We start from the raw sequence: 59,176 nt of genomic DNA on the forward strand, positions 1-59,176 counted from the left end.
TCCCCACCCAATTCAGGGTCCCACCCAACCAGGTCAGGGTCCCTTCTCCAACCAGGTCAAGGTCCCATGGCCTGGGCAGCTGTTCCCCCTCCGCATGCCCCCGTTTCGGCTTCACCCCCAGTGTCATCCTCCGATCACTGGCCTCTAACGATCGAGGAGGCCACTCTTCCTTCACAACTATTCTGCTGAGAAGTATCGGGGCCCCCACCCTGCACCTCTCGTGGTGAGAAAGTGTCCAAGAGAAGGGTTGGGCTGTTGGGCTTTTCGAGGAAGATGTCCAGTGGCACCTCCCAGGGGAGCAGCTAGGACAGGCGGCTCGTGATGCTTCCTGATGCCCATGAGCTCCGGGAAGGGCTTTCTGAGAGCTGAGCAAACTCCTTCCTTTCCCTGACACCCGCCCCCCAGTAGCTCCGACCCCAACCCCCAACACAGCAGACAGAACACTCCTCAGGATTTAAGGTTATTTAATGGGGGAAAGTTGGGATCAGGGTGGTGTCAGCCCGTTACCTGTGCCTGTATGGGGACAGTGGTGCCCAACAGGCCTTCTTAAGATTGGGCATAAGTCCCTGTGGGGGCAGGGGTGGGAGCGCCCCCATGTAGAGGGAGTTTTAGTCCTCTAGGGATTCATCCTGCCATAGAAACAGGGCAGGCAGCAAGTCAGGGCTCTATTGAGAAGTCGTGCACGGGGTGCCTGTCCCCTCGAGGCTTGGGCCCGGGACCTCCTGATCCTGCGCCAGAACTTTAAAAAGCGATTCCCCCGGTGGGAACGGTTTACCGGTGGTGCCATTTGTGGGCCACAGCTGTTACACCGGGTCTGAGGCTCTGGGAGATCCTCCCTGCTTAGATCCCTCACGGCTGTATAGCGGGGAACAGAGAGAGACGGGGTGGTGTTTGTATTCGTGCCGGGGACCGTGGTCAGTGACGTCTCATCACCGGACTGGGCAGAACCAGATGCCAGGGGTGTGGGTCTGTCTTGGTCTCTCTGTATTTCCTCCTCCCCAGGGTGCTGCTGGTTTAGGGTGGTGTTGCACCGGGTCCCGCCTCGACTCCTGGGGGGTTTCGGGGGGCACACCTTAAATTTCATTGGTGGTGGAGGACCGGAGTGGTGTGTGCCGCCGAGAGGACAGAGATCTGGGGAGTGGACGGGAGGCTCAGAGGGAGGGAGGGGTAGTGGTCCGGATGGCCCTGGAGGGTCTGGCCCCAGGAAGTTGCTCCTTGTGTACACTCTTAGGATGGTGGAGGTGAGAGGGCGGAGGAAAGTGCCGCGGAGCAGGTGGAAAGCCGAGGGGCCGAAAGTTGTTACAACAGGCACTGGCGAGACGGACAAACCAAGTAGAGAACCATAGACCAGGCCCCACACGGGGGTGAGTGTGGAGAGGAAGCGGCGGGCTGGCGGGCGAGGCTGGGCCAGAGGAATGGGAACGGGATCTCGGGGGGAGGCTGTAGAGGGAACAGGCAAAGGTAAGGAAAAAGAATCACGTTTCAGGGCCAAAAACGACCCACTGGACACTGCATGGTCCGGGGCTGCTGGGCCCTGCTGAAACTTGGCTTGTGTTTGGCTCTTTAAGGCCTTGCACCGGTTGTCATTGGATGTAAGGTTATCCTCGTCCTGGGTCCGGGTTCTGCAGAAAACAGGAAGGACAGAGATGGAGAGGAGCAGACAGGGACTACGGGGTGGGGAGGGCTGGGGAGGGAGGGCCCCAGAAGCCTGTCCCCTTTCCCACTGTCTCCAGCCCTGACTTCCCAATCTGCCCCCAGCCTCGCCCCCAGGTCTGACCCCCGATCCCTGTCCCTGTGCCTCCCCCGACCCCCACCAGGCCAGCCGCACTCCTCCTTAGAAGGGGGCGGAAAGAGACGCAGAGACAGTCACCTGTCCAGGTTCAGGCTCATCCGCCGCTTCTTCAGTTTTGCCGTGGTGAGGTCGCACCTGGCACCTAGGAATCCAAGAGAGTGGCGTCTGTTCGCGAAAGCCACGCCTGTTCCCTGAGAGAGCTGCGGGAGATCCAGGGGGATCTGATCCCCGCCAACAGCCCGTATTCTGACCAACTCAGAGCAGAGTCTTCTCTCGTCTCCCACGGCAACCAAGGGGGCACCCATGGCCTCATCCCTCCCTGCCTCAGTTCCCAGGGTGGGCACAGCAGGGTCTGACAAGGGCTTGTGCCCACCTTCCCCTCAGCAGCTCCTCTGAGGGTCCTGCTTTCAGGAAGGTCTGTGGAAGCAACGGCCACCCTCAGAGACCAGGGCCCTGGGACTGTGGGAATGGGGTGAGGGTGAGGTGGGGGGTCACCCCGGGAGGGCGCAGGTGGGAAAGGCAGTAACTCACCCCTGAGGGACGAATTCCTTTTCCTTTTTCTCTCTTTTTTCTGGCACCGAGAAGACAAAAATCAATGAGCATTGGGGCCAGTTTTTCCCTCTCTCAAACTCAGACACTGTGACCCCAAACCAAAGAAGTCCTGCCACAAACAGGTGGGTTTGTGCCTCATAGTCATCAATAGATGTGACCAAACGCTTTGCTTTGGTTCTGCTTTTTTGGTTTCCTTCTATGAACAACGATGGCCCCTGTCCAGGAGCTGCCTGGCAGGGCAGGCCCTGTGTGTCCGGTCTCCCTGTCTCAGGACATGAGTTCTGGTCCAGGGCCCCGATCCCTGCTCTGCTCTCCTCACAGCTGACACAGAGGAAGGCTTGATGCCGCCTCCCAACCCCAGAGGTCTCTCTGGGAGATTTCTTTTCTCTGGAGAATTTGAAGTCTCCAGAAAGGGAAGCCGACTCTGGGTCATGGGGGAGTTGGGGGTTCTGAGTTGGGAACCTGCCACCCTTCCCACTAGCCTGTGAAATACAGGGGAGCCCTGTCTTGCCCGAATCCCCGCCCCACAGTCTGCCTTCCGAGGAGAGTGAGGTGCTGCCTTCTCCTCAGACTAAGGCGTTCTTCTGAAGGGAGCAAGCCCACTCTGTGGTGTGCGAGCAGAACCAGGCGACACAACCACCGCCCTAACTCGCTCAAGTGCTGGTATCGGCTCCTACCTTTTTTTCTGATTTCTTTTTGCAGAAGGTGCAATAGGATGTTTTCACTACATAGCAAAACAAAAAAAGACCCACACCAAGCACTTCAAGGTAAAGGGTAGGGCAGTTAGTACCAAGAAATTCTGAGACTAGGCTCAACATTTTCTCAATTTGCAAACCGAACAAAACGATCAGCATCCATATAAGGACTCTCATCGTGCCGGCGAGCTGCCTCAGGCAACTGAGGTTTGAGCGAGCGGCTCTGCCTTATATAGCGTTGCCTGCATCACAAAGGATCGGAGAACCTCACAGGGTTCCACGGGGCCTGGTGCCCACTGCCCCTCCCCCACCGTGTCACCCAACTGATTCTCTCCTCTCTGGGCCCTTGGCTTAGGTTCCTCTGCTCTGACGGCCATCTTGTTTTCTAACCCACCCTTCCTCCTGTCATGGTCTCTATCCCTAAGTAGGGTCCTGCTGCCTCTGTCCAGAACTCGGCTCTCCCCCTAGTTCTCTTGACTCTCTGAAGCCTTGACTCGATTCTCACCAACTCATTTTTTGTTGATACACTGCCTGGAATTTGGGCAAACTTGGCAGAGATGTGCCTGTCTTCACACCTTCTTTCTTAGAATATGCTTCTTGGCAACACGAACCCACATCTGATTTAATGTTCTTCTATAAGACTTGATTGTGTGAGTGGGAAGAGTCCATTTTAGTTTTTTTTTTTTTTGGTGGGTGGGGGTCACACCTGGCGGTGCACAGGGGTTACTACTGGCTCTGCACTCAGGAATCACTCTTAGTTGTGCTCAGAGGACCATGTGGGGTGCTGGGAATTGAACCCCGGTCGGCCGCATGCAAGGCAAACGCCCCGCCCACTGTGCTATCGCTCCAGCCTCCATTTTAGTTTTGGTTTCATCTGTCTTAATCATTGGTGCCGAGTCCATTGAAATGGCCAAGTCTTTTTTCAGCATTCACAAGTTCAAACGAGAAGGGTTGGAGTGATAGGACAGCAGGTGGCCATTTACTTGCACGTGCCTGACCAGGGTTCAATCCCTGGCACCCTGTACGAAGGCCTACCCCTGAGAGAAGTAGGTTATATTTTTAACAATCATGTATTTGTACTATCGTTTATAAAACAACTGGAAATGCCAAGACAAGAGCAAAGCAACTTGGAATATGACACTGTCAAATACCGGTCATTGAAGATACAAAACTTCATATGAACATTTACAACCCTAGTGAACAAACATAATCAAATTCATATCAAGTAAATTATGTTTGATGGCACCTTGGTCATTCAAAACTGCATCTCAGGTTTGGAGAGGTAGTAGCGTGCTTGCCTTGCACACAGCCAACCTGGGTTAGATCTCAGGCTTCCCACATGATCCCTCAAGTATCACCAGGAGTGATTCCTGAGAGCAGAGCCAGGAGGAAGCTCTGAGCACAGCCAGGTGTGGCCCCCAAATAAACAAAAGAAAAACATGCAGGTCTTATGAAGTGCATATGCAGCTCATTAAACATTGGAGAATAAAGAAAGATGTACTGGGGGGAGGGGAGGGAGAGAGAGAGAGAGAGAGAGAGAGAGAGAGAGAGAGAGAGAGAGAGAGAGAGAGAGAGAGCTCTCTGATGAAACGAAGGACTGGCGTTTCATCCAGAGACCTGGGCTCATTCCTTGGCATCTCAAGGTCCCCCAACCACTGCTACATAAGCCAGTGAAAGAGCAAAAGGACACACAAGATTCTTTATTAAACCCTTTCTCTTCTACACTCACAATTTTCGAATTTTCATAGAGGTCTGTAACATATCGAGAACCAGACCAGCTTCTCTTGGTTACTCCACTCTTCCTGGACAGTAACAAACACGACAGTATGCCTTGAGGAAAATGAATAATTAACTGTTCCCTTTAACCAATATTTCAGGTTGTAAAAACTTAAACATGAAACTTCCATAGTCACTGCAAACGAGTCGCTTTTTCATTCTATTTTTCAAATCAGACTCACGGAGCTTTAAAGGACACTCTTGTCTTAGATCCGTAAGGCCGAGGGTCCGTCCTCAGCACCGCACACACCGGCTCACCTTCAAGGGTAGAGGCCCTGCCCCTTGCCTGCGCCCCACCTGCCTGGCAGGAAGAACAGTCCCTCCAGTCACTTTCTGGGGCCTTGTGGGACCTCCGTCGGGTGCCTGGCCCCGATGGCTCAGTCGTCATGAGCATATGGGGGGCCAGGCCCCCTAGACAGTAGAGAAGTCAGAGCTGTGAACTGGGTCAGAGGCTTTCTCCAAGACAGCCAGTCTCCGGGCGCAGGCACGTGTCAGGCCTGGGTGACAGTCCACTCTCTCGCCTTTGCATGCTTCCCATCGCGCTCCATCCCCTTCCTCACTAGATGGAAGGGAAAAGGCCTTGTACAGCTTAAGGCTGAAAAGTAAGGGAGACAATGCGAGGGAGGTCACGTGGTTCCTTCTCTGCAAGTGGCCATCATCCTCTGTCTTGTCACTGGGGATGCGGGCCAGGTGATGTTCCTTCGTCTGAACAGAGCAGTCACACCCACTCTGGCTCTGAGAAGCACTTATCAAAAGTAACTGGGCCAACGGCTGGCAGGATCTGAGGGTCCTTTCCACAGGGCTTGACATGCAGTGTTGAATCTCAGCAGGGCCAGGATAGCAGATCCCTAGCGGTGTTTCCTGAGCAGGACTCGGGAAACAAAGGCACCATTTCCGGCTTACTCTGAGAAGCCAGCCCCTCCTGGCTTCCCACGTCTACATCCACTCCTATGTTGTTGATTATCATGAACCTTTGAAAACAGATTGTCCAGGGCAGTTTCAGCAGCCCCTAAGAGAGGCTACAGAACAGCAGGGGACATGCCTTTGGCAAAAAAGGACACGTTCTTGTCCTGTATCTTGTACTGGTAAGTGAGGCTCCGATCCCGCTGGGCTGTGGCCTGCGGAAGTCTCCAGAGGATCCTCAGCTAGAGTGACAGAGAGAAGAGTGAGGGAGGCGAACCCCATATCCCACACTCCCAACACACACCCCCTCAGAAACCTGCTCCACGTAAACCCCACATGGCCCATCTGCCCCTTCCCTGAGACCTCTATGAGTTCAGTACATGGGCGGGGGACAACATCCCAAACACAGCTGACTGCCAGAGTGGAAGGTGCCTGGACGGGATGGCTCGAGAGGCAGAGCACAGCTGAACTTACAAGAGGCTCAGATTCAATCCACAGCACCACAGGATCCCCAGGGCAGCTGGGTGTGGCCCCCACAGGAAACATAGGACTCCCCTGTGCCCTCACAATGGCACTGACTCTGGACAGAAGATGTGCAGGAAGGAAAGACCTGTAAGCTCAGCATATGCAGATGACATTTTTTCTTCCTTTTCAAAATCTTAGTTGCTCTTTGTACTTTGGCTATGCATGCTTCGTTCTTGTGCACTAATTTTGAAAATTAACATATTAGAAGCTGTTGTTTCTGGGGCAGAAGAGATAGTACTGTAGGTAGAGTGTTTGCCTTGCACACGGCAGACCTCCTGGGCTCAATCCCCAGCATCCCATATGGTCTCCCGAGCACTGCTAGGAGTAATTCCTGAGTGCAGAGCCAGGAGTAACCTGTGAGCACCACTGGGTATGACCCAAAAAGCCAAAACACAAAAACAAAAACAAAACAAAACAAAAGCACCACAACCCAAAATCAAACAAAAGAAAGCACTGCTTCAGAAAGGCTAATGTTCATCATGATGATGATGGGTGTGGGACAATGATGGATGTCTCTGACTGACTGAAATGTTTGCAGGGAAGTGGCTCCAGGGCAAGGCCACACACTGTCCAGGGGGACTTCTCGGGCTGTGTCCAGGGGCACCACACAAGCGCCCTTGGCTTGCAGATGTGCTTGACCAGGCCCCTCGACTCTGAACAGCTCTGGGCTAGGCACTCATCCACCTTGATGGGTCCGCAGTGTGGGTTAGGAAGCTGATCGGGAGCCGCGGGGAGGCCTTGGAGAGGATTTCAGGAGGAGTGTCCAAAGGCAGAGCCACGGCAGACCTGGGAAGGCGAGAACCTGACCTCACTCCCAGCAGGATCTCAGCTTCTGCCCGAGGCCCCGAGCCTTCTCAGCAGAGGCGCTCGCAGCTCTCATTCTGGGTACAGCTTCCCTGACTTACTCGGGGGCCTTGTGGGCCACACCGCAGGTGCACAGAGCCCCGTCCTGGGCTCTGCTCAAGCCAGGCTCTGCCAGGGGCAGCCATGAGCAAGCAGGCACCTGAGACCCTGCGTCTCTATTGGACAGGAACTGTCCCCTTGGCCAGGACAGAAAGCCTGCTCTCGTACAGCAGCGCCCTCTGCTGTGGACATAGGGCACTGCATCTACACCCCCCTGTCTCCTCATCAGTCACTAAAGGAAGGAGGCAGACAACCAGCTCCTGAGACCTGAGTGCCTGTGTCCACGCAGGCAGGCAGGAGGCCTGGGGTCAGTCCCGGAACTCTGTGATGCCCCAAGTGCTAGCTGGAGTGATCTCTGAGCACTGCGGTGAGAATAGGCCCTGAGCATTGCAGGGCGTGGCCTGAGCACAGACCGGAAACCCAGGAGACCTGCTCTGGTACCTGGGTCAGGCTGGAGCCGACCTGGCCCGCATCCTCCCAGAGCCCCAGCCTTCCCCACCACTACAGGAACACCCCGAGAAGGCCCGGTGTCATCCCAGTGGCCCTTCAGCAGCCCACTGAGCCCCGGGCAGCCCTGCACACCTGCCCGTGCACCTCCCTGCAGAAGCCAGTGGCCAGGCCCTCGGCTCGCAGGACCAGGTGGCTCTGGTGACAGAGGCCGTTCAGCAGGAGGGCGTTCTCCTCATCCTCAGCATCACCACGGTCATGCACAAGGGCCACGACGTTTCCCTGTGACAGTGGGAAGAGAAGGACAGAGGCTCTGACTGGGAGGAGCACAGGGCAAGGAGCACGGGACTCTCAGAGCCTCCTCCCTGCAAAGGGTCTCCCCACAGCGTCTCCCAGTCTGCTGCAAACATCATTCCCCTGGATAGACCTTTGCAGGCTCCGGATCGTAGTTCCAAACAGCCCCAGGACAGTGTCGATAGCATTTCCAACCTTGCTCTCTTGGGCTCCTCTCACTTGGGATCCTGTGTGGCTGGCGGCAAAGCCATTCCTACTGCACAGGCTGGTCTATTACTGGTGAAATACTGGGGGTCTGGGAAATGGCTGAAAGGGTTGGAGCATTCTCCCAACGTGAGACCCCAGGTTCAATCCCCGGCACCACAGGATCCCCCAAACACCACCAGGAAGTCCCTAAGCAGGAAACTAAAGTGGCCTCTGTGCCCCAGAATTTGATCTTATAGCAACCTTTCTGGGTCAACAGCTATATTTGTGATGAACCTTCCAGGATTTAAAGTCACTGACACCATAAGCTCCACTGAGCTATAAAACACACTCAGAGAGACACTAACCTGCCCCTGCCCCAGAAACCTGGCTACGTGCAGCCCCACACAGCCCACTCCCAAGCAAATTCACGTGGCCTCCGTGTGGGAGAGCTGGAGGGGCCCGCCTGGACACCCGGGTCTCACGTGGGAGCAGGGGTACCTTCAGCTTCCAGCACACAGTGGCTCTGCAGTAGTGGACAAAGTCCAGCACGGATACGGCCCCCACGCCCAGACTCAGCAGCACACTCAGGTCATCCACCAGCAGCACTGGCCACCTCCACAAAGTGTCTTCGTTGGCCTCCGGCTTCAGTGACTTCTGCACAAACTCATACAGTGGCAGCAGGCTCCCAGCGGTGGCCTCCCTGGGACACAAGATAAAAGGGACGCGAGAGTTGCCCCTGTCTACAGTCATTTCTGGAGCAGCACCAGGAAGAGGCTGCAGGAAAAGACTGCAGCTGTGGCCGAGTCCTGGTGCTGAGGGGTCACGATCTGGCTGGAACGGTCAGGCAGGCTCGGGCACACGCACCTAAGTGGCTCTTCAGTCAGCTATTCCCTGAGGCTGTCCAGGTGCCAAACACTGTCCCAGAGATTCGTGAAACACAAACAGACCCTGAGCCCTAAACGCTGCCAGCCAGTCTCTCGTCTAAAGAGAGTTTAAGGCACCTGGAAGAGTCTGGACTGGGAAGGCAGGAGAAGCCTCCCCAAGAGGTCCTAACAGTATAAAAGGTACCCAGGGGGCCAGGGAGAGAATACAGGGAGTATGGCGCTGGCCTTGTACACAGATGACCTGGGTTTGACCCCTGGCATCCCTGAGTGCTGCCAGGAGTAACAGCTGAGCACAGAGCTAGGAGTGACCCCTGAGGATCACTGGGTGTGGTCCAAAAACAAAAAAGCTGCCCAGCCACTCATACGCCTCATGTGCAGAGGGACACAACAGCTTCTCCTCCAGCTGCCCAGTGAAACCCTTGCTGTTGTGTTCTGCAAGATGTGAGGGACCCCAAAAGCACCAGAGCCACACCCCAGGGCTCAGCTCCATGAGTAATAAGGATGGCAGTGAAGACTTGGGTCGTAGATATGTCAGGGCCACATGCAGGTCCGGGAACAGGTGCCAGGCTGAACAGAGTGGGGACAGTGGGCACAGCTGGTGCCAGGCCACCCTGGCTCTGGAGGAAGGAGAGCAGTCAGGTGGGAGTCTGCTCCGATGCCCATAAGGACAAGCAGCAGGACACCTGAGTAGGCAGCTGATAAGTGTTCTCCGAGTCAGGCGCAAATATTTCAGGCTTGAGGGGATGTGGTTTCTTGGCTTCTAACTTGGCTTCTGCGCTGCAAAACCACTCAGGGATGAGAAGCCAGAATGCAGGTGCCTATATTCCAATGCAACATGCTGACAACTCTGTTTATGTTGTATCAGCAACTCTGTTTGCTAACCCCTGGTGGCCCTGGTGAGCTGGCCTTGGAGGGAGGCAAGAGCAGAACAGAGGTGGGTGCTCGAGTGCTGCGCTGGGGCTGGAGAGAACAGGAAAGCCTGTCATTCTCCCCGCCGCGCGCAGCAGGTAAAGCAGAGCTCGGAGGGGCGAGCACTCGCACACACACTGACCTGAGAAACTGCAGGGGCTGTGGCTCTTCCCGCGGAGTCCGGAAGATGACATCCACCGCTGCCTTGAGTCCTTCAAAGAAGACGAGCTGGCCACGTTCCCGTGCCGTGGTCAGGCTGATACCCCGAAGATGACACGGGGTCACTGTGTGCTGCAGGCTCAGCCCAGCAAAGAAGCTGCTCTGCAGTGCACAATCGTATGTGGGGCTCCCCACACCTGCAGACGGGAGCCTCCCCACCGGACACACGGCTTCTTGCGGGGGCCCCCACCCACAACCCCATTCTGTTTGCAGATCTGCTATTACATCTGTCACTTGATTTAAACTCCGACCCCTTTTGCTTACGTATTTACTTTTATTATTATCCAGTACTGGTTTTGCAGTTTAGGGGCTGGGGGGAGGCGGTGGGTTTGGGCTATGCCCAGGCTGTGCTCAGGGCTCACTCCTGCTCTATGCTCAGGAGTGGCCCCTGGCGTGTTTGAAGGAACCATAGGCAGTGCCTAAGATCAAACTGGGTCAGGCACATGCAAGTCAAATGTCTTAATCCCTGTGCTGTTTTTACCATTCCCAGTACTGGTTCTTGGTATTATCTCATACATATTTCCCTTTTAAATGCATGTATTTATGGTGGCCAGCTCACAGGAACCAAGTACAAACTCTGCATGTGAGAGCCCCAGGAGGTCACGGTTCCTCAGGGCCCGCAGGGAACAACCCTAGAGCACCAAACTGGAGTAGCCCCTAAGAAACTCTGAGTGCACTGCTTGGCCACACCTCCTCCCCCCCCTACCCCGCCAGAGTGCCCAACACACACACACACACACACACACACACACACACACACACGCCCTAACAAACTGGGGTTAGATTATTGACACTTGCTCCACATCACAAAAAACTATATGTTTTTTCATGAACCATGTAACTAAGAATCTCTGGAGGCGCCGAGAGGTACTACAACAGGTAGGGTACTGCAGCCAACCCGGATCCAATCCCTGGCACCACGTATGGTCCCCTGACTGCTGCCAAGTGATCCCTGAATGCAAAGCCAGGAGCAAGCCCTAGTACTGCCAGGTATGGCCCCAAACCACCAAAACAGACAGACACATACATAAATGCAGACCCAGAGCCCCACTCCAGAACCAGAACCAGTTGTATGTCCATGCTCCAGGGCACATGAGCTGCAGTCCCTGACGAAGACTCCCGATCACCTCTGCTCCTGCTCATTACCTTTCTATTACCTTTAGCACAGAGATACAGCAGGAGGAGTCTTCCTCTCCTACTGCAGGTATCACATTCCATCGCATTCCAGAGTGTGTTCCCCAGAGTGGGTGACATCACCCCTCCTCTGAGGGATTGGAACGATATTGGGGCAGTATGACTAGCTACAACACAACTGGGCAAATAGATTTTTACTTGCTTCAAAGAAGGCCAATCGGGGCTAGAGCAATAGTATAGCGGGTAGGACGCTTACCTTGCATGCAGCCAACCCAAGGATGATCCCTGGCACCCCATTTGGTTCCATGTGCTAACAGGAGTGATTCCTGAGTGCACAGCCAGGAGTAACCTCTGAGTATCACAGGGTGTACCCCTGATCCCTCTCCCAAAAGAAGGCAGATTTTTCAGGGGTTATATATTGAGAGATATTTTTCTAATAAGAAGGAGACAGGCCAGGGGGCTGGAGCGATAGCACAGTGGGTAGGGCGTTTGCCTTGCACGCGGCCAACCCGGGTTCGAATCCCAGCATCCCATATGGTCCCCTGAGCACCGCCAGCAGTAATTCCTGAGTGTAGAACCAGGAGTAACCCCTGTGCATCGCCGGGTGTGACCCAAAAAGCAAAAAAAAAAAAAAAAAAGAAGGAGACAGGCCAGATAAGTCTGGGAGCCTGTGCTTGAGTACTCTGCATGCCCAGTCCTCACCACATCTTTCCTCAAAGTTCACAGAAGGAGGAGCCAATGCGAACCTGAGGGTCCATAGCTTTTGATACAGAAACACAGACACCAGGGCTAGAGATATGCCCCCAGGGACCTGGAATGCAACATGTGTTCTTGACATGACTGCATTATCTGAGCTCATGTGCTGCCCTTTTTGTTTTTTTTAATTGAATCACCATGTGGAAAGTTACAAAGCTTTCAGGTTTAAGTCTCAGTTACACAATGCTTGAACACCCATTCCTTCACCAGTGCACATATTCCACCACCAAGAACCACAGTAAAGTCCCCAAATACAGCACTTCAAATACAAAGCAGTATCAATACAAGTTCAGAATTACCAGAAAGTTTTGTTTTACAAGCAATCGAGATTAACATGGGGGACTGTGACAATGTGAGGTAAAATACAAGGGAAAGATTACAAATAAACTTTAACTAAATCAGGGATGCTAGCAAGGGTAATATAAATTCCTCTAGGAGGAGGAAAGGAGACAATACACTGATTAAGCCTAAAGCACATAGGGTTAATATCCAACACAAAGGGGAGGTTGAAGATAGACTTTGGCAAAATTAAGGATGTTAGCTAGGGCATGGTAAGCTTCTCTGGGAGGAGGAAAGGGGCAATTCACTGATAAAGCCTAAAGCACTTAGGGTTGATATCCAACAAGAGAGAAAGCAAATCTAAAGAAAGAGTTTACTTCAGTGTTCTCTTACAGCCACACTCTTATCTCCATGACAAAACTCTGCCACCAGCCCCACAATATCTGAAGCTTAGGGTCGCAATAGATTATTATGTTGAGGAAAACATAGGCGGAACACTTCATGACATTGAATCTAGATATATCTTCAATGATTTTATGCCATTGGCCAAGAAAATTGGTGTGAAGATAAGCAAATGGGGCTATATCAAATTCAAGATCTTCTTCACTGCAAATAAAGGGTTGATATCAAATATATATATCTATATATATTACTGTATCACTATCATCCCATTGCTCATCAATTTGCTCAAGTGGACACCAGTAACATCTCCATTGTGAGACTTGTTACTGTTTTTGGCATATCAAATACACCACGGGTAGCTTGCTAGGCTCTGCCATGCAGGCGAGATACTTTCAGTAGCTTTCTGTGCTCTCTGAGAGGGGCGGAGGAATTGAACCCGGATCAGCTGCATGCAAGGCAAACGCCGTCCACGCTGTGTTATAGCTCCAGCCCATATATATATATATGTATATATATATACACATTATATATACTGTGTATATATATACACATACATATATATATGTGTGTATATATATATACATAAATATAAAGTACTGGTAGAACCTTATGAGAAAATAAACCATCCTCTTAAAAAAATGGGAGGAAGATATGAACAGAACCCTTCTCAAAGAAGTCATAGAGATGGTCAAAAGATCACCATCACTGTCATCCCATTGATCATCAATTTGCTCGAGCAGGTGCCAGTATCGTTTCCATTTGTCCTAGCCCTGAGATTTTAGCAGCCTCTCTTTACTCGCTCTTCCCAGTGGTGCTGCATTGAAGGCTCTTTCAGGGTAAGGGGAATGAGACCCCATCATTGTTACTGTATTTGGCATATCAAATACGCCACAGAGAACTTCCCAGGCTCTGCCATGTGGGCAGGATACTCTTGGTACCATGCCAGGTTCTTCGAGAGGGAGAACTAGGCTATAAGAGGTTCCAGGAGCTTTGTTTTATATTCTCTGAATCTTGGCCGTTGATGGGATTTCACGGCGCTGGGGGCAGTTTGTGGGTGTGGCTGCCAAGCTACTGGAAAATGAGAGATCTGGGTGGAGGAGGCCCAGTCCAATGCAAGCAGGCTTGGAGATCTCAGCCTCGGGTCCCGCACACCTGACTGGGTTCCTCTGCTGGTTCCTTCATGCATGAGGCTCTTTTGAACGTATGGAGAGTGGCCTTGAGCATGGCTGTGGCTGGGTTCTGGAGGTCTTCAGCTGTAGGGGCTCGTTTCAGAGTGGAGAAGAAATCTCAACCTGTCCCCCTCCAAGGGGCCCCGGTGAAGACAGCCAGGCAAGGGGCAAGAGACTTCTGCAGGTCAAAGATATATGAGAAAAAAAATACTCTGTGTCACTAATTATCAGAAAAATGAAATCAAAACCCAAATGGAGGGGCTGGAGAGATAGCACAGCGGGTAGGGCATTTGCCTTGCACGCAGGCGACCTGGGTTCAAATCCCAGCATCCCATATGGTTCCCTGAGCACGGCCAGGGGTAATTCCTGAGTGCAAACCCAGGAGTAACCCCTGTGCATTGCCAGGTGTGACCCAAAAAGCAAAAAAAAAAAAAAAAAAAAAAAAAAAACCCAAATGGAGATGTTAATGACTAATTACCTGAGTTTTTCCTCTAGGTCAAGGTTTCCAGGAGGCCCACAGGGCAGCTTTGATCTAAGTCAGTTCATCAAACATTGGCGATGGTGATTCCTCCACAGGGTTCAAGCTCCTACATTAAAGATTAGAAAAATGCTATGCTGAGACGTGAGGTCCTCACCAAGTCATAAAATTGATGACAAGAAAGGAAGTTAGAACCAGGTGTCTGAGCTCCTCGCCACTGTGCTCACTAATTTTGTCCTCACCATCAACCTTAATGCTCCACAGTCGTCCAGCTTTGGCCTCTCTGTATGCAGAGTCACTCCACTGGTGTAAAAAACTAAAGAGCGCTGAGGGGGCAAGTGCACTCGCGGGCTCTCCGGGCGGCTCTGTCTCACCGCCCGAGTTCGGTGCCCTAGAACCGCTGTGTGTGCTGTCAGTCGAAGGAAGGCGACGGAAGGAAGAAGGAAGAAGGCCAAACTGGTTGCTCGATCCGTTTATTTCATTCTCTCCCTCCGCTTCTCTCCCGCTCTCCTGGATCTCTGGGCTACAACCAGCCAGGTAGCCAAATCAACTTAAGAAAGCCCTTCCTGAGGGCAGGGCACTCCAAAGCCCTTCCTCACTCTTAAGGTTTTTTTCTTTTCTAAGGAAAAGAAAAAATAATAAAAAAATAATAATAAAAAAAATTAAAAATAATAATAAGTCCAGGAACTTATTAACATCTTAATACTAGTTATTTTTGTATGGACATAGCAAGAGATACATTGAGGCTTGCAAGGCAGCTCTCCTGGCAACATCTTGCCACAGGCTCAGACTACAGCACTCAGGCCAGATTAATCATTCCTCACCCTAGCAGGGTCCAAATCTAGTATCACTATTTGGATCATGACAACATTTGTCCATGATCAAGCTCTTAACTTATAGTTAAGCATTAGGCACTTTGGCCAGGCCCATCTCGATGCCAGGGTAGCACACAACTCACCGCTTGCCCTGGGTCCTTCTTGTCCCACGTCGGGACCGTGCTTTGGGGGTGCTAGGAAGTAAGGGCAGCTGAGGCTTAGGTCAAGAGAACAGATGCACTGGAGGAAAATATCATGTAGAGTCAAATGACTCCCAGGTTACAAAAGGATAACATTTGTTAAGTCTTCCTGTGTCCATACAAAAAGGACTTGCTCTGAATAAACTATGCAAAGGACTCAAGGAGAAGAGAAAAACATTATTTACAAGTCAACAGAACACTAAGAAAGAAGCTACAAATAAACAAAGAGGAATAGGAGCATTGTAACGGGAGTAACCAAATAAACCTAAACTACGTGAGGCTATGTTATCCTACACACTGGTTGTATAGGGTCATCTCTCCCAAAACTGTCGACTACACCAAGTGTAGGGATCATGGTCCCGGGACTATGGGGCCCGAGCAGTGAATTTGCAGGTCGTGCCTTCTCCACCATTTGTGAAGCAGTCAGACCTGCCAGGGAGTCTCTGGCGTCAGAAGGGGAAGTAGCCTGGGGAGGAGACAGCCCTGAGGGAGGAATCTAACGTTTGGTACTGGAGTCACACGCATGCTGGCTGACATACAGTTCCCATTTGCTCTCTCCTAGGCTCATTGCTCCGTGGGGTCTCTTGAGGGCAGGGACAGCTTAAGCTTTTAGGGTCTTTACAAGGCTGTCAGGCACGCAAGAGAGCAGTTGCCTTAGCTACCTGTAACAGGGGCAGTTCTGCCCTCCCTGTTCTCTCTGAGCTAGTGGACAGAGATCTCTGCTGGCCTCTCTGGTGGAAGTGGCAGGGGTGACTAGCTGCTCGATCTCTCAGTTGTGATGCTCTTTCTCTCCTGGACGTTTTATCTGTCCATCCAACAGAGAGAAAAAACTCTCCTGTTCTTTTTGAGAAGAATTTTAAGGGTATTTTGGTTTTTTGATTTTTGGTTTTAGGGCCGCACCCCAATATGCTCAGGGCAGACTCCTAGTGCTCTGCACTCAGAGATCACTCCTGGCTGGTTTGGGAAACGATATGGATCTCGGAGATTGAACCTGGGTTGGCTGCTTGCGAGGCAAATGTCCTACTCACTGTACTATCAGTTCAGCCCCCTCTCTCTTGTTCTTCATAGTTGCTGTCCTGCTGCTTTATTATTAAAATTTTTGAAATCAATTTTTATGGGGCTGGAGCGATAGCACAGCGGGTAAGGCATTGGCCTTGCAGGTGGCCGACCCAGGTTCGATTCCCAGCATCCCATATGATCCCCCAGCACTTCCAGGAGTAATTCCTGAGTGCAGAGCCAGGAGTAACCCCTGTGCACTGCTGGGTGTGACTCAAAAAGCTAATAAAAGAAAAAAAAACAATTTTTATTTACTTTTAAAATTGAATCACAGTGAGATACACAGTTGCAAGGTTGTTCATGATTGGGGTTTCAATCATATAATGTTTCAACACCTGTCCCTTCAGCAGTGTCCATTTCCCACCACCTGCTTTATTGTCTCTGCTCTCACCCTTTTCCAGGGCCCAGGGGCAGCCTAACGCCCTTAAGGTTCCCCCAAGGCTCTAAAGGGTCCAAGAATCTTAGCTAACAGCTAACAATAATGGCAGAAGTTCTTCCTCCCTAGATTCTCAGGGGTCCCTCTACAGTCTTTGGGGAGCTCTCTTTAATGGTCTAGCAGACAAAGCTGGCTCTGCCCCAAACCTTTTCCCTACACAATGCTCAAATATCACTATTTAAGTGCTCAAGGCCTTACTGATTTGTTTGAGTCCCATTCCTGGGGTCCCTATCTTCAAGGTCCTGCTGTTTTTTTCCCAAACTGAGGACTTACACATCTTTAGCTCCCAAACATGCAACCAGGCATGTAGCCCCTTTCAGGACAAAGGTCTAACTGTGCTTGGTGTGGAGAAAAGCCTGTTCCTTTTACCAAAAGATGTACCACAGTACTAAGTGTTGGTGAATTTCTTGTGAATGACAATGTCTGGAGCGCACACAAGGTATCAAAGTGAAGCAGCAAGCACTGTTGATGAAGTAGTTTGACTAGGTTTCCATGGAGAAACCTCAGGCTGTTTGCTCTCATTTGTGTATAGAGGTCTAATGGAAACAGTCTGACATGCCCAGAAATGCTCTGTACTCCCTGTACTGTTACCTCAGTACAGGGAGTACAGAGATCTGGGTTCTTGTAGATGTCATGTGGGATTAGCGTGCCAACCAGCACAGGTCTTCTCTTGTACACTTACTTGTTGGTTTTATTTTGGTTTTTTGCTGTTGTTGTTGTTGTTGTTTTGCTTTTTGGGTCACACCCGGCGATACACAGTGGTCACTCCTGCACTCAGGAATTACCCCTGGCAGTGCTCAGGGGACCATATGGGATGCTGGAAATCAAACCAGGTCAGCCCCGTGCAAGGCAAATGCCCTACCCGCTGTGCTATGGCTCCAGCCCCGTTCTCTTGTACACTTTCATTTATCCGTTCAAATTGATATAGGCAAGACAGGCATAAAGGCAGACAAGCAAGGTCAGAAGCAGAGGGAGAAAAAGTGACCTTCTAGACAGTGACTTGTGCTTGTATATATATAAAGGGTCCAATTGAAATCACCAATCTGGTTTCTTATACAGGTGAGGTTGTTGGAGGATGGTGAGCTCGGTGACCAATCAGATCACACATGCTCTTATATGGAAGGTATGTGCAATGATGTCACCGGCTGTATGCAAATAAGGTCTGGAAGATGACCAATCAGGTCACACCTGTAAATGAGAGTGTATAATAGGATTTCCTCAGAGACCTGGTCCCTCCCTCCTCTCCTTAGTCCCTCCCAGCACACTCCCTTCCAGTCATTCACTCTGGACATCCCTGGCTCTACCAATCACTCCCCAGCAGACTCAGCAGATTCCCACAGTCCCTAGTCCCTGAAAACAATAGTATGTCTTATCTAACCTTTCTTCCCAAGTGGACCCTTGGAAAGACCTAAGGGAAAAGGGAGGACACCCCACTGTCCTTCTGACAGTGTATCATTTATTCAATTCATTCTTTCCTCTCCCAACTAGAGGTCTGGCTATTTGGTAAATTGTTTTACTAGCCCACCACCACTTCATAGGGCCTGAAAGTCCAGGTGCTAGTAATCCACCTTAGTTTACTATTCGGGAGTCTCTGGAGCCCAGGGAGAGTGCATGGAGCCAGGAGCTGTGATGAGGACTCAGACTTCAAGTGGTTCCCATCCCAGCCCCACTACACACCAGAGAGCCTGGAGGCTGGTGAGCTCAATTGTTTAAGGTGCTGCTGCTATGTCGGCAGGTGGGCAGATAGGGAAGGCCCCCTCCTAAGGCAATGGCAGTACATTTCCTGAGATGCAATAGCCCTGAAGTACTGAAGGCCAACCTTGCAGAAAACAGGAACGAGGGCCTGCTAAGAACCCCACCTATCTACAGCTACAGACCCAGAGAAGCTCCTGTAGAAATGAAAGGCCAGGAAAGGAATTTCAAAGAAGACCATCACCACTCCCAATGCCTTGGTAACCTCCTTAATAATAGACTTTGAATTAGGTAGAAGCCCCACATGGGGGTAGGTTGGAGAAACCCTATAAAGGCCACCTTAAACGAAGGAAGGGCACACATATGCTGCCTGAGCCCTTGTGCTATTTGTACCACGTGGCCCAGCACATGTGACCCCGCTCTGCCCTCTGGAGATGTGCACTTTCATGCTTTCCTGTCTAACGCTGGGATGTGTGTAGAGCCCTTGGAGAAGCCTGGGTTCTCTCTTGAGCATGTTACTCTCCACTCTCTCCCACTTTCTCTTCCTCCTACCCTTCAAAACCTCCAAATAAGCCAGATAAATCCGGAGCCGCTGAGCGCGAATCGGACCCTCTCGCCTAAAGACTTTGATTCCAAAGATGTAACACATTCGGGCATCCAGCGCAACATCCGATAGCGATGCACTGGGACACCAAACTGGGCTACAACTCTGTGCTGCCAGGGGTGGATTTTTTTTTCCTCCCCACCCTGTCTTCCTGCACGGAAAGCGGCGGGCTGGCGGCACCCACGTGGCAGGCGCCATCTTCTGTGACTCCAAACCCACAGGTATTCGGATTTTACTTTGGGGGCTCCCAGGAACTCATGGGAAGGGGGCGTAACCGGCACGCCCTCGGCCCAGATAAATCCGGAGCCGCTGAGCGCGAATTGGACCCTCTCGCCTAAATACTTTGAATTCAGACACTTCTTACAGCAATGCACTGGGACTGTGAGCTGGGCTATGTAATTTCTGGCAGAATTTTCCCTGGACTTTATACAGAAATCCAAAACCGCGCGGACTTAACATTTATAATTGTCAGCAATGTGAAACGGTTCCATTTGAACAGGTCTGACTTGGGGGGAAAACTCCAAATAATAACAGTAAGTTTTTGTTGAAATATTGAAGGTTTTTAATGTAGCAGCCACCTCTGGACTGTGAACTAAGCAAAAGCCCCACGCTGGCCGACGCGGCATGGCGTACACCATACTATGAGGCGCAGGAAGGGGGATGAGGGGGTAAAAGGAAACACAAAAAAAAGGGAAAAGGGAGGCATTCTGGTGAGCAACGCGGCCCGGACAATGCTCCGGACCCGAACCGGGGCCAGCAACACCGGGGGGCCGGAGGGAGGAGGTGCCGTCTGCACACCTTCTCCGGATGGAACCCCGGCGACACTGTGCAGCAACTAACACGGCTCCAGGATTCGGGACTGGGACAGATCTGAGCCGCACGGCCGCTAGTGCGGCTGCGCAACCTTTTCTCTCAAGGAGCCAGCCCTGTGTAACCTCAGAGATCCAGCACCTGAGTAACCTCAGAGAGCCAGCACCTGTGCAACCTCCGAGAGCCAGCACCAGAGTAACCTCAGAGAGCCAGCACCTGTGCAACCTCCGAGAGCCGGCCCTGTGTAACCTCAGAGAGCCAGCCCTGTGTAACCTCAGAGAGCCAGCCCTGTGTAACCTCAGAGAGCCAGCACCTGAGTAACCTCAGAGAGCCAGCCCTGTGTAACCTCAGAGAGCCAGCACCTGTGTAACCTCAGAGAGCCAGCCCTGTGTAACCTCAGAGAGCCAGCACCTGTGTAACCTCAGAGAGCCAACCCTGTGTAACCTCCGAGAGCCAGCACCTGAGTAACCTCAGAGAGCCAGCACCTGTGTAACCTCAGAGAGCCAGCACCTGAGTAACCTCAGAGAGCCAGCACTGTGTAACCTCAGAGAGCCAGCCCTGTGTAACCTCAGAGAGCCAGCACCTGAGTAACCTCAGAGAGCCAGCACCTGTGTAACCTCAGAGAGCCAGCACCTGTGTAACCTCTGAGAGCCAGCACCTGAGTAACCTCAGAGAGCCAACACTGTGTAACCTCAGAGAGCCAGCACCTGTGTAACCTCAGAGAGCCAGCCCTGTATAACCTCAGAGAGCCAACCCTGTGCAACCTCTGAGAGCCAGCACCTGTGCAACCTCCGAGAGCCAGCACCTGTGTAACCTCAGAGAGCCAACCCTGTGCAACCTCCGAGAGCCAGCACCTGTGCAACCTCCGAGAGCCAGCCCTGTGTAACCTCAGAGAGCCAGCACCTGAGTAACCTCAGAGAGCCAACACTATGTAACCTCAGAGAGCCAGTCCTGTGCAACCTCCGAGAGCCAGCACCTGTGCAACCTCCGAAAGCCAGCACCTGAGTAACCTCAGAGAGCCAGCCCTCTGTAACCTCAGAGAGCCAGCACCGGCACAACCTTAAAAAGTTATTTTGATGTGGTTGGAGGTCATGTGGGGGAAGGGTGATGCAGGCCGAATACAGACTAGAGACTGAACACAATGGCCACTCAACACCTTTATTGCAAGCCACAACACCTAATCAGAGAGAGAGAACAAAGGGGAATTCCCTGCCATAGTGGCAGGGTGGGGTGGGGAGACGGGACTGGGGCGGGGGGGAGGGATGTTGGGTTTACTGGTGGTGGAGAATGGGCACTGGTGAAGGGATGGGTTATCGAACTTTGTATGGGGGAAACATGAGCACAAAGATGTATGGATCAGTAACTGTACCCTCACGATTTAAAAATTTATTTAAAAAAAATAATAAAATAAAATAAATGAAGAGATTACTGAAAAAAAAATTAAAAAAAGGGGAAAGGAAAAAGAAAAAAAGAGAGAGAGAGAGTTATGTCAACTATAGTGAGTTTTGTGTTGAATTATGGAATGTAATCAAGGTAAAGAAAAAATGAAGTGAAATTCATTAGTTATACAGTAGGGGGTAGGGGGTGGGGGCGGGGGGTATACTGGGGTTTCTGGTGGTGGAATATGGGCACTGGTGAAGGGATGGGTGTTTGAATATTGTATAACTGACATATAAACCTGAGAACTTTGTAACTTTCCACATGGTGATTTAATAAAAATTAAAAAAAAAAACCCTCCAAATAAAATCTGTTTTCCTTCACTGCTGTCTACTCCTGAAATTATTTTCTTCCACGTGAGACAAGAACCCAGTAACTCTGGGTCCCGGGTGCAGAGGTGGATGGGGAGAAAGTGACCGTGTTTCTTGTCCCCGCTTCACCTAAGTTACGTGTGGGCCCACCGACATCACTGCTAACAGAAGCAACAGGAATGAAAGAGGAGCAAGTCTGTCCAAAAGCTCAGCTCCAATTTCCCAGGAGACCATGGCCACTGCTTTTCTCACCTGTCAGATGACGTCACCCTGAGGGGTGCTGGGTCTCCAGGGCAGCACACTTTCTGGGTAAGTCGGTCTCGCTATGTTTTCCTTTGCACGACTCATGTCCCTCTGACCAAGTAGTACTGTCTGCGATGACCTCCTAATTAGACCATGAATCTCAGTGTTCAGCTTCCGCTTCCGGGAAACTCACCTCAGATACTGTCTCATCTACTAGGCTCTGGACACAGACCCTAAGGAGGCAGGCCTACTGACAGAGAAGAAACCGAGTCACCTGGGCATTGAGTAACCTGCCTAAAGTCCCATGTGTTGAAACTGGAACTTGAATTCTAGATCTGTTCTAATCCCATACCCAAGCTCTCAGTCAATGTCAGCCAGCCAGTGTGTCCATAGCAATAGCTCCTTGAGAGTACTGGCCCCGCTTTATAAGGTCGCAGAGAACATTGAAGAGGGTAAGGGATCATGGCGGTGGAGAGCAGACCACATGATGAGGGCATGCCCACATCCCTCCCCCACCTCCTGGCCCCTCAGTTCTCCTGCCCTCTGCACCCTTCAAGGACTGTTGTGTGAATATTCATGCAGTTGGAGATGCAGAGACAAGGAACGCGAAAGAAATTTATGTCATGGAGGGTCCAGGTGCTCTCTGACTCTGTGACCAAAGTAGAGAGCCCTGAAATCTTTTATTACCATCCTACAGTTCATAGGGCTCAATACAGTGAGGTCATCAACAAAGGAGTTACAGGAAGATCATGCAAAGTTCTTCTGCATACTGAAAACAAACAATGTAGGATCTGCATACCCACAAAAAACAGGCTAAGTACCTAGGATCTGCATACTGACAACAAACAGGTTAAATAGAACCAAGAATCTGTGAGAAAACGAAGACTGACGATTTCCGTATAATTTTGGAAGTTATATACTAAGGCAGCCAAAAGAAGAAGATGTTCAGCCTCATCCAAACCAGTCAGAACACACGAGAAATCTCGCCCATTTTCATGGGTCCCTATGTTCCTGCCCTTGTGTGGAGCAGTTTACAAGGGCTCATCCTGGTGGCTCAGTCCAGCCCCAACAATGTACTCTTCATGCCATGCATTTATGCCCATGAACAAGCATGAAATGCCCTGCTTGTTCTGTGTCTAAGCCAAATCTTGCCTGAGCTCCAGTTCACCCTGAAGCCTTGGCTGGAGACCACCATCTCACTGCCTTGTCTGAAAACCCACCTGGAATTTGGACAAATATTAACTTAGATATTCTCCTCCCTCCAACCCCTGTGCCTGGGGCTGGAGTGATAGCACAGTGGGTAGGGCATTTGCCTTACACATGGCTGACCCGGGTTCATTCCCAGCCTCCCTTATGGTCCCCCAAGCACCACCAGGAGTAATTCCTGAGTGCAGGGTTAATGTGACCCTGCATTGCCAGTGTGACCCAAAAAAAAGACCCGGTGCCTGACCATTGGCTCCATGGAGATACGCCAGAGACACCATGCATCAGTTCCTAAGGGCTTGCTGTGCCTCCATCTTGAACTGCTATGAATAACGAACAATGAATATTTCTGAATGTGTTCTCATGTGGACATAGATTTTCATTTCTCTGAGTAAAGGGAACTTGGGGATGTAATTCTTTATTTGTTGGGAGGTGGGGGCTCACTCAGTATTCCTTGTAGGCTATTGGCACCTGGGTGCTCACCAGGGTCAGTCCTGGTGCTACAGGAAATCAGACCCGATCCTCCAGCACAAAAAGTGTGAGCTCCAGCTCGTGGAGCTAGCTCTCCTTTCCACTAGCAGTGTATGAGGGTTCCTATGGCTCCATCTACTGCCCAGGTTTGACTCGGAGGTTGTATCCTTGTATCCCAGCCCTCCTGTGTAGCTAAAGTGCTAGATCACGGTTTGATTTGCATTTCCCAAGACTCAGGATGTGGCACATCCCTCCTGGAACATTTGACTTTTTGGAGCATCTGGGGACAGAGAGTGGAACAAACAAGTGTGCTACATACAATGTTAGATCTGGCAGGGCAGTAGGGCAGCTCCGTACTCTCCTGGAGGCCAGTCTCGAGAGTCACCAGTCACCACATTCATCAATTATCCTTCATTCAAAAACCAACTGTCATTGAAAAACCAACTTGTCAGAGAGACAAACTAGGAGCTAAGGCACTTAGCTTACATGTGGCAACCCCATGTACTCGTCAGTTTAAGCCCTGAGCACAGAGCTAGAAGTAGCCCCTAAGTATGGCTAGTCATGGCCTAACCGAAAAATGATGAACTTATTCACTTTTGAAAATGAGTAATACTGAGCCTAAGTGATAGCACACCAGGAAGGGTACTTGCCTTGCACACTGCCGATCCAGGTTTGACCTCTGGCATCCTGGATGGTCCCTGGGTCTGCCAGGAGTGATCCCTGAGCACAGCTGTGCATGGCCCCAAAACAAAACAAAAAAATTTTATTTTTAGTTTTCAGTCAAATAAAGTGAGTGATAGTACGGTGTGGAGAGTGCTGGCTTTGTACATAGCCAACCTGGGTATGATCCCTGATATTTCATTGTCCTGTGAGCCTTCTAGGAATGATCCTTAAGTGCAAACCAGAAGTAGCTTTGAGCATCACTGGCTTGAACCCAAAACAATACACACACATATATAAACACATTATATACATTTATACCATGACATGTATATAATAAATGTTTTCTCAGTATTTTATTTTATTTTATTTTTCTCAGTATTTTAAAATCAAGTCTATCACGAGGATAATCTCCCACTTTTATGCTTATTGTATGTCACAGTGACTCTGTTGAAGGGAGAACATTCTTGGGTACTGATCTTCACTGTAAGATGAGTTCTTGTGTGGGTTGAGGCAGCATTCTTTTAGTGAACCCTCAACAATGGCTCAAATGGAGAGCTGATATGTCAACATGAAAAATTCATGTTATGGGGCTGGAGCAATAGCACAGCGGGTAGGGCGTTTGCCTTGAACCGGCCGACCCGGTTCAATTCCCAGCATCCCATATTGTCCCCTGAGCACCGCCAGGAGTAATTCCTGAGTGCATGAGCCAGGATAAACCCCTGTGCATCGCCAAAAAGAAAAGAAAAAAAGAAAGAAAAAAGAGACCCAAAAAGAAAATAAAAAGCTCATGTTATTTTGACACCAATGTTGTATGCAAATAAATGTTCTGGAGAGAAGTCAAACTGCACCTATGACAAGGCACTATGTCTCTGAGACAGATGGTACCGAGTGAACGGGCCAGAAATAACCCCTGAGTATCAACAGATATGGCCCATTAACAATACGAAACAAAATCAAACAAAAAGAAATTGTGGCGGTGATAAGAGTGTTGAACTGAAATTGTAATTTGATTGTGCTTTGATTATTTTTTGGGCCTCACCCAGTGGTGCTCAAGACTTACTCCTGGCTCTACTCAAGGATCACTCCAGAAACCATATTGTCACTGATCTACTACCTGCCAAGCTAGCAAGCAAAGAGCCTGGCACTCGGCATAGTCTCTTTAGCCCCTGGCAGTGTTTTCTTATGAATCAATCAAAAGGTATTATAAGGCATACCAAAATGTATTCAAAAGGTATAACAAAAGTTTTATCAAAGTTTTTCCTGAAAAATAGCTCAAGCATCATCAGAAAAGTCCCCCATTTTGGAGTCCCTGTGAGTCACCGTGCCTCCTGCTCCTCCGAGATTGAGCGTTTGTCAGATGGTGTCTCTGGGGCAGGAGAGCGCTGTCCCCAACCTGCAGGTGTATTGTTCAGAGGCTCTTTCCTGCCTGGTGAAAATATCATCATGTAGTGAAAGTGGGTATTTGTGCCATCTTATCCTAAAACATATGCATCCATGGTGGGCCCCAAACATCTATAAATCAGCCTTGGGTTGAGGGGCTGTGGGTGCTCTGAGGAAATCTGCCCAGCAGAACACCACCGCCGTGATTCTTGAGGGGGCACCTCTTTGATGACAGGAGAATGGGACACACTTCGGGCAGGATGTGATCTCTAAGGAAGGAAGGGACCAGGATAACGTTGCCCAGTGAGGCGAAGGCCAAGCTGACAGAGGCCCGCAGGTCAAGTCTGGCGCTCTTACCAGAGGACCAAGACAGAGGACAGCGGGACGAAGAGCAGAGCTCCCAGAGCATCAGCGCAGCGGTGCCCGAGGGACTGTGGGCATGAGGGGTGGGACAGGGTGGGGACGAGGCATAAACCTCAGTCCAGCCACAAGGCCCATCTTTCCTCCTCCCTGGTTTTCTCCCTGTCCCGCACACCCCAGAATCTTGCCTTTTCCTCTGCGTAAATTCACCCTGGGGCCGGGTGACTGTCTGCTCCCCTCTCCTCCTGCTCACTCATCAGCTAAGCGCTGCTGTCCTGAAGTGAGGTCACCCCCACCCGCCACGGGCAGCCTGAGGACCGACCTGGGGAAGAAACTCACTTGCTGAGGAGCCTTTGCCATGAGCCGTGAGCCCATCAGTGTCCAGTTGAAAGGATGTTTCCCAGCACAGAAGGTGGCTTCCCTGCTGACACTGGGCCCTGCCCCAACCGGGTGAGGGTCCCGACTCCAGGCCAACCGGGGTCCCCTCCCCACCCAATTCAGATTCCACTAAGACCCCCAGTCAGGGTTGTTCCCTCACCCGGGCACAAAGGCCCCCTCCCCACCCAATTCAGGGTCCCACCCAACCAGGTCAGGGTCCCTTCTCCAACCAGGTCAAGGTCCCATGGCCTGGGCTGCTGTTCCCCCTCCGCATGCCCCCGTTTCGGCTTCACACCCAGTGTCATCCTCCGATCACTGGCCTCTAACGATCGAGGAGGCCACTCTTCCTTCACAACTATTCTGCTGAGAAGTATCGGGGCCCCCACCCTGCACCTCTAGTGGTGAGAAAGTGTCCAAGAGGGGGGTTGGGCTGTTGGGCTTTTCGAGGAAGATGTCCAGTGGCTCCTCCCAGGGGAGCAGCTAGGACAGGCGGCTCGTGATGCTTCCTGATGCCCATGAGCTCCGGGAAGGGCTTTCTGAGAGCTGAGCAAACTCCTTCCTTTCCCTGACACCCGCCCCCCAGTAGCTCCGACCCCAACCCCCAACACAGCAGACAGAACACTCCTCAGGATTTAAGGTTATTTAATGGGGGAAAGTTGGGATCAGGGTGGTGTCAGCCCGTTACCTGTGCCTGTATGGGGACAGTGGTGCCCAACAGGCCTTCTTAAGGTTGGGCATAAGTCCCTGTGGGGGCAGGGGTGGGAGAGCCCCCATGTAGAGGGAGTTTTAGTCCTCTAGGGATTCATCCTGCCATACATGCAGGGCAGGCAGCACCTCAGTGCTCTATTGAGAAGCCGTGCACGGGGTGCCTGTCCCCTCGTGGCTGGGGCCCGGGACCTCCTGATCCTGCGCCAGAACTTTAAAAAGCGATTCCCCCGGTGGGAACGGTTTACCGGTGGTGCCATTTGTGGGCCACAGCTGTTACACCGGGTCTGAGGCTCTGGGAGATCCTCCCTGCTTAGATCCCTCACGGCTGTATAGCGGGGAACAGAGAGAGACGGGGTGGTGTTTGTATTCGTGCCGGGGACCGTGGTCAGTGACGTCTCATCACCGGACTGGGCAGAACCAGAGGCCAGGGGTGTGGGTCTGTCTTGGTCTCTCCGTATTTCCTCCTCCCCAGGGTGCTGCTGGTTTAGGGTGGTGTTGCACCGGATCCCGCCTCGACTCCTGGGGGGTTTCGGGGGGCACACCTTAAATTTCATTGGTGGTGGAGGACCGGAGTGGTGTGTGCCCCCGAGAGGACAGAGATCTGGGGAGTGGACGGGAGGCTCAGAGGGAGGGAGGGCTAGTTGTCCGGATGGCCCTGGAGGGTCTGGCCCCAGGAAGTTGCTCCTTGTGTACACTCTTAGGATGGTGGAGGTGAGAGGGCGGAGGAAAGTGCCGCGGAGCAGGTGGAAAGCCGAGGGGCCGAAAGTTGTTACAACAGGCACTGGCGAGACGGACACACCAAGTAGAGAACCATAGACCAGGCCCCACACGGGGGTGAGTGTGGAGAGGAAGCGGCGGGCTGGCGGGCGAGGCTGGGCCAGAGGAATGGGAACGGGATCTTGGGGGGAGGCTGTAGAGGGAACAGGCAGAGGTAAGGAAAAAGAATCACGTTTCAGGGCCAAAAACGACCCACTGGACACTGCATGGTCCGGGGCTGCTGGGCCCTGCTGAAACGTGGCTTGTGTTTGGCTCTTTAAGGCCTTGCACCGGTTGTCATTGGATGTAAGGTTATCCTCGTCCTGGGTCCGGGTTCTGCAGAAAACAGGAAGGACAGAGATGGAGAGGAGCAGACAGGGACTACGGGGTGGGGAGGGCTGGGGAGTGAGGGCCCCAGAAGCCTGTCCCCTTTCCCACTGTCTCCAGCCCTGACTTCCCAATCTGCCCCCAGCCTCGCCCCAAGGCCTGACCCCCCATCCCTGTCCCTGTGCCTCCCCCGACCCCCACCAGGCCAGCCGCACTCCTCCTTAGAAGGGGGCGGAAAGAGACGCAGAGACAGTCACCTGTCCAGATTCAGGCTCATCCGCCGCTTCTTCAGTTTTGCCGTGGTGAGGTCGCACCTGGCACCTAGGAATCCAAGAAAGTGGCGTCTGTTCGCGAAAGCCACGCCTGTTCCCTGGGAGAGCTGCGGGAGATCCAGGGGGATCTGATCCCCGCCAACAGCCCGTATTCTGACCAACTCAGAGCAGAGTCTTCTCTCGTCTCCCACGGCAACCAAGAGGGGCACCCATGGCCTCATCCCTCCCTGCCTCAGTGCCCAGGGTGGGCACAGCAGGGTCTGACAAGGGCTTGTGCCCACCTTCCCCTCAGCAGCTCCTCTGAGGGTCCTGCTTTCAGGGAAGGTCTGTGGAAGCAACGGCCACCCTCAGAGACCAGGGCCCTGGGACTGTGGGAATGGGGTGAGGGTGAGGTGGGGGGTCACCCCGGGAGGGCGCAGGTAGGAAAGGCAGTAACTCACCCCTGAGGGACGAATTCCTTTTCCTTTTTCTCTCTTTTTTCTGGCACCGAGAAGACAAAAATCAATGAGCATTGGGGCCAGTTTTTCCCTCTCTCAAACTCAGACACTGTGACCCCAAACCAAAGAAGTCCTGCCACAAACAGGTGGGTTTGTGCCTCATAGTCATCAATAGATGTGACCAAACGCTTTGCTTTGGTTCTGCTTTTTTGGTTTCCTTCTATGAACAACGATGGCCCCTGTCCAGGAGCTGCCTGGCAGGGCAGGCCCTGTGTGTCCGGTCTCCCTGACTCAGGACACGAGTTCTGGTCCAGGGCCCCGATCCCTGCTCTGCTCTCCTCACAGCTGACACGGAGGAAGGCTTGATGCCGCCTCCCAACCCCGGAGGTCTCTCTGGGAGATTTCTTCTCTCTGGAGAACTTGAAGTCTCCAGAAAGGGAAGCCGACTCTGGGTCATGGGGGAGTTGGGGGTTCTGAGTTGGGAACCTGCCACCCCTCCCACTAGCCTGTGAAATACAGGGGAGCCCTGTCTTGCCCGAATCCCCGCCCCACAGTCTGCCTTCCGAGGAGAGTGAGGTGCTGCCTTCTCCTCAGACTAAGGCGTTCTTCTGAAGCGAGCAAGCCCACTCTGTGGTGTGCGAGCAGAACCAGGCGACACAACCACCGCCCTAACTCGCTCAAGTGCTGGTATCGGCTCCTACCTTATTTTCTGATTTCTTTTTGCAGAAGGTGCAATAGGATGTTTTCACTACATAGCAAAACAAAAATAGACCCACACCAAGCACTTCAAGGTAAAGGGTAGGGCAGTTAGTACCGAGAAATTCTGAGACTAGGCTCAACATTTTCTCAATTTGCAAACCGAACAAAACGATCAGCATCCATATAAGGACTCTCATCGTGCCGGCGAGCTGCCTCAGGCAACTGAGGTTTGAGCGAGCGGCTCTGCCTTATATAGCCTCGCCTGCATCACAAAGGATGGGAGAACCTCACAGGGTTCCACGGGGCCTGGTGCCCACTGCCCCTCCCCCACCGTGTCACCCAACTGATTCTCCCCTCTCTGGGCCCTTGGCTTAGGTTCCTCTGCTCTGACGGCCATCTTGTTTTCCAACCCCCCTTTCCTCCTGTCATGGTCTCTATCCCTAAGTAGGGTCCTGCTGCCTCTGTCCAGAACTCGGCTCTCCCCCTAGTTCTCTTGACTCTCTGAAGCCTTGACTTGGTTCTCACCAACTCATTTTTTGTTGATACACTGCCTGGAATTTGGGCAGACTTGGCAGAGATGTGCCTGTCTTCACACCTTCTTTCCTAGAATATGCTTCTTGGCAACACGAACCCACACCTGATTTAATGTTCTTCTATAAGACTTGATTGTGTGAGTGGGAAGAGTCCATTTTAGTTTTTTTTTTTTTTGGTGGGTGGGGGTCACACCTGGCGGTGCACAGGGGTTACTACTGGCTCTGCACTCAGGAATCACTTTTAGTTGTGCTCAGAGGACCATGTGGGGTGCTGGGAATTGAACCCCGGTCGGCCGCATGCAAGGCAAACGCCCCGCCCACTGTGCTATCGCTCCAGCCTCCATTTTAGTTTTGGTTTCATCTGTCTTAATCATTGGTGCCGAGTCCATTGAAATGGCCAAGTCTTTTTTCAGCATTCACAAGTTCAAACGAGAAGGGTTGGAGTGATAGGACAGCAGGTAGGCCATTTACTTGCACGTGCCTGACCAGGGTTCAATCCCTGGCACCCTGTACGAAGGCCTACCCCTGTTGGGGACTGCTCAGGACCCTGAACAAAAGAGGACCCCGAAACCTTTACCCTGGACAAACTGGAAAATTCCATTACCATCTTTGCATGACCTGAGGCAAAGGTGCCCTTGTGACAAAGGAAATAGCCAAACTCAAGAGGTAAAAGTAGCCCAGGGCAGTTAACTGAGAGACCCCATAAAGCCCTAAAGTAGAATACCTTCCTCTACCTTGTGCCTTCCTCCTTCCAGATGCTCCTGCCAGATAAACCCTTGCCTTCCTCTCCCCACTATTTCTCAATCTACTCTTGAAGAATGTTGTAAGCCCACCTAATACACCCCGAACCTTTCCTTATTTGGTCTGAGAAGACACTTCCCTGATGATTGACAACTTATGTACCAACCCCCTGCTAAGAAAAGTATAAAGCCAGCGTGGCAGTTAATAAAGTTGCCCTTGATCGGCATGTGTCGTCTTGGGCCCCCTATTTATTATCCTCACTAGTTTTATTTCAGGTCGGAACCGCTCACAGAACCCACCCAATTAGGAGCGCTTTCCACTGATGTCTCTCCGCGGGCCGGAGAGATCTCCAGGGGAACGCGCATACCCCTGAGAGAAGTAGGTTATATTTTTAACAATCATGTATTTGTACTATCGTTTATAAAACAACTGGAAATGCCAAGACAAGAGCAAAGCAACTTGGAATATAACACTGTCAAATACCGGTCATTGAAGATACAAAACTTCATATGAACATTTACAACCCTAGTGAACAAACATAATCAAATTCATATCAAGTAAATTACGTTTGATGGCACCTTGGTCATTCAAAACTGCATCTCAGGTTTGGAGAGGTAGTAGCGTGCTTGCCTTCCACACAGCCAACCTGGGTTAGATCTCAGGCTTCCCACATGATCCCTCAAGTATCACCAGGAGTGATTCCTGAGAGCAGAGCCAGGAGGAAGCTCTGAGCACAGCCAGGTGTGGCCCCCAAATAAACAAAAGAAAAACATGCAGGTCTTATGAAGTGCATATGCAGCTCATTAAACATTGGAGAATAAAGAAAGATGTACTGGGGGGAGGAGAGAGAGAGAGAGAGAGAGAGAGAGAGAGAGAGAGAGAGAGAGAGAGAGAGAGAGAGAGAGAGAGAGAGAGAGAGAGAGAGCTCTCTGATGAAACGAAGGACTGGCGTTTCATCCAGAGACCTGGGCTCATTCCTTGGCATCTCAAGGTCCCCCAACCACTGCTACATAAGCCAGTGAAAGAGCAAAAGGACACACAAGATTCTTTATTAAACCCTTTCTCTTCTACACTCACAATTTTCGAATTTTCATAGAGGTCTGTAACATATCGAGAACCAGACCAGCTTCTCTTGGTTACTCCACTCTTCCTGGACAGTAACAAACACGACAGTATGCCTTGAGGAAAATGAATAATTAACTGTTCCCTTTAACCAATATTTCAAGTTGTAAAAATTTAAACATGAAACTTCCATAGTCACTGCAAACGAGTCACTTTTTCATTATTTTTCAAATCAGACTCACGGAGCTTTAAAGGACACTCTTGTCTTAGATCCGTAAGGCCGAGGGTCCACCCTCAGCACCGCACACACCGGCTCACCTTCAAGGGTAGAGGCCCTGCCCCTTGCCTGCGCCCCACCTGCCTGGCAGGAAGAACAGTCCCTCCAGTCACTTTCTGGGGCCTTGTGGGACCTCCGTCGGGTGCCTGGCCCCGATGGCTCAGTCATCATGAGCATATGGGGGGCCAGGCCCCCTAGACAGTAGAGAAGTCAGAGCTGTGAACTGGGTCAGAGGCTTTCTCCAAGACAGCCAGTCTCCGGGGTGCAGGCACGTGTCAGGCCTGGGTGACAGTCCACTCTCTCGCCTTTGCATGCTTCCCATCGCGCTCCATCCCCTTCCTCACTGGATGGAAGGGAAAAGGCCTTGTATAGCTTAAGGCTGAAAAGTAAGGGAGACAATGCGAGGGAGGTCACGTGGTTCCTTCTCTGCAAGTGGCCATCATCCTCTGTCTTGTCACTGGGGATGCGGGCCAGGTGATGTTCCTTCGTCTGAACAGAGCAGTCACACCCACTCTGGCTCTGAGAAGCACTTATCAAAAATAACTGGGCCATCACGTTCCGGGGAAAGGTCAACTCAGAGAAGCGATCACCAACTACGCTTGTAGTCGAAGGCCATGTGGGGGAAGGGAGTTGCGGGCTGAATGAGGGCTAGAGACTGAGCACAGCGGCCACTCAACACCTTTATTGCAAACCACAACAGCTAATTAGAGAGAGAAAACAGAAGGGAATGCCTTGCCACAGTGGCAGGGTGGGGTGGGGGGGAGATGGGATTGGGGAGGGTGGGAGGGACGCTGGGTTTACGGGTGGTGGAGAATGGGCACTGGTGAAGGGATGGGTTCCCGAACTTTGTATGAGGGAAGTATAAGCACAAAAGTGTATAAATCTGTAACTGTACCCTCACAGTGATTCTCTAATTAAAAATAAATAAAATAAAAAAAAAAATGAAAAAAAAAAAAGAATTAAAAAAAAAAAAAAATAACTGGGCCAACGGCTGGCAGGATCTGAGGGTCCTTTCCACAGGGCTTGACATGCAGTGTTGAATCTCAGCAGGGCCAGGATAGCAGATCCCTAGCGGTGTTTTCTGAGCAGGACTCGGGAAACAAAGGCACCATTTCCGGCTTACTCTGAGAAGCCAGCCCCTCCTGGCTTCCCACGTCTACATCCACTCCTACGTTGTTGATTATCATGAACCTTTGAAAACAGATTGTCCAGGGCAGTTTCAGCAGCCCCTAAGAGAGGCTACAGAACAGCAGGGGACATGCCTTTGGCAAAAAAGGACACGTTCTTGTCCTGTATCTTGTACTGGTAAGTGAGGCTCCGATCCCGCTGGGCTGTGGCCTGCGGCAGTCTCCAGAGGATCCTCAGCTAGAGTGACAGAGAGAAGAATGAGGGAGGCGAACCCCATATCCCACACTCCCAACACACAGCCCCTCAGAAACCTGCTCCACGTAAACCCCACATGGCCCATCTGCACCTTCCCTGAGACCTCTATGAGTTCAGTACATGGGCGGGGGACAACATCCCAAACACAGCTGACTGCCAGAGTGGAAGGTGCCGGGACGGGATGGCTCGGGAGGCAGAGCACAGCTGAACTTACAAGAGGCTCAGATTCAATCCACAGCACCACAGGATCCCCAGGGCAGCTGGGTGTGGCCCCCACAGGAAACAAAGGACTCCCCTGTGCCCTCACAATGGCACTGACTCTGGACAGAAGATGTGCTGGAAGGAAAGACCTGTAAGCTCAGCATATGCAGATGACATTTTTTCTTCCTTTTCAAAATCTTAGTTGCTCTGTGAACTTTGGCTATGCATGCTTCGTTCTTGTGGACTAATTTTGAAAATTAACATATTAGAAACTGTTGTTTCTGGGGCAGAAGAGCTAGTACTGTAGATAGAGTGTTTGCCTTGCACATGGCAGACCTCGTGGGCTCAATCCCCAGCCTCCCATATGGTCTCCCGAGCACTGCCAGGAGTATTTCCTGAGTGCAGAGCCAGGAGTAACCTGTGAGCACCACTGGTTATGACCCAAAAAGCCAAAAAACAAAAACAAAAACAAAACAAAAACACCACAACCCAAAATCAAACAAACAAGAGAAACCACTGCTTCAGAAAGGCTAATGTTCATCATGATGATGATGGGTGTGGGACAATGATGGATGTCTCTGACTGACTGAAATGTTCGCGGGGAAGTGGCTCCAGGGCAAGGCCACACACTGTCGGGGGGGACTTCTCGGGCTGTGTCCAGGGGCACCACACAAGCGCCCTTGGCTTGCAGATGTGCTTGACCAGGCCCCTCGACTCTGAACAGCTCTGGGCTAGGCACTCATCCACCTTGATGGGTCCGGAGTGTGGGTTCAAAAGCTAATTGGGGAAGAATCATTGGAGTACCAGAACTACAGGGAAGTAACCCCCCCAAAAAAAAAAACAGTCAAAGACATCATTGCTAAAAAATTCCCAGAACTGGAGAAGGCAGGCATCCAGATACAAGGAGTCCAAAGAGTACCAGCAAAAAGAGACCCAAATAAAAAGACTCCAAGGCATATCATAGTCAAAATGACGGATGCTATGGATAGAGACACAATTCTGCAAGCAGCAAGGTCAAAGAAGGAAATCACATACAAAGGAGCACCCCTCAGATTTACAGCAGACCTGTCAGAGGAAACCCTCCGAGCCCGAAGACAATGGTGGGACATAGTGAAAAAACTCAACGAAATGAATGCCTCACCAAGAATACTTTATCCGGCTAAACTTTCACTCAAACTCGAAGGAACCATACACTATTTCTCGGATAAACAACAGCTCAGGAACTTCATAGACTCAAAACCAAACTTGAAAGAAGGTCTAAAGGGGCTACTGTAAGACAAGTAGGAGCCCCATAAGAACAACAAATCCCACAGAAAGATGACACAAAACCCCATCACAATAATCTCTCTCAATGTCAACGGCCTAAATGCACCTATCGAGAGACACAGAGTGGCAAAATGGATTTGGAAATTAAACCCAACATTCTGTTGCCTGCAAGAAACACACCTGAACAAACAGAGTAAACATAGACTCAAAGTCAAAGGATGGAAAACAATTCTGCAAGCAAACAACCCCCTTCAAAAAGCTGGAGTGGCCATCCTGGTATCTGACAACATAGATTTCAGGTTGAAAAAGATTAAAAGGGACAGCGAAGGTCATTTTCTGTTTATCAAGGGATATGTACAACAGGAAGAAATCACACTCTTAAATGTATATGTTCCTAATGAACGAGCGACTAAATATTTAAAACAACTCCTAACAGACTTCAAAGAGGATATCACTAACAGCACAATAGTAGTTGGAGACTTCAATACGGCCTTATTGCCTCTAGATATATCGACAAGAACAAAACTCAACAAGGAAACACTGACTCTGAAAGAAGAGATTGAAGAGAGAGGCCTAATAGACCTATATAGGGCTTTACGCCCCAAAAAGAAAGAATACACATTCTTATCCAGTGCACACGGAACTTTTACTAAAATAAACCATGTACTGGGCCCCAGAACATACCTCAATAGAATCGGAAAAATAGAAATTGTATCAACCATCTTTTCAGACCACGATGCGCTGAAGATAGAAGCTAACCACTCACCGATACGGAGAATCAAATCAAACACCTGGAAATTAAACAATTCAATGTTGAACAATGAGTGGGTCAGGAAGGAAATCAAGGAAGAAATCAAAAAATACTTAGAAACAAATGAGAATGAAGACACGAGCTACCAAAACCTATGGGACGCATCTAAAGCCGTGTTAAGGGGAAAATTTATAGCTCTCCAAGCATTCCTCAGGAAGGAAGAAAGGGCCCACATAGATAGCTTGACTTCACGACTCAAGACCTTAGAAAAGGACCAGAAAAAGGAACCCAAACCAGACCGAAGGAAAGAAATAATAAACATTAGAGTAGAAATTAATGACATCGAAACCAAAAAAACAATCCGAAAGATCAATGAAACAAAGAGCTGGTTCTTCGAGAAAATAAATAAGATTGATAAACTGCTAGCAAGACTCACAAAGAAAGAAAGAGAGAGAACCTTAATAAATCAAATCAGAAATGAAAAGGGGGACATCGTAACAGAAACCAGTGAGATTCAAAAGATCATTAGAGACTACTTTGAAGGTCTATACGCCACAAAAAAGGAGAACCTAAAAGAAATGGATGGATTCCTTGATTCCTACAATCTCCCAAGACTGAACAAAGAAGACTTGGAATACCTGAATAGACCCATCAATGTTAAGGAAATTGAAACTGTAATCAATAACCTCCCCAAAAACAAAAACCCAGGCCCAGATGGTTTCACTGGTGAATTCTTCCAAACGTTTAAAGAAGACCTGTTGCCAGTTCTCCTCAAACTTTTCCAGGAAATTGAAAAAACAGGAACTCTCCCAAACAGTTTCTATGAAGCACACATCTCCCTAATACCAAAAGCAAACAAAGACAGCACTAAGAAAGAAAATTACAGACCAATATCCCTGATGAACACCGATGCGAAGATCCTCAACAAAATATTAGCAAATACGATCCAACAACTCATCAAAAAGATCATACATCACGACCAAGTGGGATTCATCCCGGGGATGCAAGGATCGTTTAACATTCGGAAATCAATCAACATAATCCATCATATCAACAAAAGTAAAGATAAAAACCATATGATCATAGCAATAGATGCAGAGAAAGCATTTGACAAGATCCAACATCCTTTCATGATGAAAACCCTCACCAAAATGGGGTTTGGAGGAACTTTCCTCAAGATAGTCGAAGCCATCTACCACAAGCCTACGGCAAGCATTATCCTCAACGGGGAAAAACTAAGGGCCTTTCCTCTAAGATCAGGCACAAGACAAGGATGCCCACTCCCACCACTCCTCTTCAATATAGTACTGGAAGTACTTGCGATAGCTATTAGACAAGAAAAAGAGATTAAGGGCATCCAGATAGGAAAGGAAGAAATCAAACTCTCACTATTTGCAGACGATATGATACTATATCTAGAGAAGCCTAAAGCCTCTACTAAGAAACTCTTAGAAACAATAGACTTATACAGTAAAGTTGCAGGCTACAAAATCAATACCCAAAAATCCATGGCCTTGGGGAGGGTGGGAGGGACGCTGGGTTTATGGGTGGTGGAGAATGGGCACTGGTGAAGGGATGGGTTCCCGAACTTTGTATGAGGGAAGTATAAGCACAAAAGTGTATAAATCTGTAACTGTACCCTCACGGTGATTCTCTAATTAAAAATAAATAAATTTTAAAAAAATCCATGGCCTTCGTATACGCAATGAGGCAGAGAAAGGGGACACGAAAAAAGCAATCCCATTCACAATCGTGCTCCAGAAAATCAAGTACCTCAGAATCATCTTAACCAAGGAAGTAAAAGACCTCTACAAAGAAAACTATAAAAACGCTACTCCATGAAATAAAAGAGGACATGAGGAAATGGAAACATATACCCTGCTCGTGGATAGCGAGAATCAATGTTGTCAAAATGGCAATACTCCCCAAAGCATTATACAGATTCAACACGATCCCTATAAGGATACCTATGACATTCTTCAAAGAAACGGATCAAGCAATCCTAAAATTCATATGGAACAACAAACGTCCACGGATAGCTAAAACAATTCTTGGGAAAAAGAGGATGGAGGCATCACCCTCCCCAACCTCAAACTTTATTACAAAGCAGTAACAATTAAAACAGCATGGTACTGGAACAAAGGCAGAGCCAGAGCCGTAGACCAATGGAACAGGGTGGAATATCCCTACACACAACCCCAAATGTATGATCATCTAATCTTTGATAAGGGAGCAAGAGATGTGAAGTGGAGCAAGGAAAGCCTCTTTAACAAATGGTGCTGGCACAACTGGACAACCACATGCAAAAAAATGGGCTTAGACCTTGACCTGACACCATGCACAAAAGTCAGATCAAAATGGATTAAAGACCTCAACATCAGACCACAAACCATGGGTACATTGAAGACAAGGTTGGCAAAACCCTCCACGATATTGAAGATAAAGGTATCTTCAAAGATGACACGGAACTAAGCAATCTAGTAAAAACAGAGATCAACAAATGGGACTACATTAAACTAAAAAGCTTCTGCACCGCAAAAGATACAGTGACCAGAATACAAAGACTATCCACAGAATGGGAAAGGATATTTACACAATACCCATCAGATAAGGGGTTGATATCAATGGTATATAAAACACTGGTTGATCTCTACAAGAAGAAAACATCCAACCCCATCAAAAAATGGGGAGAAGAAATGAACAGAAACTTTACCAAGGAAGAAATACGAATGGCCAAAAGGCACATGAAAAAGTGCTCTACATCACTAATCATCAGAGCGATGCAGATCAAAACAACCACGAGATACCACCTCACACCACAGAGACTAGCACACATCCAAAAGAACAAAAGCAACCGCTGTTGGAGAGGATGTGGGGAGAAAGGGACCCTTCTACACTGCTGGTGGGAATGTCGACTGGTTCAGCCCTTTTGGAAAACAATATGGACTATTCTCAAAAAATTAGATATTGAGCTCCCATTTGACCCAGCAATACCACTGCTGGGAATATATCCCAGAGAGGCAAAAAAGTATAGTCGAAACGACATGTGCACATGTATGTTCATCGCAGCACTGTTTACAATAGCCAGAATCTGGAAAAAACCCGAATGCCCCAGAACAGATGACTGGTTGAGGAAACTTTGGTACATCTATACAATGGAATACTATGCAGCTGTTAGAAAAAAGGAGATCATGAATTTTGTATATAAGTGGATCGGCATGGAAAGTTTCATGCTGAGTGAAATGAGTCAGAAAGAGAGAGACAGACATAGAAAGATTGCACTCATCTGTGGAATATAGAATAACAGAGTGGGAGACTAACACCCAAGAATTGTAGAAATAAGTACCAGGAGGTTGACTCCATGGTTTGGAGGCTGGCCTCACATTCTGGGGAAAGGGCAACTCAGAGAAGGGATCACCGACTATAATGTAGTCGAAGGCCATACGGGGGGAAGGGTGTTGCGGGCTGAATGAGGGCTAGAGACTGAGCACAGTGGCCACTGAACACCTTTAGTGCAAACCACAACAGCTAATTAGAGAGAGAGAACAGAAGGGAATGCCCTGCCACAGTGGCAGGGTGGGGTGGGGGAGATGAGTTTGGGGAGGGTGAGAGGGATGCTGGGTTTACTGGTGGTGGAGAATGGGCACTGGTGAAGGGATGGGTTCTCGAACCTTGTATGAGGGAAACATGAGCACAAAATTGTATAAATCTGTAACTGTACCCTCACGGTGATTCACTAATTAAAAATAAAAAAAATATATTAAAAAATATACAAACAAACAAACAAACAAAAAAAAAAGCAAAAAAATGACTTGGTGCCAGAGAGACAGTATAGCTTGTCGGATACTGGCCTTGCTTGCGACCATCACATGTTTGATCATCAGCATTCCATGTGGTCCCCTGGGCTCTAATAAATGGGTTTGGGGAGGGTGGGAGGGATGATGGGTTTACTGGTGGTGGAGAATGGGCACTGGTGAAGGGATGGGTTCTCGAACTTTGTATGGGGGAAACATGAACACAAAAATGTATAAATCTGTAACTGTACCCCCACGGTGATTCACTAATTAAAAATAAATAAAATTTTTTTAAAAAAGGGAAAAAACATCTTAAAAACAAATTAAAAAAAAAAAAAGAAAGGCCCAAGCAACTTCTGTCTTATTGTGGCACTTCTCTAACTCTTTCCCCCATTGATTCTGTTCAAGTGCGACTGGCAAATAAACACTGCTTAGTAACAGGAAAAAAAAAAAAGCTAATCGGGGAGCCGCGGGGAGGCCTTGGAGAGGATTTCAGGAGGAGTGTCCAAAGGCAGAGCGCCATGGCAGGCCTGGGAAGGCGAGAACCTGACCTCACTCCCAGCAGGATCTCAGCTTCTGCCCGAGGCCTGAGCCTTCTCAGCAGAGGCGCTCGCAGCCCTCATTCTGGGTACAGCTGCCCTGACTTTACTCGGGGGCCTGGTGGGCCACACCACAGGTGCACAGAGCCCTGTCCTGGGCTCTGCTCAAGCCAGGCTCTGCCAGGGGCAGCCATGAGCAAGCAGGCACCTGAGACCCTGCGTCTCTATTGGACAGGAACTGTCCCCTTGGCCAGGACAGAAAGCCTGCTCTCGTACAGCAGCGCCCTCTGCTGTGGACATAGGGCACTGCATCTACACCCCCATCTCATCAGTCACTAAAGGAAGGAGGCAGACAACCTGCTCCTGAGACCTGAGTGCCTGTGTCCATGCAGGCAGGCAGGAGGCCTGGGGTCAGTCCCGGAACTCTGTGATGCCCCAAGTGCTAGCTGGAGAGATCTCTGAGCACTGCGGTGAGAATAGGCCCTGAGCATTGCAGGGCGTGGCCTGAGCACAGACCGGACACCCAGGAGACCTGCTCTAGTACCTGGGTCAGGCTGGAGCCCACCTGGCCCGCATCCTCACAGAGCCCCAGCCTTCCCCACCACTACAGGACCACCCCGAGAAGGCCCGGTGTCATCCCAGTGGCCCTTCAGCAGCCCACCGAGACCCGGGCAGCCCTGCACACCTGCCCGTGCACCTCCCTGCAGAAGCCAGTGGCCAGGCCCTCGGCTCGCAGGACCAGGTGGCTCTGGTGACAGAGGCCGTTCAGCAGGAGGGCGTTCTCCTCATCCTCAGCATCACCACGGTCATGCACAAGGGCCACGACGTTTCCCTGTGACAGTGGGAAGAGAAGGACAGAGGCTCTGACTGGGAGGAGCACAGGGCAAGGAGCACGGGACTCTCAGAGCCTCCTCCCTGCAAAGGGTCTCCCCACAGCGTCTCCCAGTCTGCTGCAAACATCATTCCCCTGCATGGACCTTTGCAGGCTCCGGACCGTAGTTCCAAACAGCCCCAGGACAGTGTCGATAGCATTTCCAACCTTGCTCTCTTGGGCTCCTCTCACTTGGGATCCTGTGTGGCTGGCGGCAAAGCCATTCCTACTGCACAGGCTGGTCTATTACTGGTGAAATACTGGGGGTCTGGGAAATGGCTGAAAGGGTTGGAGCATTCTCCCAACGTGGGACCCCAGGTTCAATCCCCGGCACCACAGGATCCCCCAAACACCACCAGGAAGTCCCTAAGCACGAAACTGGAGTGGCCTCTGTGCCCCAGAATTTGATCTTATAGCAACCTTTCTGGGTCAACACCTATATTTGTGATGAACCTTCCAGGATTTAAAGTCACTGACACCATAAGCTCCACTGAGCTATAAAACACACTCCGAGAGACACTAACCTGCCCCTGCCCCAGAAACCTGGCTACGTGCAGCCCCACACAGCCCACTCCCAAGCAAATTCACGTGGCCTCCGTGTGGGAGAGCTGGAGGGGCCCGCCTGGACACCCGGGTCTCACGTGGGAGCAGGGGTACCTTCAGCTGCCAGCACACAGTGGCTCTGCAGTAGTGGACAAAGTCCAGCACGGATACGGCCCCCACGCCCAGACTCAGCAGCACACTCAGGTCATCCACCAGCAGCACTGGCCACCTCCACAAAGTGTCTTCGTTGGCCTCCGGCTTCAGTGACTTCTGCACAAACTCATACAGTGGCAGCAGGCTCCCAACGGTGGCCTCCCTGGGACACAAGATAAAAGGGACTCGAGAGTTGCCCCTGTCTACAGTCATTTCTGGAGCAGCACCAGGAAGAGGCTGCAGGAAAAGACTGCAGCTGTGGCCGAGTCCTGGTGCTGAGGGGTCACGATCTGGCTGGAACGGTCAGGCAGGCTCGGGCACACGCACCTAAGTGGCTCTTCAGTCAGCTATTCCCTGAGGCTGTCCAGGTGCCAAACACTGTCCCAGAGATTCGTGAAACACAAACAGACCCTGAGCCCTAAGCGCTGCCAGCCAGTCTCTCGTCTAAAGAGAGTTTAAGGCACCTGGAAGAGTCTGGACTGGGAAGGCAGGAGAAGCCTCCCCAAGAGGTCCTAACAGTATAAAAGGTACCCAGGGGGCCAGGGAGAGAATACAGGGAGTATGGCGCTGGCCTTGTACACAGATGACCTGGGTTTGACCCCTGGCATCCCTGAGTGCTGCCAGGAGTAACAGCTGAGCACAGAGCTAGGAGTGACCCCTGAGGATCACTGGGTGTGGTCCAAAAACAAAAAAGCTGCCCAGCCACTCATACGCCTCACGTGCAGAGGGACACAACAGCTTCTCCTCCAGCTGCCCAGTGAAACCCTTGCTGTTGTGTTCTGCAAGATGTGAGGGACCCCAAAAGCACCAGAGCCACACCCCAGGGCTCAGCTCCATGAGAAAGGATGGCAGTGAAGACTTGGGTCGTAGATATGTCAGGGCCACATGCAGGACCGGGCACATGGCACCAGGCTGAACAGAGTGGGGACAGTGGGCACAGCTGGTGCCAGGCCACCCTGGCTCTGGAGGAAGGAGAGCAGTCAGGTGGGAGTCTGCTCCGATGCCCATAAGGACAAGCAGCAGGACACCTGAGTAGGCAGCTGATAAGTGTTCTCCGAGTCAGGCGCAAATATTTCAGGCTTGAGGGGATGTGGTTTCTTGGCTTCTAACTTGGCTTCTGCGCTGCAAAACCACTCAGGGATGAGAAGCCAGAATGCAGGTGCCTATATTCCAATGCAACATGCTGACAACTCTGTTTATGTTGTATCAGCAACTCTGTTTGCTAACCCCTGGTGGCCCTGGTGAGCTGGCCTTGGAGGGAGGCAAGAGCAGAACAGAGGTGGGTGCTCGAGTGCTGCGCTGGGGCTGGAGAGAACAGGAAAGCCTGTCATTCTCCCCGCCGCGCGCAGCAGGTAAAGCAGAGCTCGGAGGGGCGAGCACTCGCACACACACTGACCTGAGAAACTGCAGGGGCTGTGGCTCTTCCCGCGGAGTCCGGAAGATGACATCCACCGCTGCCTTGAGTCCTTCAAAGAAGACGAGCTGGCCACGTTCCCGTGCCGTGGTCAGGCTGATACCCTGAAGATGACACGGGGTCACTGTGTGCTGCAGGCTCAGCCCAGCAAAGAAGCTGCTCTGCAGTGCACAAGCGTATGTGGGGCTCCCCACACCTGCAGACGGGAGCCTCCCCACCGGACACACGGCTTCTTGCGGGGGCCCCCACCCACAACCCCATTCTGTTTGCAGATCTGCTATTACATCTGTCACTTGATTTAAACTCCGACCCCTTTTGCTTACGTATTTACTTTTATTATTATCCAGTACTGGTTTTGCAGTTTAGGGGCTGGGGGGAGGCGGTGGGTTTGGGCTATGCCCAGGCTGTGCTCAGGGCTCGCTCCTGCTCTATGCTCAGGAGTGGCCCCTGGCGTGTTTGAAGGAACCATAGGCAGTGCCTAAGATCAAACTGGGTCGGGCACATGTAAGTCAAATGTCTTAATCCCTGTGCTGTTTTTACCATTCCCAGTACTGGTTCTTGGTATTATCTCATACATATTTCCCTTTTAAATGCATGTATTTATGGTGGCCAGCTCACAGGAACCAAGTACAAACTCTGCATGTGAGAGCCCCAGGAGGTCATGGTTCCTCAGGGCCCGCAGGGAACATCCCTAGTGCACCAAACTGGAGTAGCCCCTAAGAAACTCTGAGTGCACTGCTTGGCCACACCTCCTCCCCCCAATCCCGCCCGAGTGCCCAAAACACACACACACACACACACACACACACACACACAAAAAGCCCTAACAAACTGGGGTTAGATTATTGACACTTGCTCCACATCACAAAAAACTATATATGTTGTTTCATGAACCATGTAACTAAGAATCTCTTGAGGCGCCGAGAGGTAGTACAACAGGTAGGGTACTGCAGCCAACCCGGATCCAATCCCTGGCACCACGTATGGTCCCTTGACTGCTGCCAAGTCATCCCTGAATGCAAAGCCAGGAGCAAGCCCTAGTACTGCCAGGTATGGTCCCAAAGCACCAAAACAGACAGACACGTACATAAATGCAGACCCAGAGCCCCACTCCAGAACCAGAACCAGTTGTATGTCCATGCTCCAGGGCACATGAGCTGCAGTCCCTGACGAAGACTCCCGATCACCTCTGCTCCTGCTCATTACCTTTCTATTACCTTTAGCACAGAGATACAGCAGGAGGAGTCTTCCTCTCCTACTGCAGGTATCACATTCCATCACATTCCAGAGTGTGTCCCCCAGAGTGGGTGACATCACCCCTCCTCTGAGGGATTGGAACGATATTGGGGCAGTATGACTAGCTACAACACAACTGGGCAAATAGATTTTTACTTGCTTCAAAGAAGGCCAATCGGGGCTAGAGCAATAGTACAGCGGGTAGGACACTTACCTTGCATGCAGCCAACCCAAGGATGATCCCTGGCACCCCATTTGGTTCCCTGTGCTAACAGGAGTGATTCCTGAGTGCACAGCCAGGAGTAACCTCTGAGTATCACAGGGTGTACCCCTGATCCCTCTCCCAAAAGAATGCAGATTTTTCAGGGGTTATATATTGAGAGATATTTTTCTAATAAGAAGGAGACAGGCCAGGGGGCTGGAGCGATAGCACAGTGGGTAGGGCGTTTGCCTTGCACGCGGCCAACCCGGGTTCGAATCCCAGCATCCCATATGGTCCCCTGAGCACCGCCAGGAGTAATTCCTGAGTGAAGAACCAGGAGTAACCCCTGTGCATCGCCGGGTGTGACCCAAAAAGCAAAAAAAAAAAAAAAAAAAAAGAAGGAGACAGGCCAGATAAGTCTGGGAGCCTGTGCTTGAGTACTCTGCATGCCCAGTCCTCCCCACATCTTTCCTCAAAGTTCACAGAAGGAGGAGCCAATGCGAACCTGAGGGTCCATAGCTTTTGATACAGAAACACAGACACCAGGGCTAGAGATCTGCCCCCAGGGACCTGGAATGCAACGTGTGTTCTTGACATGACTGCATTATCTGAGCTCATGTGCTGCCCTTTTTTTTTTTAATTGAATCACCATGTGGAAAGTTACAAAGCTTTCAGGTTTAAGTCTCAGTTACACAATGCTCGAACACCCATTCCTTCACCAGTGCACATATTCCACCACCAAGAACGACAGTAAAGTCCCCAAATACAGCACTTCAAATATAAAGCAGTATCAATACAAGTTCAGAATTACCAGAAAGTTTTGTTTTACAAGCAATCGAGATTAACATGGGGGACTGTGACAATGTGAGGTAAAATACAAGGGAAAGATTACAAATAAACTTTAACTAAATCAGGGATGCTAGCAAGGGTAATATAAATTCCTCTAGGAGGAGGAAAGGAGACAATACACTGATTAAGCCTAAAGCACATAGGGTTAATATCCAACACAAAGGGGAGGTTGAAGATAGACTTTGGCTAAATTAAGGATGTTAGCTAGGGCATGGTAAGCTTCTCTGGGAGGAGGAAAGGGGCAATTCACTGATAAAGCCTAAAGCACTTAGGGTTGATATCCAACAAGAGAGAAAGCAAATCTAAAGAAAGAGTTTACTTCAGTGTTCTCTTACAGCCACACTCTTATCTCCATGACAAAACTCTGCCACCAGCCCCACAATATCTGAAGCTTAGGGTCGCAATAGATTATTATGTTGAGGAAAACATAGGCGGAACACTTCATGACATTGAATCTAGATATATCTTCAATGATTTTATGCCATTGGCCAAGAAAATTGGTGTGAAGATAAGCAAATGGGGCTATATCAAATTCAAGATCTTCTTCACTGCAAATAAAGGGTTGATATCAAATATCTATATATATTACTGTATCACTATCATCCCATTGCTCATCAATTTGCTCAAGTGGACACCAGTAACATCTCCATTGTGAGACTTGTTACTGTTTTTGGCATATCAAATACACCACGGGTAGATTGCTAGGCTCTGCCATGCAGGCGAGATACTTTCAGTAGCTTTCTGTGCTCTCTGAGAGGGGCGGAGGAATTGAACCCGGATCAGCTGCATGCAAGGCAAACGCCCTCCACGCTGTGTTATAGCTCCAGCCCATATATATATATATGTATATATATATACACACATACATTATATATACTGTGTATATATACACATACATATATATGTGTATATATATATACATAAATATAAAGTACTGGTAGAACCTTATGAGAAAATAAACCATCCAAAAAAATGAAAGGAAGATATGAACAGAACCCTTCTCAAAGAAGTCATAGAGATGGTCAAAAGATCATCATCACTGTCATCACTGTCATCCCATTGATCATCAATTTGCTCGAGCAGGTGCCAGTATCGTCTCCATTTGTCCTAGCCCTGAGATTTTAGCAGCCTCTCTTCACTCGCTCTTCCCAGTGGTGCTGCATTGGAGGCTCTTTCAGGGTAAGGGGAATGAGACCCATCATTGTTACTGTATTTGGCATATCATATACGCCACAGAGAGCTTGCCAGGCTCTGCCATGTGGGCAGGATACTCTTGGGACCATGCCAGGTTCTTCGAGAGGGAGAACTAGGCTATAAGAGGTTCCAGGAGCTTTGTTTTATAGTCTCTGAATCTTGGCCGTTGATGGGATTTCACGGCGTTGGGGGCAGTTTGTGGGTGTGGCTGCCAAGCTACTGGAAAATGAGAGATCTGGGTGCAGGAGGCCCAGTCCAATGCGAGCAGGCTTGGAGATCTCAGCCCCGGGTCCCACACACCTGACTGGGTTCCTCTGCCGGTTCCTTCATGCATGAGGCTCTTTTGAACGTGTGGAGAGTGGCCTTGAGCATGGCTGTGGCTGGGTTCTGGAGGTCTTCAGCTGTAGGGGCTCGTTTCAGAGTGGAGAAGAAATCTCAACCTATCCCCCTCCGAGGGGCCCCAGTTAAGACAGCCAGGCGCGGGGGCAAGAGACTTCCGAAGGTCAAAAGATATATGAGAAAAAAAATACTCTGTGTCACTAATTATCAGAAAAATGAAATCAAAACCCAAATGGAGGGGCTGGAGAGATAGCACAGCGGGTAGGGCATTTGCCTTGCACACAGCCGACCCGGGTTCAAATCCCAGCATCCCATATGGTTCCCTGAGCACGGCCAGGGGTAATTCCTGAGTGCAAAGCCAGGAGTAACCACTGTGCATCGCCAGGTGTGACCCAAAAAGCAAAAAAAAAAAAAAAAAAAAAAATACAAAACCCAAATGGAGATGTTAATGACTAATTACCTGAGTTTTTCCTCTAGGTCAAGGTTTCCAGGAGGCCCACAGGGCAGCTTTGATCTAAGTCAGTTCATCAAACATTGGCGATGGTGATTCCTCCACAGGGTTCAAGCTCCTACATTAAAGATTAGAAAAATGCTATGCTGAGACGTGAGGTCCTCACCAAGTCATAAAATTGATGACAAGAAAGGAAGTTAGAACCAGGTGTCTCAGCTGCTCAGCACTGTGCTCACTAATTTTGTCCTCACCATCAACCTTAATGCTCCACAGTCGTCCAGCTTTGGCCTCTCTGTATGCAGAGTCACTCCACTGGTGTTAAAAACTAAAGAGCGCCGAGGGGGCGAGTGCACTCGCGGGCTCTCCGGGCGGCTCTGTCTCACCGCCGGCATTCGGTGCCCTAGAACCACTGTGTGTGCTGTCAGTCGAGGGCAGGCGACGGAAGGAAGAAGGAAGAAGGCCAAACTGGTTGCTCGATCCGTTTATTTCAATCTCTCCCTCCGCTTCTCTCCAGCTCTCCTGGATCTCTGGGCTACAACCAGCCAGGTAGCCAAATCAACTTAAGAAAGCCCTTCCTGAGGGCAGGGCACTCCAAAGTCCTTCCTCACTCTTAAGGTTTTTTTCTTTTCCTTAGTCCAGGAACTTATTAACATCTTAATACTAGTTATTTTTGTATGGACATAGCAAGAGATACATTGAGGCTTGCAAGGCAGCTCTCCTGGCAACATCTTGCCACAGGCTCAGACCACAGCACTCAGGCCAGATTAATCATTCCTCACCCTAGCAGGGTCCAAATCTAGTATCACTGTTTGGATCATGACAACATTTGTGCATGATCAAGCTCTTAACTTATAGTTAAGCATTAGGCACTTTGGCCAGGCCCATCTCGATGCCAGGGTAGCACACAACTCACCGCTTGCCCTGGGTCCTTCTTGTCCCACGTCGGGACCGTGCTTTGGGGGTGCTAGGAAGTAAGGGCAGCTGAGGCTTAGGTCAAGAGAACAGATGCCCTGGAGGAAAATATCATGTAGAGTCAAATGACTCCCAGGTTACAAAAGCATAACATTTGTTAAGTCTTCCTGTGTCCATACAAGAAGGACTTGCTCTGAATAAACTATGCAAAGGACTCAAGGAGAAGAGAAAAACATTATTTACAAGTCAACAGAACACTAAGAAAGAAGCTACAAATAAACAAAGAGGAATAGGAGCACTGTAACGGGAGTAACCAAATAAACCTAAACTACGTGAGGCTATGTTATCCTACACACTGGCTGTATAGGGTCATCTCTCCCAAAACTGTCGACTACACCAAGTGTAGGGATCATGGTCCCGGGACTATGGGGCCCGAGCAGTGAATTTGCAGGTCGTGCCTTCTCCACCATTTGTGAAGCAGTCAGACCTGCCAGGGAGTCTCTGGGGTCAGAAGGGGAAGTAGCCTGGGGAGGAGACAGCCCTGAGGGAGGAATCTAACGTTTGGTACTGGAGTCACACGCATGCTGGCTGACATACAGTTCCCATTTGCTCTCTCCTAGGCTCATTGCTCCGTGGGGTCTCTTGAGGGCAGGGACAGCTTAAGCTTTTAGGGTCTTTACAAGGCTGTCAGGCACGCAAGAGAGCAGTTGCCTTAGCTACCTGTAACAGGGGCAGTTCTGCCCTCCCTGTTCTCTCTGAGCTAGTGGACAGAGATCTCTGCTGGCCTCTCTGGTGGAAGTGGCAGGGGTGACTAGCTGCTCGATCTCTCAGTTGTGATGCTCTTTCTCTCCTGGACGTTTTATCTGTCCATCCAACAGAGAGAAAAAACTCTCCTGTTCTTTTTGAGAAGAATTTTAAGGGTATTTTGGTTTTTTGATTTTTGGTTTTAGGGCCTCACCCCAATGTGCTCAGGGCAGACTCCTAGTGCTCTGCACTCAGAGATGACTCCTGGCTGGTTTGGGAAACGATATGGATCTCGGAGATTGAACCTGGGTTGGCTGCATGCGAGGCAAATGTCCTACTCACTGTACTATCACTTCAGCCCCCTCTCTCATGTTCTTCATAGTTGCTGTCCTTCTGCTTTATTATTAAAATTTTTAAAAACAATTTTTATGGGGCTGGAGCGATAGCACAGAGGATAAGGCATTGGCCTTGCAGGTGGCCGACCCAGGTTCGATTCTCAGCATCCCATATGATCCCCCAGCACTTCCAGGAGTAATTCCTGAGTGCAGAGCCAGGAGTAACCCCTGTGCACTGCTGGGTGTGACTCAAAAAGCTAATAAAAGAAAAAAAACAATTTTTATTTATTTTTAAAATTAATCACAGTGAGATACACAGTTGCAAGGTTGTTCATGATTGGGGTTTCAATCATATAATGTTTCAACACCTGTCCCTTCAGCAGTGTCCATTTCCCACCACCTGCTTTATTGTCTCTGCTCTCACCCTTTTCCAGGGCCCAGGGGCAGCCTAACGCCCTTACGGTTCCCCCAAGGCTCTAAAGGGTCCAAGAATCTTAGCTAACAGCTAACAATAATGGCAGAAGTTCTTCCTCCCTAGATTCTCAGGGGTCCCTCTACAGTCTTTGGGGAGCTCTCTTTAATGGTCTAGCAGACAAAGCTGGCTCTGCCCCAAACCTTTTCCCTACACAATGCTCAAATATCACTATTTAAGTGCTCAAGGCCTTACTGATTTGCTTGAGTCCCATTCCTGGGGTCCCTATCTACAAGGTCCTGCTGTTTTTTTCCCAAACCGAGGACTTACACATCTTTAGCTCCCAAACATGCAACCAGGCATGTAGCCCCTTTCAGGACAAAGGTCTAACTGTGCTTGGTGTGGAGAAAAGCCTGTTCCTTTTACCAAAAGATGTACCACAGTACTAAGTGTTGGTCAGTTTCTTGTGAATGACAATGTCTGGAGCGCACACAAGGTATCAAAGTGAAGCAGCAAGCACTGTTGATGAAGTAGTTTGACTAGGTTTCCATGGAGAAACCTCAGGCTGTTTGCTCTCATTTGTGCATAGAGATCTAATGGAAACAGTCTGACATGCCCAGAAATGCTCTGTACTCCCTGTACTGTTACCTCAGTACAGGGAGTACAGAGATCTGGGTTCTTGTAGATGTCATGTGGGATTAGCGTGCCAACCAGCACAGGTCTCTTTTGTTTGTTTGTTTGTTTGTTTTCCTTTTTGGGTCACACCCAGCAATGCACAGTGGTCACTCCTGGCCTGCACTCAGGAATTACCCCTGGCGGTGCTCAGGGGACCATATGGGATGCTGGGAATCGAACCCGGTCAGCCGAGTGCAAGGCAAATGCCCTACCCGCTGTGCTAGGCTCCAGCCCCGTTCTCTTTTATACTTTCATTTATCCGTTCAAATTGATATAGGCAAGACAGGCATAAAGGCAGACAAGCAAGGTCAGAAGCAGAGGGAGAAAAAGTGACCTTCTAGACAGTGACTTGTGCTTGTATATATATAAAGGGTCCAATTGAAATCACCAATCTGGTTTCTTATGCAGGTGAGGTTGTTGGAGGATGGTGAGCTGGGTGACCAATCAGATCACACATGCTCTTATATGGAAGCTATGTGCAATGATGTCACCGGCTGTATGCAAATAAGGTCTGGAAGATGACCAATCAGGTCACACCTGTAAATGAGAGTGTATAATAGGATTTCCTCAGAGAGCTGGTCCCTCCCTCCTCTCCTTAGTCCTTCCCAGCACACTCCCCTCCAGTCATTCACTCTGGACATCCCTGGCTCTACCAATCACTCCCAGCAGACTCAGCAGATTCCCACAGTCCCTAGTCCCTGAAAACAATAGTATGTCTTATCTAACCGTCCTTCCCAAGTGGACCCTTGGAAAGACCTAAGGGAAAAGGGAGGACACCCCACTGTCCTTCTGACAATGTATCATTTATTCAATTCATTCTTTCCTCTCCCAACTAGAGGTCTGGCTATTTGGTAAATTGTTTTACTAGCCCACCACCACTTCATAGGGCCTGAAAGTCCAGGTGCTAGTAATCCACCTTAGTTAACTGTTCGGGAGTCTCTGGAGCCCAGGGAGAGTGCATGGGGTCAGGAGCTGTGATGAGGACTCAGACTTCAAGTGGTTCCCATCCCAGCCCCACTACACACCAGAGAGCCTGGAGGCTGGTGAGCTCAATTGTTTAAGGTGCTGCTGCTATGTCGGCAGGTGGGCAGATAGGGAAGGCCCCCTCCTAAGGCAATGGCAGTACATTTCCTGAGACGCAATAGCCCTGAAGTACTGAAGGCCAACCTTGCAGAAAACAGGAACGAGGGCCTGCTAAGAACCTCACCTATCTACAGCTACAGACCCAGAGAAGCTCCTGTAGAAAAGAAAGGCCAGGAAAGGAATCTCAAAGACCATCACCACTCCCAATGCCTTGGTGACCTCCTTAATAATAGACTTTGAATTAGGTAGAAGCCCCACATGGGGGTAGGTTGGAGAAACCCTATAAATGCCACCTTAAACGAAGGAAGGGCACACATATGCTGCCTGAGCCCTTGTGCTATTTGTACCACGTGGCCCAGCACATGTGACCCCGCTCTTCCCTCTGGAGATGTGCACTTTCATGCTTTCCTGTCTAACGCTGGGATGTGTGTAGAGACCTTGGAGAAGCCCGGGTTCTCTCTTGAGCATGTTACTCTCCACTCTCTCCCACTTTCTCTCCCTCCTACCCTTCAAAACCTCCAAATAAAATCTGTTTTACTTCACTGCTGTCTACTCCTGAAATTATTTTCTTTGAGGTGAGACAAGAACCCAGTAACTCTGGGTCCCGGGTACAGAGGTGGATGGGGAACCTTGCAGAAAACAGGAACGAGGGCCTGCTAAGAACCTCACCTATCTACAGCTACAGACCCAGAGAAGCTCCTGTAGAAATGAAAGGCCAGGAAAGGAATTTCAAAGAAGACCATCACCACTCCCAATGCCTTGGTAACCTCCTTAATAATAGACTTTGAATTAGGTAGAAGCCCCACATGGGGGTAGGTTGGAGAAACCCTATAAAGGCCACCTTAAATGAAGGAAGGGCACACATATGCTGTCTGAGCCCTTGTACTATTTGTACCACGTGGCCCAGCACATGGTCCCCTGCTCTGCCCTCTGGAGATGTGCATTTTCATGCTTTCCTGTCTAATGCTGGGATGTGTGTAGAGCCCTTGGAGAAGCCCGGGTTCTCTCTTGAGCATGTTACTCTCCACTCTCTCCCACTTTCTCTTCCTCCTACCCTTCAAAAACTCCAAATAAGCCAGATAAATCCGGAGCCGCTGAGCGCGAATCGGACCCTCTCGCCTAAAGACTTTGATTCCAAAGATGTAACACATTCGGGCATCCAGCGCAACACCCGATAGCGATGCACTGCGACACCAAACTGGGCTACAACTCTGTGCTGCCAGGGGTGGATTTTTTTTTCCTCCCCACCCTGTCTTCCTGCACGGAAAGCGGCGGGCTGGCGGCACCCATGTGGCAGGCGCCATCTTCTGTGACTCCAAACCCACAGGTATTCAGATTTTACTTTGGGGGCTCCTAGGAACTCATGGGAAGGGGCGTAACCGGCACGCCCTCGGCCCAGATAAATCCGGAGCCGCTGAGCGCGAATTGGACCCTCTCGCCTAAATACTTTGAATTCAGAGACTTCTTACAGCAATGCACTGGGACTGTGAGCTGGGCTATGTAATTTCTGGCAGAATTTTCCCTGGGCTTTATACAGAAATCCAAAACCGCGCGGACTTAACATTTATAATTGTCAGCAATGTGAAACGGTTCCATTTGAACAGGTCTGACTTGGGGGGTAAACTCCAAATAATAACAGTAAATTTTTGTTGAAATATTGAAGGTTTTTAATGTAGCAGCCACCTCTGGACTGTGAACTAAGCAAAAGCCCCACGCTGGCCGACGCGGCATGGCGTACACCATACTATGAGGCGCAGGAAGGGGGATGAGGGGGAAAAAGGAAACACAAAAAAAAGGGAAAAGGGAGGCATTCTGGTGAGCAACGCGGCCCGGACAATGCTCCGGACCCGAACCGGGGCCAGCAACACCGGGGGGCCGGAGGGAGGAGGTGCCGTCTGCACACCTTCTCCGGATGGAACCCCGGCGACACTGTGCAGCAACTAACACGGCTCCAGGATTCGGGACTGGGACAGATCTGAGCCGCGCGGCCGCTAATGCGGCCTCGCAACCTTTTCTCTCAGGGAGCCAGCCCTGTGTAACCTCAGAGATCCAGCACCTGAGTAACCTCAGAGAGCCAGCACCTGTGCAACCTCCGAGAGCCAGCACCAGAGTAACCTCAGAGAGCCAGCACCTGTGCAACCTCCGAGAGCCAGCCCTGTGTAACCTTAGAGAGCCAGCACTGTGTAACCTCAGAGAGCCAGCCCTGTGTAACCTCAGAGAGCCAGCACCTGAGTAACCTCCGAGAGCCAGCCCTGTGTAACCTCAGAGAGCCAGCACCTGTGTAACCTCAGAGAACCAGCACCTGAGTAACCTCAGAGAGCCAGCCCTGTGTAACCTCAGAGAGCCAGCACCTGTGTAACCTCAGAGAGCCAGCACCTGTGCAACCTCCGAGAGCCAGCCCTGTGTAACCTCAGAGAGCCAGCACCTGTGTAACCTCCGAGAGCCAGCCCTGTGTAACCTCAGAGAGCCAGCACCCGCACAACCTTAAAAAGTTATTTTGATGTGGTTGGAGGTCATGTGGGGGAAGGGTGATGCAGGCCGAATACAGACTAGAGACTGAACACAATGGCCACTCAACACCTTTATTGCAAGCCACAACACCTAATCAGAGAGAGAGAACAAAGGGGAATTCCCTGCCATAGTGGCAGGGTGGGGTGGGGGGAGACGGGACTGGGGAGGGGGGGAGGGATGTTGGGTTTACTGGTGGTGGAGAATGGGCACTGGTGAAGGGATGGGTTATCGAACTTTGTATGGGGAAACATGAGCACAAAGATGTATGGATCAGTAACTGTACCCTCACGATTTAAAAATTTATTTAAAAAAAAATAATAAAATAAAATAAATGAAGAGATTACTGAAAAAAAAATAAAAAAAAGGGAAAAGGAAAAAGAAAAAAAGAGAGAGAGTTATGTCAACTATAGTGAGTTTTGTGTTGAATTATGGAATGTAATCAAGGTAAAGAAAAAATGAAGTGAAATTCATTAGTTATACAGTAGGGGGTAGGGGGTGGGGGCGGGGGGTATACTGGGGTTTCTGGTGGTGGAATATGGGCACTGGTGAAGGAATGGGTGTTTGAATATTGTATAACTGACATATAAACCTGAGAACTTTGTAACTTTCCACATGGTGATTTAATAAAAATTAAAAAAAAAAAACCCTCCAAATAAAATCTGTTTTCCTTCACTGCTGTCTACTCCTGAAATTATTTTCTTCCAGGTGAGACAAGAACCCAGTAACTCTGGGTCCCAGGTGCAGAGGTGGATGGGGAGAAAGTGACCGTCTTTCTTGTCCCCGCTTCACCTAAGTTACCTGTGGGCCCACCGACATCACTGCTAACAGAAGCACCAGGAATGAAAGAGGAGCAAGTCTGTCCAAAAGCTCAGCTCCCATTACCCAGGAGACCATGGCCACTGCTTTTCTCACCTGTCAGATGACGTCACCCTGAGGGGTGCTGGGTCTCTAGGGCAGCACACTTTCTGGGTAAGTCGGTCTCGCTATGTTTTCCTTTGCATGACTCATGTCCCTCTGACCAAGTAGTACTGTCTGCGATGACCTCCTAATTAGACCATGAATCTCAGTGTTCAGCTTCCGCTTCCGGGAAACTCACCTCAGATACTGTCTCATCTACTAGGCTCTGGACACAGACCCTAAGGAGGCAGGCCTACTGACAGAGAAGAAACCGAGTCACCTGGGCATTGAGTAACCTGCCTAAAGTCCCATGTGTTGAAACTGGAACTTGAATTCTAGATCTGTACTATTCCCATACCCAAGCTCTCAGTCAATGTCAGCCAGCCAGTGTGTCCATAGCAACACTCCTTGAGAGTACTGGCCCCGCTTTATAAGGTCGCAGAGAACATTGAAGAGGGTAAGGGATCATGGCGGTGGAGAGCAGACCACATGATGAGGGCATGCCCACATCCCTCCCCCACCTCCTGGCCCCTCAGTTCTCCTGCCCTCTGCACCCTTCAAGCACTGTTGGGTGAATATTCATGCAGTTAGAGGTGCTGAGACAAGGAACTCGAAAGAAATTTATGTCATGGAGGGTACAGATACACTCTGACTCTGTGACCAAAGTAGAGAGCCCTGAAATCTTTTATTACCATCCTACAGTTCAGAGGGCTCAATACAGTGAGGTCATCAACAAAGGAGTTACAGGAAGATCATGCAAAGTTCTTCTGCATACTGAAAACAAACAATGTAGGATCTGCATACCCACAAAAAACAGGCTAAGTACCTAGGATCTGCATACTGACAACAAACAGGTTAAATAGAACCAAGGATCTGTGAGAAAACAAAGACTGACAATTTCGGTATAATTTTGGAAGTTATATACTAAGGCAGCCAAAAGAAGAAGATGTTCAGCCTCATCCCAACCAGGCAGGACACACGAGAAATCTCGTCCATTTTCATGGGTCCCTATGTTCCTGCCCTTGTGTGGAGCAGTTTACATGGGCTCATCCTGGTGGCTCAGTCCAGCCCCAACAATGTACTCTTCATGCCATGCATTTATGCCCATGAACAAGCATGAAATTTCCTGCTTGTTCTGTGTCTAACCCAAATCTTGCCTGAGCTCCAGTTCACCCTGAAGCCTTGGCTGGAGACCACCATCTCACTGCCTAGTCTGAAAACCCACCTGGAATTTGGACAAATATTAACTTAGATATTCTCCTCCCTCCAACCCCCGTACCTGGGGCTGGAGTGATAGCACAGCGGGTAGGGCATTTGCCTTGCACATGGCTGACCCGGGTTCAATTCCCAGCCTCCATTATGGTCCCCCAAGCACCACCAGGAGTAATTCCTGAGTGCAGGGTTAGTGTGACCCTGCATTGCCAGTGTGACCCAAAAAAAATACCCAGTGCCTGACCATTGGCTCCATGGAGATACGCCAGAGACACCATGCATCAGTTCCTAGGGGCTTGCTGTGCCTCCATCTTGAACTGCTATGAATAACGAACAATGAATATTTCTGAACGTGTTCTCATGTGGACATAGATTTTCATTTCTCTGAGTAAAGGGAACTTGGGGATGTAATTCTTTATTTGTTGGGAGGTGGGGGCTCACTCAGTATTCCTTGTAGGCTATTGGCACCTGGGTGCTCACCAGGGGTCAGTCCTGGTGCTACAGGAAATCAGACCCGATCCTCCAGCACAAAAAGTGTGAGCTCCAGCTCGTGGAGCTAGTTCTCCTTTCCACTAGCAGTGTATGAGGGTTCCTATGGCTCCATCTACTGCCCAGATTTGATTAGGAGGTTGTATCCTTGTATCCCAGCCCTCCTGGTTAGCTAAAGTGCTAGAACACAGTCGGTTTGATTTGCATTTCCCAAGACTCAGGAGGTGGCACATCTCTCCTGGAACATTTGACTTTTTGGAGCATCTGGGAACAAGCAAGTGTGCTACATATAATGTTAGATCTGGCAGGGCAGTAGGGCAGCTCCGTACTCTCCTGGAGGCCAGTCTCGAGGAGTAACCAGTCACCACATTCATCAATTATGCTTCATTCAAAAACCAACTGCTGTTCAAAGACCAACTTGTCAGAGAGACAAAATAGGGGCTAAGGCACTTAGCTTGCATGCGGCAACCCCATGCGCTCGTCAGTTTAAGCCCTGAGCACAGAGCCAGAAGTAGCCCCTAAGTTTGGCTAGTCGTGGCCTAACTGAAAAATGATGAACTCATTCCTTTCCGGACCCGCGCGAGATCGACCCCGGAGGCAACTGAACCACTTTGGACACGAGCGGCGCCCCCAAAATGCCTCCAAACTGTGTGCTCGGAGCTTCTGGCCCAGGCACTGCCGGCAGGGTATGGTCTTTTCTCTCTCAACTCTTTCTTTTTGAACGCAGTGAGGCAATAGCCGGTTTTTAGACTATACAGGAAGCCCGGGAAAGCCGATGGGCGGGACTTCCGGATCCGCCCTGTGCCAGCCGACATTTAAGCACAGAGTCATGTGGGGACGGTCCTTTTCGGCCCCGCAAGAGATCGACCCCGGAGGCAACTGAAACACTTTGGACACGAGCGGTGCCCCCAAAATGCCTCCAAACTGTGTGCTCGGAGCTTCTGGCCCAGGCGCTGCCAGCGAGTGATGCAATACCAAAAGAATTTTCCCTGGACTTCATATAGAATTCCAAAACCGCTTGGCTGCGATAGACCTAATATCTCTTGATTGTCAGCAATGTGTAAATGTTCCTTTTTGGCAGGGCTTAACGTGGGGGGAAACTCCAAACAATAGTACTAAGTTTTTTGTTGAAGGGTAAAAGATTGTAGCGATAGAATTTTAGGCAGAATTTTCCCTGGACTTTATATAGAAACCCAAAACCGCGTGGCCGCGGCAGCCTAATGTCATCTAATCATCAGCAATATGAAATGGTTCCTTTGTAATGGGTTGGACTTTGGGGGGACCATAATAGGGTTAAAGTTTGTAGCGACGTATAATTTCTGGCTGTACTTTCCCTGGACTTTATACAGAAATTCAAAGCCGCGAGGCCGCTGCCATGGCCGCGCAACCTATTGTCATTTAATCATCAGCAATATGAAATGGTTCCCTTTTAACGGGTCGGACTTTGGTGGGAAATCCTAACAAGAATAGTAAGTCTTCTGCTGAAATATTGAAGGCTACCAAAGTGGTAGCCATCTCTATAGACTGAACTAAGCCATATCCCCACGCCGGCTGAGAAGAAATATCCTTCTTTCTCAGGAAGAAACGAGGCGTGGCGTTAACCATAGTATGATGTCCATTAAGCTGACACGGACCTGGTGGCGTGGGAATGGGATACAAGGGAATAAATTATTATGTACTTGGAACAGCGGGACGCTGGTGGAATCTTGAGCCAGGGCCGATACCAGCGTATTACTTTTGGTTCCAGAAACTGCTTGCAGACATTCAGACTATCAACTAAGCCAGAGCCCCACGCCGGCTGATGACGAGAAATAACCATCTTTTTTGGTTTGTTTTCCCTTTGTCAGGCAGCGTGGTGATTACTAAACAGGCGTGATCTCGGTGGCGCGGGACGAGGGGGGAAAAAAAATAGAAAAGTTATGTAACAAACAGCGGGACTTAATATCTCTACATTCTCAGCAATGGAGAGCCCAAATGCTTCCTTGACAGTGGGACTGTCTTTTCGTTTTTTGGGGGAAACCCTAGCAACAATAGTGAGTTATGTGTTGAAACATGGACTGTAACCAAGATAAAGCGTAAACGAAGTGAAACTTATCACTTACAAGGGCGGGGACTGGGGGGGCGGGAGGGGGCGGGAGGTATAATGGGGTGGTTGGTGATGGAATATGGGCACCGGTGAAGGGAAGGGTGTTTGAGTACTGTATAACTGACATAATCCTGAGAACTATGTAACCCTCCACATGGTGATTCAATAAAATTTAAATTAAAACAAAAAACAAAAAAATAATGATGAACTCATTCACTTTTGAAAATGAGTAATACTGAGCCTAAGTGATAGCACACCAGGAAGGGTACTTGCCTTGCACACTGCCGATCCAGGTTCGACCTCTGGCATCCTGGATGGTCCCCTGGGTCTGCCAGGAGTGATCCCTGAGTGCAGCACCAGGAGTAAACCCAGAGCACAGCTAGGCATGGCCCCAAAACAAAACAAAAAAATTTTTTTTTAATTTTCAGTAAAATAAAGTGAGTGATAGTACAGCGAGGAG

At 50.0% G+C, this 59,176-nt stretch overlaps 3 protein-coding genes and 1 long non-coding RNA gene across 4 annotated transcripts; all 4 read right to left on the reverse strand.

The window, feature by feature from the left end:
- Positions 1 to 994: 994 nt before the first annotated feature.
- LOC129404274 (uncharacterized) lies at positions 995 to 5,511 on the reverse strand. Its single transcript, XR_008629805.1, has 4 exons — positions 4,998 to 5,511; positions 2,324 to 2,363; positions 1,871 to 1,934; positions 995 to 1,622 (listed from the first exon to the last, which is right to left on the reverse strand). It is a non-coding gene; the product is annotated as an uncharacterized LOC129404274 (long non-coding RNA).
- Positions 5,512 to 5,538: 27 nt separating this feature from the next.
- LOC129404222 (elongator complex protein 6-like) lies at positions 5,539 to 26,344 on the reverse strand. The gene is made up of 5 exons (XM_055135162.1): positions 26,324 to 26,344; positions 10,009 to 10,187; positions 8,572 to 8,773; positions 7,729 to 7,875; positions 5,539 to 5,960 (listed from the first exon to the last, which is right to left on the reverse strand). The coding sequence occupies exons 1-5, from the start codon at positions 26,342 to 26,344 to the stop codon at positions 5,835 to 5,837; spliced, it is 675 nt and encodes a 224-aa protein (XP_054991137.1). The 3' UTR covers positions 5,539 to 5,834.
- Positions 26,345 to 27,018: 674 nt separating this feature from the next.
- Positions 27,019 to 28,531, reverse strand: LOC129404421 (uncharacterized). The gene is made up of 2 exons (XM_055136962.1): positions 28,411 to 28,531; positions 27,019 to 28,162 (listed from the first exon to the last, which is right to left on the reverse strand). Exons 1-2 carry the CDS (start codon positions 28,428 to 28,430, stop codon positions 27,157 to 27,159), a joined length of 1,026 nt encoding a protein of 341 aa, XP_054992937.1. The 5' UTR covers positions 28,431 to 28,531; the 3' UTR covers positions 27,019 to 27,156.
- A 4,620-nt stretch (positions 28,532 to 33,151) lies between these two features.
- Positions 33,152 to 54,848, reverse strand: LOC129404223 (elongator complex protein 6-like). The gene is made up of 5 exons (XM_055135163.1): positions 54,831 to 54,848; positions 43,072 to 43,193; positions 41,637 to 41,838; positions 40,794 to 40,940; positions 33,152 to 33,539 (listed from the first exon to the last, which is right to left on the reverse strand). Exons 1-5 carry the CDS (start codon positions 54,846 to 54,848, stop codon positions 33,414 to 33,416), a joined length of 615 nt encoding a protein of 204 aa, XP_054991138.1. The 3' UTR covers positions 33,152 to 33,413.
- Between the last annotated feature and the right edge of the window lie 4,328 nt (positions 54,849 to 59,176).

The sequence above is a fragment of the Sorex araneus genome, chromosome 4, assembly GCF_027595985.1.
Source record: "Sorex araneus isolate mSorAra2 chromosome 4, mSorAra2.pri, whole genome shotgun sequence".
NCBI classification, from domain to species: Eukaryota; Metazoa; Chordata; class Mammalia; order Eulipotyphla; family Soricidae; genus Sorex; species Sorex araneus.

Coding starts and splice junctions, on each gene's coding strand:
- LOC129404222 (XM_055135162.1), bottom strand. CDS start 26,344: ATGGCAAAGGCTCCTCAGCAA. Junction 8,774..10,008: donor CAGCCCCTGCAGTTTCTCAG/GTCAGTGTGTGT, acceptor CTTGTGTCCCAG/GGAGGCCACCGCTGGGAGCC. Junction 7,876..8,571: donor CTGTGTGCTGGAAGCTGAAG/GTACCCCTGCTC, acceptor CCACTGTCACAG/GGAAACGTCGTGGCCCTTGT.
- LOC129404421 (XM_055136962.1), bottom strand. CDS start 28,430: ATGAGCCTGAATCTGGACAG. Junction 28,163..28,410: donor ATGAGCCTGAATCTGGACAG/GTGACTGTCTCT, acceptor TGTTTTCTGCAG/AACCCGGACCCAGGACGAGG.
- LOC129404223 (XM_055135163.1), bottom strand. Junction 41,839..43,071: donor CAGCCCCTGCAGTTTCTCAG/GTCAGTGTGTGT, acceptor CTTGTGTCCCAG/GGAGGCCACCGTTGGGAGCC. Junction 40,941..41,636: donor CTGTGTGCTGGCAGCTGAAG/GTACCCCTGCTC, acceptor CCACTGTCACAG/GGAAACGTCGTGGCCCTTGT.